This window comes from Cryptomeria japonica, chromosome 8, assembly GCF_030272615.1.
Source record: "Cryptomeria japonica chromosome 8, Sugi_1.0, whole genome shotgun sequence".
In the NCBI taxonomy this organism is placed as follows: domain Eukaryota; kingdom Viridiplantae; phylum Streptophyta; class Pinopsida; order Cupressales; family Cupressaceae; genus Cryptomeria; species Cryptomeria japonica.
Genome location: NC_081412.1, coordinates 640329277 through 640401365, shown reverse-complemented (window position 1 = coordinate 640401365; position 72089 = coordinate 640329277). Strand labels below are relative to the sequence as shown.

Genomic DNA, 72089 nt, shown 5'->3' with positions numbered 1-72089 from the left:
CCTCAATAGGATCCACAAGGATATTGAAAGATGGCATTTGGAGGTACAAAGAAATATGGCATAGGATCCTTATTGTCAAAGAAAATTAAAAAAAGGCCTGGTGCAGGAACACCTAGATCTCTTGATGAATTTTCACAATTTTGGAGTGAATGATCCTCATTGGGTCAATGAGTGAATAAAGGACTATTGATAGGTCCAAAAGTGTGATTTAAGGTAATTTGTAGTTTGATTGTCTCTAGTTTTTACTTATTTTCTCAATTTTGGCCAATGTGCCTTTGTAAGCCTAAAATGGCATCATATAGAAAAATTGTGTAAAACTCCTTGAAAGGCCTCATAATGCTTTTGGAAATGTTTTTTTGATGTTAGGAAACCTCCCATGGGGTTAAGAGTGTGTAGATATGCACAAGTTAGAAAAATGCATTGTGGAACAAAAGTTGTCATGTTTGCTTGACAACATTTTGCAACAATGTGAGCAATTTTTGAAAAAATGCTCAAATCGATAGTTAGAAGTCCGATGGGTGGTTGGATGTGAGTGAGTAGGAATATATAAGGCCTTTCAAAACATTGTAAGGGAGTTGGAAGATCCAAATAATAAAATTCCTCAATAAGCAACTTCAAGCATTTTCTTGTTTTCACAAAATTTGGCAAATTACTTATTGCAGTCCGTACTGGAGGGATTAGATTTCATATTGTAGCTTCATGGGTTCTTATTTTGTGCTGGTGTGGTTCTTAGAAAACACTTGTGATATTTATTTGTGCAAATCTAACTAGTGTTTTGAATTTCTTCCTTGTTTTAATGCCCTTGGCCTGAGTAAGGGGTTAAAGCCCAAAAGAATTGCTCCAACTTGAATTTCATTTGTGGTTTCCATATGCCCTTAGGAATTTGAGTAATGGAGTCTATAAATAGTATAAATATATCATTTTTTGTCTTGGAAGTTTATTGGAATAATTTTACCTTCATGTCCTAGGCAAGCTCTTCCATAGCCTGACAAGGAGCATGACTTCTATTTTCATTATTGCTTGTAGGGGTGATCAAAGCCAATAGCTCTAAGTGATTGGCATTGTAGTAGGATGTTGGATAGTGCTTCAGTGTGAGTATGGAGGTCCGAAAGAGGGTGGAGATCAGTCAAACACATTGTTGAAAGCATATAACCCTTAAACCCTTGGAAAGTGTCATTTTAGGGTCCATACCCGTATGAATGTACCAGACCACCTCATCCCCTAAATCTTGAAGAGTGTCCAAATGGGTATCCAGATCACAAATGTTTATAGGAGGTCCTTTGGAATTTTTTTGAGAGAATGAGAAAAAAATGAGAAAGGAGGGCTAAAAGGGGGTCATAGGGGTATAATGCCTAAAACATAGGAATCTTGAAGGCGATAAGAAAATGAAAGTGAAAAAACTCAAAAAACCACATGGTAGGAGTTGTCAAACCATCTAAGACTCCTCCTGGTCCCTTGCAAGTGAAGGATAATTAATTAGACATATTGATGGTTGGACTTACTCCTATGAGTCCTAACCTTGATTCAGTAACTAGAGAAAACACACTAGTAGAGAGTTATCCAAAGGAGTTTTGGGGTTGGTGTTTGTTAAAACAAGGAAGCCCACAATGAGACATATTCCTTGTGTGTGATTCAAATTGCACTATTTTGTGAGAGACTCCTTGTCAAAGTGGTATTAGAGCAAGTTAAGACTTGGGAAGGAACTAGTTGATGTCAGAGACTGAGTCAGTGGGTGAAAATAGTTTCAGAATGGTGAATAATGCAAAATTAGCCAAAAGAGTAGAAGACCAAGAGGAAGAGAATAGACTCCTTAGAGAAAAGTTGGTATGATTGGAGAGAAAACTAGGGGAAGTAGAAGACAAAACAGAGAAGGTGACTATCAAAATCAATGAAGAAAAGGCTAAAGAAGTGGTAGAAGAGGATGGTACACCTGAGCCAGATCCTATTTTGCCAGAATAACCTTTCTTTAGAGCCATCAAAGCCTTAGGGGGTAAGTCCCTAGAAGGAGTGCCACTTTTTAGTGGAAAAATGGAACCATAAGTGGTTATGGAATGGATTGAAGGGTTAGAAAATCACTTTGAATGTGATGGAGTTAGTGAAGCCCAAAAGGTGAAGGTAGCCAAATCTAGATTGAGAGGAGAATATTTGAATTGGTGGAAGTTCATCCAAGATGAGAGACAAAAGGAGGGTAAGAACCCAATTGCCACCTGGAAAGGAATGATAGCCAAAGTGAGAGAAGCCTATATCCTTGAAGACTATGAGAACCAAATATATAAGAGGAGAAAAAAATTGAGACAAAGAGAAATAGATGTGAGTAGCTACACTAAAGAATTTCAGAAGTTGTGTTTAAGATCCATGGTGGTAGAAAATGAAAGTATCAAAGTTGCCAGGTAATTGAATGGTTTGCGGTGGAATATCCAAGAAGAGTTAAGATTGTTGTGTCCTAGTTCTGTTCACAAGTGTTATCAATTAGCACTCAAGGTGGAAGAGAAGAGTAAAAAGAAACAAGAGCAAAGCAATAGACGCAGAGGTAGGGGAAGATATGGCAGAGGTCAGAGAGGTAGCTATTACCCCTTATTTATCCGCTTATAGCTTATTAGTTAGGGGTCGTTATTTTATTGAGTATCGCAAAGCTTAAGTCTTCATCAATTTCAGTTTTGTACTCATCTATTGAACCCTTTATAAAGTTCAAAATTTTAGTTCAAAGGAAATGTGGTCTATTAAGTTCTAAGTCTTCATTAGCATAGTCGTTGAACTTGAACTTTGAACCTTTCGAGCTCAAGGTTCAAGGTTCAATCGGTCTTTTTGTCTTATGTATTGTGGTTGTCCCTTTAATGCCAGTCCTTGTGGTCATCTTGAACTTGAACCGTTGAACCACTCTTGGAATGGTTCAAGGTTCAAGGTTCAAGGTTCATTTTCGCATCATTGAAATTTTCTTTTATTTCCTTCTTCCTTGCTGCAAGTGTCGATCTTTTGTCTTTGAACTTTGAACCAATGAACTTCTTTTGAAATAGTTCAATGTTCAAAGTGTTGTTTCAAATCAACTTGATGGTGTTTGTGAAGGGAACAGAATATTCCTCATTTTTTGTGTTTTCAAACTGTAATTATGGAAAGCAATCATGAGAAAGCATGTCGACTGTGTGGAATTGATTTTTAATTAATGAGCATGTCATAACTATATCAAATCATGGGAAGTTTTACATGGATAAATGAGCTGGGGTGAAGCATGCTTTGGTGCTTTTCAATATTTTCCGTCCTTAAATATGATGCTATTCAGGTAAGAAAATCATTGTTGTTGCTAGCGAAGAGTAAGGACACGGAAGGTAATTTAGCTCAGTTTTTCTGAGGGTTACACAATTTGATGGTGAAGACTGAGTTTAATCACTAACCTCCCATACTCTATTTTAGCACTGAAATTTGTTAGTGTAAATTCTTTGCCTTGGGGTTGAATGTTGTCTGATTGATGCAATTTTAAGAAAACATGAGACCAATTCTTCCAAACTTGGGTCTAACATCATGCTTAATTAGTACCCTTCCAGAATTAGATGATATAGCTTTAGTTCAGGATGAGTTAGAGAATTTTCTAGAAAGGGCTAAGAATCTAGAGGTGAATTCCATGATGGAAAAGATAGTTCACAGCGGTCTGGTTGAAGCCATTGCTTTCCCAATCGCTGCTCCTTGCCCAGAATTAGTGTATGCATGCATGAGCAAATATGATGCTAGTAACAGGTGTATTAGGGCCAGTGATGGAGACATTTTAGTGTGGATTGACAGAGAAATAGTAATGGCTACAATTGGGATCCCTCACAAAGAGTCATACGAAGAATGGTCCATAGGAACCTCATATGCATTTTTCTCTGAGAAGAAAAGTGTTTATCAGACTGTCATTGCTAGAAATTGGCTACTTAAAATGTAGAAGGGAGGTTCTAGGTTACCTAAACCCTTGACAAGGGAGCATTTTATTACAAAAGTGAGGGATATTGTAATTCTTTTGAACAGGCTCAAGGGGAATTCACATACCTTCTATTGGGAAGACTGGATGTATTTTTACATTCAGGTGTTATTATCTGGCAAGAAATACCTTGATTGGGTGCAAGTAATTGTAGAGAGATTGCATGAGGGTTTGAGTAATTCTGTTGGAATAGCCAGTTTTCATATGTCTTCCTACCTATTTTATAATTTAGCTTGCATTAGAGAATGGCCAGGATTATATCAAGAACCATGGGTTGATGGAATGAAAGTCTATGAGTTCTATCCACACTTGCAGAGACAGAGGTATACAAAAAACTTCTTGAGATGGAGTGATGTCTTTGTAGGAAGATTAACTATTGAACTGCATGGAAATATGAATAAGAGAATGTCATTTGAAGCATTAAAATTGATGCATTGAATTTAGAAGTGGAACTCAACAAAATGAATATGCAACCTTATGTTGCTCGGCAGGGGTTTGACAGTAAAGGATATGCAATAGAACATCTAAATGTTGATGTGAACTTTTCACATATACCCCAGTTAGAAGACTACTGGGAAGATTGCTGTGATGAATTTGAAGTCCAAAAAAGATTATGGTCAAGGTTCACTTAACAGCAAATCATTACTATGAAATTATCAATGAACATAGCAGGAGTACATGAAGAGGAAGGTGAAGATGTATTAGACCAGAGTTCAATAAAAGAATTCATAAGCAACCTATTCCTGAAATTGACTAGGATAGGAGAGAAGAAGAAAATATCCAATCCAGAACCTTTAATGTTATAAGGAGAACATAAAAGTGGTTGAGAAACCGTAAATTTGGAATGAGACTGACCACTATCTCAGTTGAGAAATTAGTTGAGCAACCCCATACTACTGCACAAACACTCATTTCTTCCTCTCACATAGTTGTTGATATTGCAGGTGATACTGATACGAAGAGTGAGAAGGTTCAAACTAAGAGGTTCAAGGAATCACTATTTTACTCTTCATCAGTTTGAGTCACCAGTTCCAGAAATAAGAAGAAAAGTAAAGAACCTACAAGGGAAGAAGCCATCATAATTCTTGATACTGAAGAAGTACAAGTAATTATGGGTGAACCAGTAGCAGATATCCTTGCAGCTCGATCAAGATGCAGATAAAAAAAAAGAGCAACCTAAGGATAATCTCAATCAGGTGGCCACTTTGGCTATCATGGATTCATCAGAGTGTCAGATGCCGCTAGAAAAGGAATCTCCAAATGTTTCCAGATGGTTGGGAGCCTCAATCAGCAAGAAATGAAATGTGGTTCCTATCAGTGTTCCAATAGAAGATATGGTGAGTAGATGCCTTAGAAAAATGTCTAAGTCTAAGAGGCTAAAAGAAGAGGCCATGCTAGAGGTGGATGAGAATATAGGGCATTGGGTAGTTGAAATGGCTAGGCAAATTTCGAACAAAGATCCAGAAAACGCTACTAAGAAGAACTTTTCCATTGAAAAGATTGATTTAGGAACTGCTTCCAGGGCTACTGACACGAAACATTTAGAGTCCTCCACTAAAAGGATGTTATCTAGAACATGGAAGGATGAAAAGGACAAGTGGGAACTAAAACAGGTTGTTAAACAGATGGCAGAATACATCAATGCCATACATCATCCCAGTCCGCAACCACTATCGCAAATTTCTCTATGTTTTGATCGTAAATTGCCAATGAACCAAAATTTGTTAGATAAGGTTCAGAGGAATCATATGATGGCAGAAATCTTTGATGAGTGGCTTGAATCCATAATTCAACAGGGAGCAGGATATATTGCTAATTTGATCAGGGTATATGAGGATGCTGTAACTGTAACTCAGGAGCTTGGAATAGAGGTGATAGCATGGGAAAAAGAAAGGAATAAATGGGTGGCGGTGTTGATTCAGATGAAAGATGTGCAAAAATATGGTGTCATAAAATTTATCGCTAAAAAGGCGGTTAAAGATTTGGATGACAAGATATTGTATGTGGCAAAAGAAAATATTGAATGGATAAATTCAATCATTAAGCAAGGCCACGAAGAATCCATTAAGTTGTTGAAAGAATTAAAAGAACTCATTGCTGTAATGCAGAAAGATTTGAAATGCATTGATGTACAACTTCTCAAGGAAGACAGACAAACCATCAAGCAGACTGTGGATATGGTGGAGAATTTCAAAGGAAAGATGAACCTGGTTAAAGAATCAAAATCTTTAACCAAAGATGACTTCTCTAGAGTTGTTAGAATTGAATCTATGTTGGTTGTCTATTTTGATCACTTGGAAATGCACAAAACTAAAGTTATGGAACTGAGTATGGACAAAGAGGTCTGGAAGGAACACATCTTGCACATTGGGCTCCCACATTATAAGGTTGTTCACAACTTTTTAGTGGCTCATATGGAGTGGCGAAATATACGCGGCACAACACACCAATAAGATAAATTAAGAACCATTTCCTGTTCTACAATGATAGCATTTAATGTTGCATGTGGCGTTTTAGCTATTCAACATGAAGATGTAGCAATACGGTTGTTTGTACAGACATTAACTGATGGAGCAGCTGATTGGTTTTATCATTTTCCAAATGGTGTAATAACAAATTGGCAAGATTTGAAAACTAGGTTCGAGGATAGGTTCAAAGTAGCAGAGGATGAGAATTCCCTCATAGCCCAGTTAGCCCAATTAAAAAAGGAGATTCCTGAAACAATGAGGGATTTTGTGGCAAAATTTGATAAAATTGTTCATAAGATTCTAGTTAATCGAAGGCCTTGTGATGATAATTTGAAGGTTTCTTTATTAATGCAATGCTTGCAGAAATAAGTTTCTTTATTTGTAGGCAAAGAGTGCAAGATTTAGCCACTGCCAAAACTTTTGCAGTAGAATTAGAAGATGATTTAATTAATGCGGGTAAGTGGAAGAGATAAATTCAAATTGCTACTTCATAGTCATCAACTTCCACAACTTCATCTAACCCTGTAATCTAGAGATTGATGAATGATGTAATTTCTCTCAAAAGGCAGCTACCTAAGGCTAGTACTTCCTATCCTCAGCCTTATCAAGATGTTCCAAGAAGAATTAATAATCAACCTACAGGGATTGGGAATAAAACTCTACAACTTCCTCCAGTTCCATAAAGACTAGCCATTGAACCACCACCACATAGAGGAAACATGTATGTTTTCCATTTAACAGATGATCATGATGGTAGTTCATGCCCAGAAATGGTACGACATGCATAGATGCTTAGTACAGGAGAAGTCATAAGTGAACTTGGTTCAGAAGGAGATGTTCATGGGTAGCTTGGCAACTCTGGAATACACTTCCTTGAATATGACTCAGATTCAAATAGAGGAGGTGATATATTGGTGACCCTTGAAGATTCCTCTTGTGCCATTCTTACTAGGAGTCAGCGTCCTTTTAAATATACAAGTACCCCTACTTCTCCTGAAACTTTAACTAAGAGTAAAGAAATCATGAACCAAAATTATGAGAATGGTTCAAAGGTTCAAGAAGTTCAAATGTTCAAGTGTTCTAAGTCTGATACTTCTTTTGATATCATGGAGTTTTGTAAATCATCAAGGATTCAAATCTTGCCTACTAAATACCTTAAGTTGAATCCTAAAGAATTAGAAAAGCTAATTAAGTATGTGTAGGAAGGAAATTCTCAACTGAAGCCCTCAAGTTTACCATTGATAAATCTTGAACCCTCACAATATAACAAGGAAGTTAAGACTGTGGAATTGTCTACTGCTTCTACATCTAAGACATCTATTGATGAACCAGTTGAATCATCGCACATGTCTGATCTAAAACCTGAGCCATTTTATGTGTCTTTATTTATCAATGGATATAAGCTCAATAATTGTATCATTGACTCAGGAGCCTCGGATAATATAATGCCTTCTGCAGTTGCCAAAGCATTAGGTCTCCCACTCACTAAAACCTTTGGGAAGTGTTATTCAATGGATTCAAAATAGGTGCCCTTGCTTGGTCAGATTAAAGATGCTTAGGTTGCTCTGGCAGTTCATTCAAATAAAAGAGTAAAGCTAACTATATTAGTTGCTGATATCCCCACAAGTTATGGAATTCTCTTAAGAAGAACCTTTTGTAAGGATTTAGGTGGTGAAATTAATATGGACTGGTCTGAAGCGGTGATTTTGGTAGGTAAACAGAAGATTACTCTTGTTCCTGAAACAAAATCCAAATATACGGTTTTTCCTTCTGACGATCCAAAGTCACAAATATTGTATCAAGAATGTGAATTTGGTAACTATTTGCTTTTCTCTGATGGTAAAAAGGGTATGTCAGAAGACGTGGTTGATCATGATGTAGAGTTGTGGACAATGGAATTTGATGGAAGCGTTGCATCTGCTGGGTCTGGCGCTAGAGTGGTACTTATTTCTCCACAGGGTGAGAAGATTCCTTTCTCATTTAAACTGGAGTTTAAAAATATGAATAACATCGCAGAATATGAAGCATTATTGCTAGGAATTGAACAAGCCAAGAAAAGAGGAATTAGACTGTTGTGTGCTAAGGGTGATGCAGAATTGATTGTAAATCAAGTTCGTAGCCGTTATTCTATGAAAAATGAGAGGCTTAAACATTATAGAAATAGAGTTTGGGATGAAATTGAGTATTTTGATGCATTTTCAATAGAAGCTATTCCTAGGAGTCAAAATTCCCACACGGATTCTTTGGCAGTATCAACATCTTTATTACTTCCACATCTAGATTTTGGTACTGATGTTTACAGAATTGAAGTAATATATCATCCTAATGCTCCTAATAATTCATATTACTGGCAAGTGTTTGAGGATGATAAACATATTGATAAGTTCTTACAAAATGCTGCAATGTTTGCTTCATCTTATTTTGAAGGTTCTGAAAATCAATGCAATGAGTTTTGTCTAGACGAGAAGGGATGCTTCAGAGAAGGAGTGGTTCAGCTTAAAGGGAATCAAATTCCAAAAGGGTTGGTAACCTTAGAGAGCCTGTTTGACTGCAATGACAAGTATGTAAGAAGAACTAATTCCCAAAATGCTTATACATCAGGTGAATATGAGAAAATTAATATTGGTGATGAAAATGATCCAAAAATGGTCAATTTGGGTAAATGTTGCACTCCTAAAGAAAGGTATTTGTTTGTTGAACTATTGCGAAGTTTTTTTGATGTTTTTGCCTGGTCCTATGAAGACTTGAAAGATTTTAGAAATGACCAATTTCAACATCATATTCCCCTTAAACCAGGAGTGGCACCTTTCAGATAAAAACTAAGGAATTATAACCCCAAAGTTGCGGATGCTATTTTTCAGAGAAATAGATAAAATGCTTTAGGCAAGGATTATCTATCCAATCCATCATTCCACATGGGTGGCTAATATTGTTCCAGTTCGTAAGAAAAATGGAGAAATAAGAATTAGTGTTGATTTTCAGAATCTAAATCAAGCTAGCTTGAAAGACAATTATCCTTTACCAGCAATGGAACACATTCTCCAAGTTGTTGCCGGATCCGAAATGATGTCAATGCTTGATGGTTTCTCTGGATATAATCAGGTAATGTGGCAAAAGAAGATCAACACAAAATGGCCTTTACAACACCATGGGGAACTTTTGCCTATAATCGCATGCCTTTCGATCTGATAAACATTGGAGCCACTTTCCAAAGAGCAATGAATCTTTCATTTGGTCACTTGATTGGTAAGACCATTATCGTGTATCTAGATGATTTGACAGTCTTTTCTAAGGAAAGGAAAGATCATTTCAAGGATTTAGAAACTGTGTTGCAAAGATTTTGAGATCATGGTATTTCTCTTAACCCAAAGAAATCAGTTTTCTATGTTATTGAAGGAAAGATTTTAGGGCATCTAGTTTCACAAGATGGTATCAAGATTGATCCTAATCGTGTTAGAGCTATCCAACAGCTAAGTTTGTCATCGGACAGGAGTGGTGTCAAATCATTCTTTGGTCAGGTAAGCTTTCTCAGGAGATTTGTGCCAGATTTTGCTGAAATCACTAAACATATTGTAGGAATGATGAGTGAAAAATAGATCTTTAAATGGAAGGAGGAAGCAAAGAAAGCTTTTGAAGAGGTTAAAAAGGCCATTGCTCATGCTCCAACATTAATTAATCCTGATTTCAAGAAAAACTTTATCATTTACTATTATGCCTCAGAGCATACAATGTTTGGTATTCTCCTATAGAAGAATGAATTCGGTGAAGAGTTTCCTATAGCATTTATGAGCATCCCGCTTAAAAAGCATGAATTAAACTATTCACTGAATGAGAAGCAGGCTTTCATAGTTGTTAAAGCTGTTAAGCATTTCAGGTATTATATATTGCATTCTCATTCAATTGTTTTTTTGCCAAACTCTACTATTAAAAGCATCTTGACTCAGCAAGAAGTGGGAATGAATAACAGAGCAACTTGGGTTTCAAAGGTTCAAGAATTTGACTTAGATATCAGGCTGACAAAGTTAGTTTGTGGATAGGGATTATGTCGCCTAATGGCAGAAAATAAAGAAGAAGAAGAAAGTTTGCCATTAGCTCTATTTGTTAGCCTGCAGGATGAATGGTTTACCGATGTATCCTTTTATTTAACATATGGGGAATGTCCTACGCATTTGTCTCCTAGAGAGAAAAGAAACTTAAAGTTAAAAGCATCTAAGTATGTTATTTTTGATGATATATTATATAAGAAAGGTTTAGATGGAACTTTCTTGAGGTGTGTGGATAAAGCACATCATGAGGCCTTGTTGAAATCATTTCATGATGATGCCTGCAGTGGACATTTCTCTTCTACAATCACCGCTTACAAGATATTAAGGAACTGCTATTATTGGCCTGGCATGTTTAAAGATGCATATATCTAGGTTGCTAAGTGTGACAAATCTAAATTTTTTATAGGAAAACCGCAACTAGCTGCTTTACCTCTTAGACCAGTAGTCGTGGAAGAACCTTTCAAGAAGTGGGGATTAGATTTCATTGGTCCATTGACACCCTCCTCTAGTGCTGGACATACACATATTCTCATGGCCACAAACTATTTTACTAAGTGGGTAGAAGCAAGACTTGTTAGGAGAACAACCTTAGAAGTAGTATGTCAGTTCATAAAGGAAAATATTGTGGTTCGCTTTGGGGTACCATTGAAGATAGTGACTGATAATGCTGCAAATTTTTCCTCCACCAAAATATCCATGTTTTGTTATGATCATGGCATTTCTTTGGTGCATTCCTCTGACTATTATCCACAGGGTAATGGTCAGGCAGAGTCCAGTAACAAAAATCTGATAAATATCATGAAGAAATTGGTCAGTGAAAATGCTAAAGATTGGCACAAAAGGCTATATGAAGCTTTGTGGGCAGACAGGACTTCACCAAAATGAGCAATTGGTATGTCACCTTTTGAACTTGTGTATGGAGTTGGGGCTCAACTCTCACTTCCTCTTGAATTGGCAGCTTCTAAATTGCAAACAGTCATTGAAGACACGTATTTTCAAAATGCATTGGAAAAGAGAATTACGTATTTAATCAGAATAGAAGAAGAAAGGGAGAAGCTGGTCGATCACATTACAGAGCATCAGCAGCTGGTTAAAAATATTTTTGATCACAAAGCCAGGCCGAGGAAATTTATATAGGGAGACCAAGTCCTACTCTGGGACAAACGGAGGGAGCTGAAGGGAGCACATGGAAAATTCGAGTCATTGTGGAAGGGTCCATTTTTTATTTATGAAGTAAAGGGACCAAATTCCTTCAAGCTAGCCTATGTGGATGGTACTATTCTTCCCCTATCTTATAATGGACAGGATCTCAAGCTTTACAAATTGTAAGCAGGTATTCCCTGCATTTTCTGTACATAACTTAGTTTTGTTGTGTCAGGTTTTTGTTGTTTTTAGCTGTGTTTGTTTTGGGCCCTCATCTTTGTTTTAATGCATAACCAGAGATTCTAGGTTCCTTCCTAGCCCTTCATAGTCCTAGTCCCCAGTCAAAGTCATTGTTACCCCTTATTTATCTGCTGATAGCTTATCAGTTAGGGGTCATTATTTTATTGAGTATCGCAAAGCTTAAGTCTTCATCAATTTCAGTTTTGTACTCATCTGTTGAACCATTTATAAAGTCCAAAATTTTAGTTCAAAGGAAATGTGGTTTATTAAGTTCTAAGTCTTCATTAGCATAGTCATTGAACTTGAACTTTGAACCTTTCTAGTTCAAGGTTCAAGGTTCAATCGGTCTTTTTGTCTTATGTATTACAACTGTCCATTTAATGCCAGTCCTTGTGGTCATCTTGAACTTGAACCATTGAACCACTCTTGGAATGGTTCAAGGTTCAAGGTTCATTTTCGCATCATTGAAATTTTCTTTTGTTTCCTTCTTCCTTGCCACAAGTGTTGATCTTTTGTCTTTGAACTTTGAACCAATAAAGTTCTTTTGAAATAGTTCAAGGTTCAAAGCATTGCTTCAAATCAGCCCGATGGTGTTTGGGAAATAAAGGCAACGCGAAGGGAACAAAATATTCCTCATTTTCTGTGTTTTCAAACCATAATTATGGAAAGCAATCATAAGAAAGCATGTCGACTGTGTGGAATTGATTTTTAATTAATGAGCGTATCAGAACTATATCAAATCATTGGAAGTTTTACACAGATAAATGAGCTGGGGCGAAGCATGCTTTGGTACTTTTTAGTTTTTCCATCCTTAAATATTATGCTATTCAGGTAAGAAATCATTGTTGCTGCTGGCGAAGAGTAAGGACGCGGAAGGTAATTTAGCTCAGTTTTTTCAAGGGTTACATAGTTTGATGGTGAAGACAGGTGAGTTTAATCACTAACCTCCCCTGCTCTGTTTTAATTCTGAAATTGGTTAGTGTAAATTCTTTGCCTCGGGGTTGAATGTTGTTTGATTGATGCAATTTTAGGCAAACATGAGACCAATTCTTCTGAACTTGGGTCAAACATCATGCTTAATTAGTACCCTTCCAGAATTAGATGATACAACTTTAGTTCAGGATGAGTTAGAGAATTTTCTAGAAAGGGCTAAGAATCTAGAGGCCAATTCCATGATGGAAAAGATAGTTCACAATGGTCTAGTTGAAGCCGATGCTTTCCCAATCACTGCTCCTTGCCCAGAATTAGTGTATGCATGCATGAGAAAATATGATGCTAGTAATAGGTGTATTAGGGCCAGTGATGGAGATATTTTAGTGTGGATTGACAAAGAAACAGTAATGGCTGCAATTGGGATCCCTCACAAAGAGTAGTATGAAGACTGGTCCATAGGAACCTCATATTCATTTTTCTTTGAGAAGAAAAGTGTTTATTGGAGTGTGATTGCTAGAAATTGGCTCCTTAAAATGTAGAAGGGGGGTTCTAGGCTACCTAAACCATTGATAAGGGAGCATTTTATTACAGAAGTGAGGGATATTGTAATTCTTTGAACAGGCTCAAGGGGAATTCACATGCCTTCTATTGGGAAGACTAGATGTATTTTTACATTCAGGTGTTAGTATCTGATGAGAAATACCTTGATTGGGTGCAAGTAATTGTAGAGAGATTGCATGAGGGTTTGAGTAATTTTGTTGGAATAACCAGTTTTCATATGTCTTCCTACCTGTTTTATATTTTAGCCTACATCAGGGAATGGCCAGGATTATATCAAGAACCATGGGTTGATGGAATGAAAGTCTATGAGTTCTATCCACACTTGCAGAGACAGAGGTATACATAAAACTTCTTGAGATGGAGTGATGTCTTTGTAGGAAGATTAACTTTTGAACTGCAGGGAAATATGAATAAGAGAATGTCATCCGAAGCATTAAAATTGATTAGTACTTATGGGAGTTGCTTTATTCAATTTCCTAGGTTCACTTATATTAGAATTGGAGGCTTTGAAGATGAACCTTTCAAACTACCCAGATATATTCTTGATAGTTATGTACTCCTGGAAGTTTGTCGACAGTTAGCTCATGTTGATAAGAAACTAGGGATGAAAAGTGAGTCTGGATATTACAGCTGCAAAACTACCTCTGATGCATTGAATTTTGAAGTGGAACTCAAGAAAATGAATATGCAGCCTTATGTTGCTCGGTAGGGGTTTGACAGTAAAGGATATGCAATAGAACATCTGAATGTTGATATGAACTTTTCACATATACCCCAGTTAGAAGACTACTAGAAAGATTGTTGTGATGAATTTGAAGTCTGAAGAAGATTATGGTCAAGGTTCACTTTACGGAAAATCATTACTATGAAATTATCAATGAACATAGCAAGAGTACATGAAGAGGAAGGTGAAGATGTATTAGACCCAGAGTTCAATAAAAGAATTCATAAGCAACCTATTCCTGAAATTGACTGGGATAGGAGAGAAGAAGAAAATATCCAATCCAGAACCTTTAATGTTATAAGGAGAACAAAAAAGTGGTTGAGAAACCGTAAATGTGGAATGAGACTGACCACTACCTTAGTTGAGAAATTAGTTGAGCAACCCCATACTGCTGCACAAACACTCATTTCTTCCTTTGACATAGTTGTTGATATTGTAGGTGCTACTGATACAAAGAGTGAGAAGGTTCAAACTAAGAGGTTCAAGGAATCACTATTTGGCTCTTCATCAGTTCGAGTCACCCATTCCCAAAATAAGAAGAAAAGTAAAGAACCTACAAGGGAAGAAGCCATCATAATTCTTGATAGTGAAGAAGCACAAGTAATTATGGGTGAACTAGTAGTAGATATCCCTACAACTCAAGATGTAGATAAACAAAAAGAACAACCTGAGGATAATCTCAATCAGGTGGCCACTTTGGCTATCATGGATTCATCAGAGTATCAGACGCTGCTAGCAAAGGAATCTCCAAATGTTTTCAGATGGTTGGGAGCCTCAATCAGCAAGAAATGAAATGTGGTTCCTATCAACGTTCCAATAGAAGATATGGTGAGTAGATGCCTTGGAAAAATGTCTAAGTCTAAGAGGCTAAAATGAGAGGCCATGCTAGAGGTGGATGAGAATATAAGGCATTGGGTAGCTGAAATGGCTAAGCCAATTTTGGGCAAAGATCTAGAAAATGCTACTGAGAAGGACTTTTCCATTGAAAAAATTGATTTAGGAACTGCTTCCAGGGCTGCTGATGCAAAACATTTAGAGTCCTCCACTAAAAGGATGTTATCTAGAACATGGAAGGATGAGAAGCACAAGTGGGAACTAAAATGGGTTGTTAAACAAATGGCATAATACATCAATGCCATACATCATCCCAGTCTGCAACCCCTATCGCAAATTTCTCTATGTTTTGATCCTAAATCGCCAATGAACCAAAATTTGTTAGATAAGGTTCAGAGGAATCGTATGATTGCGGAAACCTTTGATGAGTGGCTTGAATCCATAAATCAATAGGGAGCAGGATATATTGCTAATCCAATCAGGGTATACGAGGATGCTGTTGTAGATAGGAAATGTGGAAATCATCAAAGCAATATAAACATTAGCCTAGTTTAATCACGAAAACTCAATTGTAATGATAACAATCCTAAAAACACTCAATAAAGACATGAAAACAAGACATCAATTCAAACGCAAACCATTGCAAACTTGAATGTCTCCTTCATGTGGCTCCATTGTCCTTCTTTCTCCTTCAAATAGCTTTGTTTGTGGATCTCACCTACTAGTGCATAAGCATGATGTGAAAGCAAGTAGACAAGATAGTAGCACAAGAATACTCAAAGCGTGATTGATTCGACCAGGGATCAGGGATCAAGGGGCCTTGATTGAAGAAATTCATCCAATTTATAGACAAATTGGAGAAAAGGCAAGATTAGCATGAAGAGATTCGAATGGAAATTGCAAATCAAGAATGTCAAACATGACAAATTATGACAAATTTGCACTTTCTATGCAAAATTGATTGATTGTCAATTATGACAAAATTATGACAAATTTCTATGTCAAAATTGATTGATTGTCAATTATGACAAATTATGACAAATTGAAATGTCATTCCCATAAAATTAGGAGAAAAATAGGACAGATTTGAAAAATAGATGAATTAAAAATTAGGAAATTAGAAAATGAGGAAATTAGGAATTAAGTGAAATAAATAACAATTTTTCATTTATTAATTAATTCACAAAGAGGGAGGAATTAGTTAGCCAATTAAATAAACATTTAATTGTGACAAGAAGACCTAGGATAAATAAATAAATTATTTAACCTAGAGGGAGAAATGACAAACAAGGTTAAATGAATAAATCATGAAACCCTAGAAGATGAATTAGAAATGCAAGAATGACAATTAGGTCTTGACAAAAGATAATTGATATCGATTCGATTATGATTCTGATTAACAAAGGACCAATACTGATAAGTGATTTGATTGATAAACAAATGAGATTGATTGACAAATTGACCAACATTGATAAAGAGACCAAATTGATAGGCACCAATTGACATGATTAAAGATGACAAGGATCGATGACGAATCGATTGTAAAACGACGAGATTGACAAGTTGATAAGAGATTGACAAGATCGACCAAAATCATGACTGAATATTGCTATCGACAAGACCTAATTCGAAAGCGAGATAAATGAAGAATGCAGAAGAAGGACTCAATGCTTGCAAATGATAAAGACCAAGTGCGTGACATAGAAGAAATGTTAATATGATGCAAAAACCCTAAAATAAGGCAATGCACAAATGTTAAAGTATGATTCCGCAAGCATTAACTAGTTTTAGATGTCTACATTTTGCCCCTCTTTGAGACAATGCGATATTAAGAATTGTTTCAAAGATCAATAATGAAAATGCCACAGACAATGACAATGACGTATGCATGCCTCCTCGAGGAATTGGCCAGAAACATCTAGAAAAGAGGCCAATTGATCGATAATAATGATAGAAAATGATAGGTTCGAACGGACTACCAAGACTGATGGAAGAAATGTTAGTAAGCAGAAATTAGACAGAGGATAGTTAGAGATGAAGAAAAACTTGCTTTCACCAATGCACAGAAGTAGGTGAGAACCTTTATTTAATGTAGCAAACCAGATGCAGAGCATCATGGCATTGAAGGCCAGAGCTGGAACACAATCCCTTTTGCAAAAGACAGACACATCGCACACAAGGAATGAGTGAAGCATCTTAGGGTGCATACATCAAGGGTGGAGGTATGTGCGGCGTTCACAAAGTGAACGTACTTATCACAAACACCCAATGATATAGTTGCCCCAATTTGTGACAAACATTCCACAAACAGCAAATACAACAAAAAAAGAAAAGGGACCATGAACCATCCCGGTCACTCTAAATCACTCAGTGACATCATCGAGTAACATAGAAACATGATTGAAGATAAATCAATAAATGATAAGACTCACTAATTCCAACAAGTCAAACAAACATCTTGATCTGCATTGTCAAAAGTTGAAAGTGTTGATAGGATGGTCATGTTGTCTGGTTTGAGGGAATGCGGTACCCTGTCTAAGACAGGACACAGTCTGGTTTCGAGTATACCACACCCTGTATAAGACTCGTGATAATGGTGACAAGGTCAAATGATATTGATGTTGATGCTCGATTGAGAAGACAATTGTGATCAGTTTGAATGTCTGGTTTGATTGAAAAAGTTCATCTGTTAATGCGTGATTTCATTAAAGCACAGTGTGTGATTGCGTGTCATTGGAGGTATGCTCAGTGATCTGTCTTATGCACCAAGAGGATATATTGGTGTTTTGTTTTTCGAGTTTTAAAAATTTTTTTGTTCATTTTTTTCAGGATCATAGTTGATTTTTTGGATTATTTTAGGACATTATTTGATTTTTTTGGATTTTTTTCAGGACATTATTTGATTTTTAGGGATTTTTTCAGGATATTGTTTCATTTTTATGATTTTTTCGGGACATTATTTGATTTTTAGGGATTTTGACATTTTAGCTAAAAATGAGCACATGATTTTTTTGATGTTTTTGAATATTTTAAGGATTTTTTTCAATTTTTTTGGATTATTTCAGGACATTATTTGATTTTTTAGGGATTTATTTCAAGACATTTTTCCATTTTTATGATTTGTTCAGGACATTTTTCCATTTTTATTTTGTTCAGGACATTTTTCCATTTTTATGATTATTTTTAGGACATTTTTCAATTTTTTATGATTTTGCCCCCAGTGTCTAGCAAGGCAAGGAATATGACAGGTGAATAAATAGGCTTTCTGAAATGTTGGTGGATAGAGGGAAGACAAAGGCCTTTTAATACAAATGCAATTTTCAAGGGCTATTGCATGATGGGACAAGAGACTGGATATGACAATGTAAAGCAGGAACATGGCATGAGGGACATGTCAAGAGGTTTTTGAAACCATGTTTAAATTTTGCGTCCTTATGTCAGATCAAGATCAATGGACAGAAAAAGTGTATGGATAGTGATAAGATATGGATAGGATAAGAAAGACCAAGAATGGATAAGGGACATAGATTTAAGGTCGGGGTAGGCTAAGGGATAGTGGCAGAAAGTTGCAATAAGCTAGGGAATATGGATGAAAGGTTATAATAAGCAAATGGATGAAGACCAAAAGCTATGATGGACTAAAAGCTGCAAACGAGATGCATGATGCTCATGATGATCTTCAGCCTTGTCAAGCTCAAAGGTGGAAAGAGGAAACTGGACATGAGGGACAATAGGATAATGGAGGAGTATGACATGGGTGTGATAGGATAATGAAGGGCAATAGGATATGAAGGAGGAAACCTGCCCCCAAGTGTGGTGTGCAAGAAGTTCATAGATTACACATGATACCTGTTTGCCAGGTTTTTATCACGCTACTTGCCCAAGGCGCCTATTTGCCAAGTTTTCACCAGTGGATGAATTATTTTTGCTTTACTTTTTTTTTTCTTTTTTTTTTTTCTTTTTTTTTTTCTTCACATTTTTTTTTACTTTTTTTGGATTTTGACTTTTTCAATAGAAGATGGACACATGATAGGGGATGGAAGAAGGAATCAAGCATCTGTTTGTTTGGATAGGAGCCTTGAAAAAAATGGACCATGACCTTTAAAAGTATGCTCAAAGACGTTGGTAGGATAAGGACATGGAAAATGAGATGAAACTAAGGACATGATTTATGCAAAGGATGGGATCAAAGGGATCGAAGGATGGAAAATATGCATTGGAAAATGGATAGGGTATTGGAAGAATTGGGCTTGAGCGGATGGAAATGAAGGCAAGATCAACATTGGCACACACCTTGAGGGGTGATGGACTGATGGAGGAAAAATGTATTTTGGATATTGAGGTTTTGATGAAGGAAAGGCTATGGATTTTGGGACATAAGGGCCCAAAATGGATAAAGAAGGTGATGGAGGAATAGACTTGGAATGTTTGGATGGAGGAATAGCAATTGTAGATGCCAATTTTGATGTTTCTTTAGGCTTTTGTGCTTCAAGGAGCCGCTTAGGGATCCACATGGTTTTTTATTTTTCATGCTTTTGTGGTTCCTTGGAGTGCATTGCTTGCACAAGGGAATTAGGAACCCATATATATTTTGACTTTGCTTTATTTTTCTCAGTGGGCCTTTGTGGCCTTTTGGATATTTCTTTTTCTTTTTGGATCATATTTTTCTTTGCTTTGACATGTTGATTAGATTGGACATGTTGATCCTTGAATACATGTGGATTTCTAGACTCATGACTTTTATACTTGGCATCCAAATTGCTTGGAGGGGGAAAGGAATGCATGGATGGATATGAATGAAATGGACTTATTTTGGATTGATGAAATTTACTCAAGGATGTGTGCCTTTGCTAACCTTTCATAGAGGACGAAGGGATATAAGGACCTAAGATGGATGGAAGGTATGATGGGGAAGGTGTATGTTTTGATTTTGATGGAGGGATACCAACATCTTGAGAGTGAGTTGTGTAGACATGACCCTTAAGATCTTCTTTGACATGAAGGAATTCTTGCTTATGAAGGTCTACTCCTTTGCCTTTATGAATATATTGACTTGTAGGATGCTCTTTTCTTTGGGAAGAAGATGTGAGTCCATTATGAGGTGGATATGATATGAGAGAAATGATGAGATCTTGAAGCGGATCGGATTGCACCAAAGTGGAAGAACCCATTATGCATGTCGAGGGTTCATGAACATCTTGCACTGACATGTTAGAATCATGAGGGGGATTAGGATCATGAGGGGGACTAGGATTGTGTGGTGGACATGGTTCAATGATAGGCTCTTCAAGAGATGGAATGGGAGAAATAATGGGATCATCAAATGAAATGCGATCTTGGAGTGTATATGGAGCATTAAGACAAGGATATGGAGGAACAAAAGGATCTTGTGGAGGATTTAAAGGAATAATTTGATCTTGAAAAGGAGGAAGATCATTGGAATCCTCTTTAAAGGTGCTTTTCTCTTGACTTTTAATGGGATGATCGGAAAGGATGGAAGGGATATCTGGAATGTCAATGGGATTTGAAAGGACATTTTTTTCATGAAATGGAATGGGATCGTTTGGGATTGGATGGACTGGGATATCTTGATCTTGCTCGGGAAATGGAGTGTCAATAGGACTTTGGATAGGATGGACAAGAATAGGGGAATCATTGTGAGTGTCTGGGGAAATGGGATCCTGGTCAACAATTGGATGGGATGATAAGGTTTCAAGATCTTGATCTTGATCTGTTTTAAGACATGTTTCTTCATGCTCTAAATTATCCTCTTGACATGGGGTTGGACATTGGATATGCATGGGGGATTCTGGCAAGGGATCAATGATTTGGCATGAAGGAAATGCACTTTGAACATTTGTGATGGATTTTGGCAAGGAATCAATGCTTGAACATGAGGAAGAGGGACTTCGAATGGGGTCCTCTAAAACAGGTAATGGCAATAAAGTGCATGGTGGCATTGGGTCTTGTATTTCTGAAACATGACAAGGATGTGCATCATGAATTGGATTATCATGGCAATCAATTATGGATAGCCCTTGGGTAATTTCATCCTTGGGTATATTGTTTGATGAGGATAATATAGAAGGTTCTTGTGAAACTTCTAGAGGTGTAGGGATAGATGCCACTGGAGAGTCAATTTGCTTGCGAGGGGATGAGGCATTGCTAGACATAAGTTTATTATTTTGATCTTCCTCAAAGAACTCACTTGGTAATTTCCTTAAGATCATTGCAATAAAGCCACCTTTCTTTCGAGGTTTTGACATAGTTGTATTTGGAATTTGAACTTGTTTGGCAAGGAGTTGGTTTTGATCTAATGTCATGTTTTGATATTGGACTTGGTTCAATTGTTCTGACATGTTTGAAACTTGGGTTGGTGTGTGCTGCAACCTTTGTTTTTGAATGTTTGGTTGTGGTTGTTGACATTGATATTCCACCATTGGTTGAACTATTTGTTGACATTGTATAGTTGGTTGGACATATTGTTGAAATTGGACCATTGGTTGTATTGGTTGAAAATCTGATTGATAGTAAACACCTTCTTGTTCTTGTTGTGGAGGCACATAATGTTGAAATTGATGTTGTCTCTTTTCTTGAAATTGTTTCATCATCTCTGTTTGGGAGAGGAGAGCTGGTATGTCTGATCGTTCAAGAAGAGATCTTACATCAATTGGATCAATCTTCGGATTTCGACCTAGAAATTTTTGAAACATTTTGGACATTCGTGATCTATTCTTCTCAATGTTTTTCACTCTTTGTTCCAATATCTCATTTTCTTGAGCTAGTTTCTCCTCTAGTTTTTGTATTTGGACATTTACATCATCATGATAAGCTTGATCCAAGTTTTGAGACATATAGAGATTGGATTGACATGATTGATTTCTCAATTGTGATGACATGGCTTCGTAAGAAGGTTGAGATCTCATTTCAACAAACATGTCACTATGCAATGCAACTAATGGGATTGACAAATGCAACCTAAAAGGATGACAATGCAACTTAATGTTTTTGTTGTTTTTTCAAGATTTTGACAAACTCATGAATGCAATTCTAAAAATGAGACCCTTAGGAAATTGAAATTATGTCTAGACCTCAAAGGACAAAAGGAGCAAGTGACAATAGGAAAAATTGACAATGTCTCACCTATATGCTTGGATACTAAGCTAGGTTTGACCAAATGACATTGATGACAAAAAGACAAAAGTTTGATAAGGTCAAGACTTGCTAACAATAACTTAGGGTTTATCAAAGATTTGCATTACTCAAGTATGACAAAACCTAGTTTTGACACTATATGCAAAGGGACAATTACTATGCAAATGACCCTAATATGATATGATAATGACCTAAGCTTAATGAAGAGACCTAGGGTATGCAAATGTGACCTAATGTTATGAGGACAAGGATGCAAATGCAAATGTATGACAATGTCAACCTAAGATAGAACCTAAGGTTGAATCATGAAATGGTATTACTCTAATGCAAGAGGACACATGCAAATGGATGACCCTTATTGATATGCAAAGGAGTATGACCTAGGTGAAACTTAACCTTGGTAATTGACAATGAATTTGCAAAATGCAAACCTAGGATGAACCTAAATCTAAGTGACATGAATGTTGATAAAAGATTTTGAAAAATGTTTGACAACCATGTTTGAAGGTGTTTTGAACTTTGTTGAATGAAATACTCTTGTGTTTAACCTTGTTTTGAATCAATTTGTCTTGTTTTTGAAATGAGACACAACTCAACTTTTGACAAGCAAAGAAGACAAGATATTTTAACTTAGACTCAAGACAATCATGCTCATTCACACATTTCTTATGGTAGGTAAGGATAGTAGGTACTTGAGAGGTAGACTCGTTATGAGATTCAAGGAGAATACATAGATGCTTGACCCCATGGGCTCCCCTCCATGGCACTCACTTCTCAGGGCAGCCAAGCATTAGTCCCCATGGAAATCTCCCCATGGCGAACTTAGTATCTCTTCCAAGTATTCGAACTCCTCCTTCTCAAGCAACTAGAAGGATTTTGGCCTCTAAATACAAGGTGTTTAATAAGGATTTCTATTAAGAGTTACTCCTTGGTGTCACACAAGTGTGATTGAGACATAAGTCCACCAAGATACCAAACAAATGTAGTCATGCAAGAATGATTTAGACCGTGAGGCCCTACTTAGATGTTGATATGAGAAAGAGTCCAAGAGTCATCACTTCCCAAGTAACTACAATTCCCACGTAACCCTTCCTTCAAAGCTTTTTCCCATCAGGTATTTATTTATAGTGAGTTAGAATGCCAAGGTACTCTAGCTGTACTCACTTTGGGTCGTTCCCTTTTCATGATTGTCACTTGCTTGCAAAAGAAAGCAAATGGTCAGGAAGGCAGGCCCTCTAAAGGTAACAAACAATCCAAAACATGAGAATGGTATCAAAGGTCTGGATTTTTGATCACCCTAAGAAGGATGAGAGCATACTCTCCTACTCAAATGTCAAACTCAACAAGCAAAGTGAACACATATTCATTCCATCCTACTTAGCAAACATACTAGGTGCCTAATTAAAAATCACAAACACAAAGTTTGGTTGGAATATAAGGCAACCTACAAAATCACTAAGTTAGGAGTTTGATTTGTTTGGTCTTTGACTAGCGAACCTGCAAACAATTCATTAGTAGTTTGTGAAATAATTCTTTGTCAAGCGTTTCACCACAAAGCTACCAACAATGCTAGAGAAGCAAGAGAAATGAATCACCATCAAAATTAATCCATAAAAGTTGTGATTCTTTGTCCTATTAGATTAATCTATGTGAAATTTATAAAATTTACCACCCTAGATTAATCTAGATAAAATTTGCATGAATGCATGATTAATTTGCCAAGCTAAATTAATCTAGATGAAGGTTGCATGATTTTGTTTTTGAAAATTTTGACCATTTACAGCACCATAATTAAAAATGTCATAACTTCCTCAATTTGTATCCAAATCACAAATCGTAAGATGATCTGGAAAGGTAAAATTGCGATCTAATATACCCAGAAATAGTTTATTTTAATTCTATACGAATTTTTTTACGTGAGCAATTGGTTATGACTATTGTTTTTTTAAGAAGAAAAATCTGCAATTTCTCCACAAAAAAATCTGCAACTTCACAAAACATTCAAAACAAAAAATTAGATCCAAGAATTTTCACATTGGGTTCACCAATTAATGTAGATAGGAAATGTGGAAATTATCAAAGCAATATAAACATTATCCTAGTTCAATCACGAAAACTCAATTGCAATGATAACAATCCTAAAAACACTCAATAAAGACATGAAAACAAGACATCAATTCAAACGCAAACCATTGCAAACTTGAATGTCTCCTTCATGTGGCTCCATTATCCTTCTTTCTCCTTCAAATATCTTTGTTTGTGGATCTCACCTACTAGTGCATAAGCATGATGTGAAAGCAAGTAGACAAGATAGTAGCGCAAGAATACTCGAAGCGTGATTGATTTGACCAGGGATCAGGGATCAGGGGGCCTTGATTGAAGAAATTCATCCAATTTATAGACAAATTGGAGAAAAGACAAGATTAGCATGAACAGATTCGAATGGAAATTGCAAATCAAGAATGTCAAACATGACAAATTATGACAAATTTGCACTTTCTATGCAAAATTGATTGATTGTCAATTATGACAAAATTATGACAAATTTCTATGTCAAAATTGATTGATTGTCAATTTTGACAAATTATGATAAATTGAAATGTCATTCCCATAAAATTAGGAGAAAAATAGGAGAGAATTGAAAAATAGATGAATTAAAAATTAGGAAATTAGAAAATGAGGAAATTAGGAATTAAGTGAATTAATTAACAATTTTTCATTTATTAATTAATTCACAAAAAGGAAGGAATTAGTTAGCTAATTAAATAAACATTTAATTGTGACAAGAAGACCTAGTATAAATAAATAAATTATTTAACCTAGAGGGAGAAATGACAAACAAGGTTAAATGAATAAATCATGAAACCCTAGAAGATGAATTAGAAATGCAAGAATGACAATTAGGTCTTGATAAAAGATAATTGATATTGATTCGATCATGATTCTGATTAACCAAGGACCAATATTGATAAGTGATTTGATTGATAAACAATTGAGATTGATTGACAAATTGACCAACATTGATAAAGAGACCAAATTGATAGGCACCAATTGACATGATTAAAGAGGACAAGGATCGATGACGAATCGATCGTAAAACGACGAGATTGACAAGTTGATAAGAGATTGACAAGATCGACCAAAATCATGACTGAAGATTGCTATCGACAAGACCTAATTCGAAAGCGAGATAAATGAAGAATGCAGAAGAAGGACTCAATGCTTGCAAATGATAAAGATCAAGTGCGTGACATAGAAGAAATGTTAATGCGATGCAAAAACCTTAAAATAAGGCAATGTGCAAATGTTAAAGTATGATTCCGCAAGCATTGACTAGTTTTAGACGTCTACAGCTGTAACTGTAACTCAGGAGCTTGAAACAGAGGTGATAGGGTGGGAAAAAGAAAGGAACAAATGGGTGGCAGTGTTGATTTAGATGAAAGATGTGCAAAAATATGGTGTCATGAAATTTCTCACTGAAAAGGCGGTTAAAGATTTGGATGACAAGATATTGTATGTGGCAAAATAAAATATTGAATGGAGAAATTCAATCACTAAGCAAGGCCACGAAGAATCCATTAAGTTGTTGAAAGAATTAAAAAAACTCATTGCTGTAGTGCAGAAAGATTTGAAGTGCATTGATGTACAGCTTCTTAAGGAAGATGGACAAACCATCGAGGAGACAGTGGATATGGTGGAGAATTTCAAAGGAAAGATGAACCTGGTTAAAGAATCAAAATCTTTAACCAAAGATGACTTCTCCAGAGTTGCCAGAATTGAATCTATGTTTGTTGTCTGTTCTGATCACTTGGAAACGCACAAAACTAAAGTTATGGAAGTGAGTATGGACAAAGAGGTCTGGAAGGAATGCATCTTGCACATTGGGTTCCCACATTATCAGGTTGTTCACAACTTTTTAGCGGCTCATATGGAGTGGCAAAATATACACGGCACAACACACCAATAAGACAAATCAAGAACCGTTTCCTGTTATGCAATGATAGCTTTGTTTACGGCTCTTGGCCATTTTTAGTTAATTTCAGTTATGAATGGTTGTTTCTTGAAGCTTTGTGTTTAGCTATTAGGTTAGCCTAGTGGCTATAAATATTAGGAATGGATGTTTTCATGCGGATCCATAAAATTTTGTAAAAATTAGGATAGGAGACTATTTTACTTGTTAATTTCAGTGAAATACTCCATCTTTGAATGGAATGGAATGTCTAGTACATCTTTTGATACTTGTGCATTTGAATATATAAAATATTTCTATTGGGATATTTATATGTTCATGTATTGGATTTCCTTCTCTAATTTTTATCAAATATTAAGTCTGTGAATCAATCTGATGAATGAAATTGGCTCAAAGCATTTGAATATTCTGATTCCCTTTGTCCTGTGAGGCATGAGTGAGTATCAATCAGATTTCAAATATTTTGATCACTTCATATAGGTTAATCATTATTTGAAGTTTAATGTTTTGTTATGCATTTTAATAATCTTTGTGAGGCATTCATTTTGTGTTGAGAAGTGAATGTTAAAGCCTTTCTTTTCTTTTTGGTTAAAAGTGAATTATATTATAAAATTTGGTCAAAATTCATTGAACATCATATGGAAAGCTGTACCCTTATGCAGAGGGTAAATTAACATAATTTACCCAACTGTTGGTTTTCATTGGTTTCCTACTGAGCGAAAATGAGTATTTGTTAATAAGTTTTGGGAAATCCAATCTGTTAACTAACAGATTGTTGATGACTTTGCTGGGGAGTCGAACAATAAGACTAGTTACATAGCCACAACCAATATTAATGATCAGTTGCTAGTTTGCTTGAACTTGTGAATCGTAAGCACACTGGAGCCAAGAAGGTACACTAGGTCTCAAAGGTGTGAAGGAATATTTGATCTAGTTTTTCAAGACTTGCAAAATTTGAACTTTTTCCCTTCCTTTACACCTAGAAGAAGAGCAAGAAGTAGACCCCCAATTTCTTCCCCTGTTTCTCCCCAAACTTCTGTTTGTCATGCCTTAACCTTGCTTGGTGTTACCCTTCCTTCTGTAATTAATCCTACTCCTTTGAATATTGTACTTCCCATGGCTGGGAATAATCCGTGGGGTCCAGCTATAGGACCGCTTGCTCTTGGTGCTAATCTACATTCTTTTCCTAAAGGGTCTAGAGAACACTTACCCAGGTTCAATGGTGATGGAGGAGTGACAGTTGATGAACATTTAAATGCATTTAATGTTGCATGTGGGGTTTTAGCTATTCAACACGAAGATGTAGCAATAAAGTTGTTTGTACATACATTAACTGATGGAGCAGCTGATTGGTTTTATCATTTGTCGAATGGTGTAATAACAAATTGGCAAGATTTGAAAACTAGGTTCGAGGATAGGTTCAAAGTAGCAAAAGATGAGCATTCCCTCATAGCCCAGTTAGCCCAATTAAAAAAAGAGATTCCTGAAACAATGAGGGATTTTGTGGTGAAATTTGATAAAATTGTTCATAAGATTCCAATTAATCGAAGGCCTTCTGATGATAATTTGAAGGTTTCTTTATTAATGCAATGCCTGCAGAAATAAGTTTCTTTATTCGTAGGCAAAGAGTGGAAGATTTAGTTGCTGCCAAAGATTTTGTAGTAGAATTAGAAGATGCTTTAATTAATGCGGGTAAGTGGAAGAGAGAAATTCAAACTGCTACTTCACAGTCATCAACTTCCACAACTTCATCTGACCCTAAAATCCAGAGACTGATGAATGATGTAATTGCTCTCAAAAGGCAGCTACCTAAGGCTAGTACTTCCTATCCTCAGCCTTATCAAGATGTTCCAAGAAGAATTAATTAGCAACCTACCCTTATGCAGAGGGTAAATTAACATAATTTAACCAACTGTTGGTTTTCATTGGTTTCATACTGGGGGAACATGAGTATTTGTTAATAAATTTTGGGGAATCCAATCCATTAACTAACAGTAGCTAAGGTGGAAGAGGTGTCAACCAAAGATCCCAAGGAGGATCCAAGTTGGTAAAGAAAAGTGGGGATTCCAATAGCAAGAGCAGCTATAGAGGAAGGAGATTTAGCAACTCTAATAGAGGAAGGTCTAGTGGATTAGGAAGAGGGTCCTATTTCTCAACAATGAAGTGCTACAATTGTCATCAACTTGGACACCCAACCTATAGATGCCCTGAGAAGCCTTCTTCATCCCAAGGAGGTGAAAGAAGAGTGAGTTATATTCAAGAATATGCAGCAAATGTGAAGACACCAAAGGTGAGCTTAGATTCTGAGGTTGGGGAGAAACTCATGATAAGAAGAGTTTTGATCAAAGAAGTGGTAAAGGAGGAACCTAGTCAAAGAAGATCCTTGTTTAGGATAAAGTGAAAGATCATGGGTAAGGTGTGTAGAGTGGTGGTGGATTCAGGATCCACAAATAACATAGTGTCAGAAGAAGCAGTAAGAAAACTCAAACTACAAAGAATCCCACATAGTGATCCTTATAGGGTTACTTGGCTCAACAAGGGGCAACATGTTTTGGTGAATGACAAAACTTGGTTGGAGTTCACCATAGGAGGCTGCAAAGACAAGATTTTGTGTGATATCTTGCCAATGGATGCATGCCACCTACTCCTAGGTAGACCTTGGCAATTTGATAGAATAGCAATACACCATGGAGAAAATAATTCCTACACCTTTCAAAAAGATGGAGTTACTTATAAAATTCAGTCCATAGGAGATGAAGAAGAGAGCATATCTAAGGGTTCAAATGTGCTATTAGTTGGTGAGAAGGAGTTCATGAACACTCTCAAAGAAGATGAAGGAGTGGGTTTTGCACTTGTTGTGAAACCAAAAGAGGAAAAGAAGGAAAAGAAGGTTTGTATCCTCGATGAAGTGCAACAAATACTCAATCAGTTCAAGGAGATCATAAGTGATGGAACACCTACTACTTTCCCCCTCAACGAGCCATAAGTCATCAAATTGACTTCATACCCAGAGCCTCATTGCCTAATAAAGTAGCCTACAAAATGACACCAGACCATAACAAAGAAGTGGCTAAGAAAATCCAAGAACTTTTGGATAATGGTCTGATAAGAAAGAGCATCAGCCCATGTGTAGTTCCCACCATTTTGGCACCAAAGAAGGGAAGTACTTGGAGGATTTGTATTAACTCAAGAGCCATCAACCAGATTACAATCAGGTATAGGTTTCCTATTCCAAGAATTGAAGATTTGATGGATTGTTTAGGGGGTGATAAGTATTTCACCAAGATAGACCTCAAGAGTGGCTACCACCAAATCAGAATCAAGGAGGGGGATTAGTGGAAGACAACAATCAAAACCATAGGAGGTCTTTATGAATGGCTTGTTATGCCATTTAGACTCACAAATGCCCCTAGAAGATTCTTGAAACTCATGAATGAAGTGTTGAAAGATTACATTGGTAAATTTCTTGTTGTTTATCTAGATGACATCCTGATTTTTAGTAAGTTTAAAGAAGAACATCTTAGGCATATAGAGATTGTATTGAAGAAATTATGTGATAAGCAACTAACTATGAATTTGGAGAAATGTGAGTTCATGAAATATGAGCTGGTATATCTTGGGTTTGTAATCTCAAGTGGTGATTTGAGGATGGATACCTCAAAGGTGGGAGCAATAATCAGCTGGCCTACACCTAAAACAACAAGTAAAGTGAGGATTTTTCATGGTTTGGCATAGTTTTACAAGAAGTTCATCAGAGGGTTCAGTGAGATATGTGCACCTATGATTGATACAATCAAAGAAGGTGTAAAGACTAAGTTTTAGTGGAAAAAAGAGGCACAAAAGGGATTTGAACTCTTGAAGACAAGGGTGGCTGCTCAACCTGCCCTTGTTTTCCCAAGATTTTACAAACTCTTCACCATTGAATGTGATGCAAGCAACATAGCGGTTGGAGCAGTCCTAAGTCAAGACAATAGACCGGTTACATTTTTTAGTGAAAAGCTCAATGAAGCCAAGAAAAGGTATTCTTCCTATGATTTGGAATTATATGCACTTGTTCAATCACTTAGAAAATGGAGGCATTACTTATTGCCTAAAGAATTTATGGTTTATACTAATAACCAAGCTCTTAGTTTCCTCAACTCCCAAGAAAAGTGAAATCATAGACATATCAAATGGGTAGAGTATTTGAAATCTTATACTTTTACCATTAAAAATAAGAAAGGTAAATGTAATAAGGTTGCTAACAATTCAAGAAGTGCAACTCAAGAGAATTGGAATTGATAGTTTCAAGGTGCTATACCAAGATGATGAAGATTTTGCTAATATCTACATGGTTTTCCAGGAGTTCAAGAATCATTTTCATAGTGAATATGCAGATTTTAGTTTGCAAGATGGTCTTTTATTTAAAGGAGGACAACTTTGTGTGCAAGAAGGGTCCATGGGAGAGAACTTGATGCAAGAGAAGCACAATGGTTGCTTAAGTGGTCATTTTGGGTTGAATAAAACCTTGGAACTTGTTCAAAGATTCTACTATTGGCCAAAGTTGCAAAGGGATATGAAGAAGTATGTTGAACAATGTGTTGTTTGTCAAAAGAAAAGGGAACCTCTTCTAATTCTGGACTCTATCAGCCATTACCTATCCAAAACCGAGCATGGGAGTGTGTAAGTATGGATTTTGTTGTTGGTTTATCCAAGACAAAAATTGGATTTGATAGTATCTATGTTGTAGTAGATAGATTTAGTAAAATGGCCCATTTCATTCCATGTAAGGTGACTCATTATGCTAGCCATATTGCTCATTTGTTTTTCAAGGAAGTCATTAGAATCTATGGTTTGCCAATCAGCATAGTGTCATATAGAGATACCAAATTCATTGGTCATTTTTGGAAAACTTTATGGTAGAGATTGGGTACTAAATTATCTTTTAGCTCAGCATACCATCCCCAAACGGATGGCCAAATAGAGGTGGTAAATAGGACACTTGGGAAATTTCTCATATGTTTGACAAAGGAGTATGGGCAAGCTTTGAATCAGATTATCCACCAAGCTGAATTTGCTTATAATGATAGTGTGAATAGATCAACCTAAAAGAGTCCTTTCGAGGTAGTTTATGGGATTCATCCAAGAGGTGTGTTGGAGCTTAGAGACCTTGGAATTATGGAGCAAAGGAGTGGACATGTTGTTGACATGGCTCAGTCCATGAAGGAGATCCATGAGCAAGTTAGGCAGGCTTTACAAGAAAACTCTCAAAGGATCAAGGACAAAATGGATGAAAAGAGGAGGAATGTACAATTTATTGTTGGTGACCTGGTAATGGTCCACTTGAACAAAGAAATAATTCAAAAAGGTGTCCCTAGAAATCTTAAAATGAGAAGGATTGGACCTTGTAAGGTCTTGGCTAAGTATGGGCAAAATGCTTACAAAATTGATCTACATGGGGACATAGCTTTGTCTCTTATTTTCAATGTTGCAGACTTGGTGCAGTAAAAAGACACAATTCTAGAGGAAGACACTGGAGTTTAAGATGTCTCTTAGTCACTTTTAGATCTGCCTTTACCACCTCCAAGCATGCTACAAGCCTAGAAGGTGTTGGATTCAAGAATCCACAAGAAGACTAGGCACACCACCTACATGGAGCATTTGATTAAATGGTAGCATTTTCTAGAATATGAGGCTACTTGCATACCTGTAGAAGACTTTCCAAAGTTTCTAATTGATCTCTCTTTGTTGCCAAAAGGAGTCACTTGACTTTTTTCTCATTGGGGGTGTATGGTGCAGGAGCACCTAGATTTCTTGATGAATTTTCACAATTTTGGAGTGAATGATCCTGATTGGGTCAATGAGTAAATAAATGACTATTGACAAGTCCAAAAGTGTGTTTTAAGGTAATTTGTAGTTTTATTGTCTCTAGTTTTAACTTATTTTCTCAGTTTTCGCCAATGTGCCTTTGTAAGCCTAAAATCGCATCACATAGCAAAATTGTGTAAAACTCCTTGTAAGGCCTCATAAGGCTTTTAGAAATGTTTGTTTGATGTTAGGAAACCATCCTAGGGGGTTTAGAGTGTAGATATGCACAAGTTACAAAAATGCATTGCGGAGGAAAAGTTGTCATGTTTGCTTGACAACATTTTGCAACAATGTGAGCAATTTTTGAAAAAATGCTCAAATCGGTGGTTAGAAGTCTAATGGGTGGTTGCTTGTGAGTGAATAGGCATATATAAAGCCTTTCAAAACATTTTAAGGGACTTGGAAGATCCAAATAATCAAATTCCTCAATAAGCAACTTCAAGCATTTTCTTGTTTTTACAAAATTTGGCAAATTACTTATTCTAGCATGTACTAGATAGATTAGATTCGATAATGTACCTTCATGGGTGCTTATTCTATGCTCATGTGGTTCTTAGAAAACACTTGTGACATTTATTTGTGCATATCTAACTAGTGTTTTGAAATTCTTCCTTGTTTTACTGCTCTTGGCCTCAATAAGGGGTTAAAGCCCAAAAGAATGACTCCAACTTGAATTTACTTTATGGTTTCCCTATGCCCTTAGGGATTTGAGTAATGGAGTCTGTAAATAGTTTAAATATCTTATTTTGTGTCTTGGAAGTTGCTTGGAATCATTTTGCATTCATGCCCTAGGCGAGCTTTGCCATAGCCCGGCTAGGAGAATGACTGCTATTTTCATTATTGCTTGCAGGGGTGATCAAAGCCAATAGTTCCAAGTGATTGGAATTGTAGTAGGATGTTGGACAATGATTCAGTGTGAGTATGGAGGTCTGATAGAGGGTGGAGATCAGTCAACCCCATTGTTGAAAGCATATAAATCTTAAACCCTTAGAAAGTGTCATTTTAGGGTTCGTACCTATACGGATGTACCAGGCCACCTCATCCCCTAAATCCTCAAGAGTGTCCAAATGGGTATCCAGATCACAAAATTTTTTAGGGGGTCTTTTGGATTTTTTTGAGAAAATGAGCAAAAATTGAGAAAAGAGGGCTAAAACGGGCTCATAGGGCTACAACGCCCAAATAAAAGGAATCTTGAAGGAAATAAGAAAATGAAAGGGAACAAACTCAAAAAACCACATGGTAGGAGTTGTCAAACCATCTAAGACTCCTCCTAGTCCCCTGTAAGTGAAGGATAAGGAATTAGACATATTGATGGTTGGACTTACTCCCGTGAGTCCTAACCTTGATTGAGTAACTAGAGAAAACACACTTGTAGAGAGTTCTCCAAAGGAGTTTGGGGGTTGGTGTTGGTTCAAATAAGGAAGCCCACAATGAGACCTATTCCTTATGTGTGAGTCAAATTGCACTTCTTTGTGAGAGTCTCCCTATTAAGGCCCTATCAGAAGGGTAAATATCTGACTTCCTTGGTACCAAGTGGTTCTAATTTGCAAAGATCGAGGATTGCAAAGCTGTAATAGAAGGCCACAATTGATTGAGTCTGATAACAAGAGAGATATTTAAAAAAAAAGAAATGCATTCTGAAACCTCCTTGCCTAAAACCACTTCCAAAATAGAGGAAGCATAGGGGAGGCATTTCATAGGATGATTTGAGCATCCCATTGTGGGTTTCTGGAGAAAATTTATAAAAGAAATCTTGAGAAAAGATTTTATGGAAGCATTATCCTTTGACACATGAGGTCACATTTTTTGTGGGGAGGGAAAATTTAAGTTAGAAATGCCTATAACGAGCTTGCAGATAGGGGAGCCATCACTTGTAGATCTGTTAATAAGGGAGCCAATGCTACCAATCACAGGCGAGAGATGAAATTTTGAATTTTGGGGAAGGGAGGCCATAAATGATAATGGAAAGATACAATAACAATATTATTATAAACTCTATTTTCCTGAGCGATCAGGGCTCTTTCCTTGCTTAACTAATAAAAAATGATATTATTATAAATAATAAAATATAATTTATATTCAAATTAAATTGTATATTAAATTTGATATTTAAAAATGATTAGAATATTGTAATAATCTATTAAAAATAATAATTTAAAGCAATGATTAAAATAAAAACAATTATCATGTTAAAAATAAATATAGTTATTTAATAGAATTCTAATATATTTTGTTGGAATCATAATATTATCTACATGTGTAAATCATTTACATGTATGCTTATGCTATTGTAATATCTTGTAATGTAAACTATTAAATTAGGAAAATCATTAGTTAAAGAAAGAATTACATATCATACAGAATTCATATTTTAGTTTTGATGAGGAAAACATGGCATAAACATTTTAACAAGGTTGATTTTGCTAGATCCATGAAGGAATTAACTATTTCTACATGGAATTATGATCTATTCTTGATTTTTTTAGCTTTGCAATATAACAACTCATCAATTTTCTATGCCTACTTTTATTAATTTTATATTTAAATTATAATTTTCTTCAATTAAGCAAATTATATGAATAATAAATATTTAAAATTTAAATAAAGTGATTTTATGATTAAAATATTAATAATTATTAAATATTATTGAGTTCTATATCTCCTCAAATTTTTCAAATGACTTTCTTGCTCTTTGTTGAAACCCTTCTACATCCTAACATTAGCTATGCTACTAGTTCGTTGTTTGTTCTTGTTTCATTGTCTACTAGTTTGCAATTTGCTACTAGTTTTTCATATGATTTTAGTTTGCAACTTGTTGTTGGTTTGTGTTGTCAATCGCTATTGGTTTGATGCCTATCAATAGTTTACTATTTTTGTCTATTGTTGGTTCACTGCCAGTGAATAGTGAAGTCCTTGTTGTTATATATATTCTACCTTTATGTTCTGGTTCTTTGCATGTGGATGCCCCTGCTTCTCACCCGACATCCCTTTCCTATGCTAAGGTGGCAAGGTCTTCTAGTAGTAGACCCTCTTCTACTCATACTCATCCTTCTCATAGTGGCAAACCCTTGTGTTTTTTATCTTCCTCCCCTTCTATTATTTGTCAACAAGAGGTGCTAGAAAAAGAAGAGCACTTCTCTCATTTTTCCCTTATCTGCAAGTTCAATGATTTATGGCCTTCCCTTCCAAATTTGAGAAAATGAGTTTTAGATTCTTGGAGGCCCATTATTTGCAATAGGATTGAACTTCATCCTACTATTAAGGGTTTTTTGTGGCAGCCTTTTAATCTAAGGGTGATAAGGCTGAAGTGTTGGAACGTGATGTTTGGTTGTGGGGTAAGCATTGACTTTTTCTTAGGTGGTTCCCTTCCTTCAAACCTCTTTCTAAATCTATTAGTATTTTTGTACTTTGGTTAGAGTTCCTAACTCATCTCTTCAATACTAGAATAAATCTTCCTTTAAACATTTTGGAAATTCTATTGGTAGTTTTATTATGGTAGATGCTTCTTCTTTTGCCTATGATCATCCTACATTTTCCTGCATTCTTGTGGATATTGATACATCAAAAGAGTTTCCTAAAGAGGTCATCTTGATTGTTGGGGGTAGACAGTGGTCTCATATTCTTGATTATGGTGGTCTCTTTTTTTACTATAGGAAATGGTTTTCTATCGGTGATCTAGTTGTCTATTGTCAGAGATTTTATCGTAATGACATGACATGGTGAAAAAATACTCTTCGTGAGCATCTTATTATGGGAGAATTTTTTAATCTTGAGGATTAGAAAGTGGCTTTGAAAGTTATAGCTATTTCAATTATTCCTGATGGTCCTATTGAGAGACATGTGAATTTGACTTTGCCACTCGAGCTTATTATGGCTTGCTTGCATGATGATTTGCCTATGTTTTCTTCTCTAGTCTCTCTACCTTTAGAGCCTTTGACAACTTGTCCTCCTACTTCCCTTTTCTTTATACATTCGAAGGATGATATTTTGTGGGTGGTTTTGTAGTGTAGGAAGAGAAGTCTTCCTAAGAATAACCATACTTCTCTACCCTTGGTTAAGGGTGCTCGTGATGATGAGAAGGTTCCTAAGGTGGTTTAGTTTCTATCTTTTTGGTCCTTTAGCTTTTTTTAAAGGGTTTGAGGAGCCCTTCAAAACATGTTTGTGGTTGGTTCGTTGGCTATTGGTTTGTAGAATTTGGCTTTCTGCTATGTGCCTAATGATTGTTGTTTAATATAGCTTATCTTGTACATCAGCTATTCATTTTTTAAAAGAGTTTCAAGATCCCTTCAAAACCTATTTTACCCCTAACAAAATAATTATTAAATATACCTTAAAATAAAGAATATGATAATAGTACTATTAAAAAAGAAAGTAATTTAAAAAAAAAAGTCAAATCTATTTTCTAGGTAAAGAAAATATTTATATAGTAATTAATATATTAGACATACATCAAAACTACACAAATATTTTTCACTGTTTAGCAATAGCTGGAAAGTACAACCTGACACATTGACTTTTACATATGGAATCTCTCCTCACCGACCCATAATGTGTCACCGTTTAGACTCATACCAAGATATTATACCGAATTTTGGGGATTGTACCTCTATATATGTGCAATCTTGTGATACATCTCCATCCCTCTAATCCGAAGAAGGCATTGATTTTGATCGCTTCGAAGAGACGGAGAGGAAAGTCTTTCTATAGGAGTTTTCTTTTCTTTCTTATTTGAAAAATTGCAGTATATCAGTACTATTTTGAAGGTACTAAATCTTCTCTCTTTAAAATACTTTTTTAAAGAGTTGCAGTGTAACCTAGTCATTTGGAAGATATTAAGTCTTCAGTCTTTAGATTGTGTATTTTTTATATATTTGTATTCATGTTATTGATTTTTCTTTCATAATATTTCTGCCAGATTTAGCTATACTTTCTTTTTACAACTATCTATATTTTGAAAGGCTGAAATTTTCTTGTTTTGGGTGCCACATGATATACAAGAATTCAGGAGGTGGGCTTGTTGTAGTCTGAGGACTCTTTTATGAGATTTCTCTTACTATTACATGGAAGGTATGAGATCTCAGTAGTTATTGACTTGTATAATTTTTTATCATTTTTCTTCCCTAAACCCCATGGTTTTATTATAGATTTGATTGAAGCTTCGTTTATTATTGTCTTTCGTGTTCTTTTGTTTGATCTTTCTTTTGCAATTGCCGTTGCTTTGTCTATATCTGATTTGTGTGTTCCATCTTTTGTGGAACTCCTTGGACTTTTCTAGTTTCACTGTGTTATCCATGTCGTTCCTCTGTAACATGTTTGAGATCCCTGTCAAAAACTGATTTTTATTCTTATAAAAACATAGATCATCTCATCTCAAGCAGTGTCTTGAGATATATCTTCTATCTAGAACCACCATGGTTTAGGATCCTGTAATATTGCCGTAAAATGGAGTTGGTTGTAAAAATTTCATATCAAGATGGCTAAGAAATAGTCTTCATTGAGATTATTGTTACTGCATCGAGTTTCTTCATGATCTTGTTTTCTGAGAGAGATATTGTTCTTTTAATGAACTTTAAATTTTAATTTTAGGTTGGATCTCAGTATTCTTTTTATTATTTAGATGTATCGTTGACAGTCACTAAGCTATGGATTCTAATACTAAATTCCTTTCCGTGGCCTACATTTGCAGAATCCAATAGTGAGAACTTGATGGCTCCCAAAAACAAGTCCAACATTTCGTTTGATAAAAAAAGTTCAATCTACCGCGGAGTTACTAGGTGTGTTTATATTTACTTTTATAGATACAGAAAGAGATTTTCTGATAGATTCAAATGTTAGTTTGAAGTAATATTATGTTAGATTCAATGCAGGCAGAAATGGACAGGGAGATATGAAGCTCATCTGTGGGACAACAGCTGCCCAATAGAGGGTCATACTCGTAAGGGTAAACAAGGTTAGTTTTGTGAATCTCTATTCTAATAAGTTATGCATTAAACCCTTTCCATTCTACAGGCCTAGATGGGTTCCAGTAGAAATTAAAACAGGTATGTTTAGAAAGTTATTTGTATGGATCAATTCTTTGAAGCGAAATCTCTGAGATATCTTTGATGGGCTTCTTTTAAGGATGTGAGAGAATCTTATAAACAAGTGGGTTATGTTTTGAAACAAGATCTCCAATATGTTTTTTTTTCCTCTTTATGAACATTATACACAAGTTCCTTCTTAAAAGTACATATATAACAACTAGGTTATTCATACTTTGGTTACTAATTTGAGTATTTAACCGTCTTACTGTGATTCTTCAATTCTGGATAATGATTGGATTCTCCAGTCTATCTCGGTAAGCAGATGCTTTTAATTGGTTTTAACATTCATTAAGTGATTCGAATTCACTCTGTGGAATTCCAGATCTGTAATTTAACTGTCCATCTGTGTAATGCAGGCGGATTTGATCAGGAGGAAAAAGCAGCCAGAGCTTACGATCTGGCAGCTCTGAAGTATTGGGGGCCATCAATTTTGACAAACTTTCCGGTATAATTTTTCTATATGTTTCAGATCTATTCTATCTGCCGATATTCTACTTTCTGTGAGAAAATGCGTTTGGTACTCATTCTACTTTCCCCATGAAATGCCGAGCATGCTAAAATTGTATAACATGTCTTTCCGGTATAAAAGACTCGAGATTTTGCTGTAATTCAGCCTTTGTGTGTAGTTAGTCTTATCTTTTTATACTTTTTACTTAATATTTTTGACCTTCTGTATCAAATGCAGATAGAAAATTATGAGACAGAGTTGAAAGAGATGAAGAACATGTCAAAGCAAGGATATATTCAATCTATTAGGAGGTAATTAGGTTTCCTCCCACCTATGCATCCATAGGGGTTAGGCAGATAATGTATAGAGCACTAAGTATGGAGAAAGATCTCAGTGAGTATCATTATTGTTTTCTTGTGTATTAAAGATTACATCAATTTGGATCAAAATCTGTAATAGGCCACAAACAGTTTCATAGGGACCCATTATAATGTTTAATTGGATTTATGTTTATACATTCTAGAGCGTAGATATATAATTTTTTCAGTTTATGATTTTGGTATGAATTATTTTTTAATTTATTTTTATACCTTTTTAAGAAACATAATCTTTGTAGTTCATGATCTTAGTATGAATTATTTCTGAATTCCTTGAATTTGTGTTTATACATTCTAAAACTTAAACATATGATTAACTGTTTTTAAATTTGACTGAGTAACTTTTTTTCTCAAACCCTTACCAAATGTCAATTTTGCAGGAGTAGCAATGGCTTTTCTAGGGGGAGATCAGCCTACCGCGGAGTGACACGGTTTGGATTTAATAATTTAGTTGAATGAACTTATAGTCTTATCTTAAACATTACTACGAAAGGATGAAACTAATTTAAATTTCACTGAGATAAGCTGACTAACATAAAAAGCCACCATTGACCTAATGTAGCTGTACAAATCCATGATATGGCTTGGCAGACATCATAACAAGGGAAGGTGGCAGGCTAGGATTGGGAAGCATGATGGGAACAAAGATTTGTATCTTGGAACATTCAGTGAGCACATCTTTCTAAGTTTGTAGTATAATGTTTCAAATGAATGCTTGTACAGTATATTGAACTATAATTAAATGTCAATGCATCCAATAATCAAACCAGATGAAAAGGCTAATGATTCCTGTTTTAACTTACAGCCAGTCAGGAAGAGGCAGCCGAGGCTTATGACATTGCTGCCATCAAATTCAAAGGAGAAAACGCTGTTACAAACTTTGACACAAGCAGATATGATGTAAAAGCCATAATGAACAGCACGCTACCTGTAGAAAGGAAAGAAAAGGGAGCTAGAATCGAAGTAGAAGATAAGGAAAGTAATGGGGACAAATATGATTTTCCATCCAATATGTTTGGCTTAAGGCCTACAACCATTACTGTGGAAAGCAATGGGAAAATATCTTCTCGCACAGACTGTATTGCACCCACAGCTATTAATTGGAGAACTATGGCAACTACCCATGGACTGGTGATGGGAGGTTCCTCTCTTCCATCACACAGTTCACTAGAAGCTTTTGGAAACATGCTGTCTTTGGGTACCTTCACATTCTGCTCTCCTGGGCAGTCCTCAGGACTTGTGAGAGGTGTTCACGAGAACACAATGCCTGATAGCAACTGGATAACATCCTCCCTTCAGGATTCAGAAAGTGCGCCTAGTGCAGGAGCAGCATGTCAACCTCCTATTATGTTCAATATCTGGGGTGATACAAGAATGTCAAAATCATAGTATTTTGAAATTTTACAGTATATCTAACCTTTCAAGATTTCTCGACATTTTGTATTTTTCAGAGTGTGCTGTCTTAAACTTGTCTTCTGAACACTTTAAAACTTATTTTACATTTTGAAGACCTCGATCTGATCCGTTCAAATATATCTAATGTCGGAGGAGCTTTCTCTCCTCATTATGTTGCAGGTTGAACTTTCAAGAAAAGCAAAGTTTTTGGACCCATTTTGTTGTGACTTCCCTCCCCCGTCTAGTGAGGCCTGTTCCTTAGGAATATTTAGTGTGAGAGAAGCTTTCTCTTCATTTTATGCAATATGTTGAACACTCTTGTAATGCAAAGTTTAGAACTATATTGTTGTCACCTCTTTTCACTGTGTGCTTTGTATAAAGGGTGAATATGGTTGGGAACAGATTTAATAGTATACAAACCGTTCTTTAACAATAATATTTAATTATGATTGCAATATGTGGTTTAGAATTACAATTTAGAACCATTACTGTGGAAAGCAATGGGAAAATATCTTCTTGCACAGACTGCATTGCACCCACAGCTATTAATTGGAGAACTGTGGCAACTACCCATGGACTGGTGATGGGAGGTTCCTCTCTTCCATCACACAGTTCACTAGAAGCTTTTGGAAACATGCTGTCTTTGGGTACCTTCACATTCTGCTCTCCTGGGCCTTCCTCAGGACTTGTGAGAGCTGTTCACGAGAACACAATGCCTGATAGCAACTGGATAACATCCTCCCTTCAGGACTCAGAAAGTGCGCCTAGTGCAGGAGCAGCATGTCAACCTCCTATTATGTTCAATATCTGGGGTGATACAAGAATGTCAAAATCATAGTATTTTTCAATATGATTCTAGCTCTCATATTTTATAGTGTACTGTTTTATGATATTTTTGAAACTTATTTTTATCATGTTTTAAACATTTTGAAGATCTGGATCTGAAATTTTACAGTATACCTAACCTTTCAAGATTTCTCAACATTTTGTATTTTTCAGAGTGTGCTGTCTTAAACTTGTCTTCTGAACACTTCAAAACTTATTTTACATTTTGAAGACCTCGATCTGATCCGTTCAAATATATCTAATGTCGGAGGAGCTTTCTCTCCTCATTATGTTGCAGGTTGAACTTTCAAGGAAAGCAAAGTTTTTGGACCCATTTTGTTGCGACTTCCCTCCCCCGTCTAGTGAGGCGTGTCCCTTAGGAATATTTAGTCTGAGAGAAGCTTTCTCTTCATTTTATGCAATATGTTGAACACTCTTGTAATGCAAAGTTTAGAACTATATTGTTGTCACCTCTTTTCACTGTGTACTTTGTTTCAAGGGTGAATATGGTTGGGAACAGATTTAATAGTATACAAACCGTTCTTTAACAATAATATTTAATTATGATTGCAATATGTGGTTTAGAATTACAATTTAGAACCATTACTGTGGAAAGCAATGGGAAAATATCTTCTTGCACAGACTGTATTGCACCCACAGCTATTAATTGGAGAACTATGGCAACTACCCATGGACTGGTGATGGGAGGTTCCTCTCTTCCATCACACAGTTCACTAGAAGCTTTTGGAAACATGCTGTCTTTGGGTACCTTCACATTCTGCTCTCCTGGGCAATCCTCAGTACTTGTGAGAGCTGTTCACGAGAACACAATGCCTGATAGCAACTGGATAACATCCTCCCTTCAGGATTCAGAAAGTGCGCCTAGTGCAGGAGCAGAATGTCAACCTCCTATTATGTTCAATATCTGGGGTGATACAAGAATGTCAAAATCATAATATTTTTCAATATGATTCTAGCTCTCATATTTTATAGTGCACTGTTTTATGATATTTTTGAAACTTATTTTTATCATGTTTTAAACATTTTGAAGACCTGGATCTGAAATTTTACAGTATATCCAACCTTTCAAGATTTCTCAACATTTTGTATTTTTCAGAGTGTGCTGTCTTAAACTTGTCTTCTGAACACTTTAAAACTTATTTTACATTTTGAAGACCTCGATCTGATCCGTTCAAATATATCTAATGTCGGAGGAGCTTTCTCTCCTCATTATGTTGCAGGTTGAACTTTCAAGAAAAGCAAAGTTTTTGGACCCATTTTGTTGTGACTTCCCTCCCCCGTCTAGTGAGGCCTGTTCCTTAGGAATATTTAGTGTGAGAGAAGCTTTCTCTTCATTTTATGCAATATGTTGAACACTCTTGTAATGCAAAGTTTAGAACTATATTGTTGTCACCTCTTTTCACTGTGTGCTTTGTATAAAGGGTGAATATGGTTGGGAACAGATTTAATAGTATACAAACCGTTCTTTAACAATAATATTTAATTATGATTGCAATATGTGGTTTAGAATTACAATTTAGAACAAATTGATTGTATTGAAGTGTTTTTTTTGGGTTAAAGAATGCATTTTTTTATTTGTTTGACTTTATTAGTTTAATAAATATAATTATATGGTTATAATTTTATAAAAGCATTTTGTATTATGTATTGGAAATTTTTTAGCTAGAGTTTATATTTTTTCTTTAAATATGGAAACTTAGTTATGAATAATTAAAAAATATATGCAATATGTTAGTGTGAATAAGAGTGATTGTATTTTTTAGATTCAATTTTGTTCAATATTTTTGCATCAACATTTCAAATCACACCCTATTATCAATGAAGAGAGACAAAAGAATTAAATAAGATGTAGAGTTGTACACCTAGACCAGAAAAAAGAGAGGAAGAGACAGAAGAAGGAAGTAGAGCCAAAAGAATCAAATAATATTTAAATTAGGAAGGAAGCACAAGAATCGAGAGAGACCAAGAATGCAACATACTGGCAGATTGTCTAGTAAAATGATTATATGTTTGACCAATTAGTTGGGGAGGATATAAGTGGTTAGTTATTTATTTATTTTTTGTGTTGTAGGTCTTTCTTCCTTTGTAATCTTTGCTTGTGATTAATAAAATTTGAACCATTTTGTATGAAAAAATAAAAATTAAAAGAAAATTGAAAAAACAACTTAAAAAACAAAGCACCTAAGAGAGAACAAGAATAAGTAAATATGAGATAAAGAAATGAACAACCATAAAACTAAAAGAAATGGAAAACTTATACAATAAACATATTGTAAGAAATAAGAGATAAAATCTTTTGAAAACAAGAAAAAAAAATAGATGAAACAAATAAAAAATATGAAAGATATAATTAATGAATTAAAAAGAAGAAAACCTATATGATAAAAGGAATGAATAAGCAAAACAAATAAGACAAGATAAAAATATATTATTTTTTATACAATATCATATGTCCTTTACAATAATACATAAAAATATCAGAAATATGTAACAAGAATTCAAAAAATAAGAGGAAAAATATAAAGAAAGATGTAAAAATAGGAGAAAATATTTTTTTTAAAAGAAACAAAAATGGATGGCACAAAATAAATTTTCTGTCATTTTTATTTTATGCAATTGATTAAGGATATAAATTTTATATTTGTTTAAAAGATTATATCTTTAATTAAATCACATAAAATAAAAATAAAAACTAATAAATAAAACTATTATTGAATTTAGATACAAAAAAATTTCAATACTAAGGTCTAATTAGAATACTTGTAGCAACATCGAATAGAATATTTTCTAATTTCAATTAAGAAATTTTCTTTTAAATGTAATTAAATTTTAAGATTTTCTTCTGTATGCATAAACATTAAAAGCATTCATTGCTATCACAATTTATCATATTATATAATTGTATATGGTGAAAATGGATAACAATAATAACAATATTGAAAGGCTAAATGAATTCAACCACCAAACCCTAGCCTAACAATCAACAAAGATCCACCATAACATATGAAGATTACCTAAGACAATGCAAATCAAATGAAATCACAAAGATTATACCATCACATGTCCAATAGGGTTTTGATCTCCATTCTTCCTATCTCCATTGATCTTGCTTGATATATTTGCTCTCAGATTTTATGTGTACAAGAGCTCAACAAAGAACGGAATGTGGTTCCAAGTAGGATCGTAATATAGTCAATTGCATAAAAGATGATTAGCATGAATGATTAGGATGAATGATTAGAATGCATAGAATGATTAGGGTTTGATAATGAAGAAAGCATCTCCTTAAATAGAAGACACAATATGAAATGGAGGGATAAGATTGAGAGGTGTAAAAGGAGGTCGGCTATGATTAGAGGGTAGGTAAAAGAAATAATAAAATAATGAAATGGGTAGGTAGTGTATGAATTAAGAGATGAATGACATGTGTCATAGGTAGAAAAGGCTAATGAATTAATTAAATAAATAAAGATTTATTTAATTAATAGAAGAAGTGGGATCAATTAAATAAATAAAATATTTATTTAATTTAGGAAGAGGATAATTTAAATAAATAAATGTATTTATTTAAATGAGAAATAAGGCTAGAAGAGGATAAATGAATTAATTAAATAAATAAAGATTTATTTAATTAATAGAAGAATTAAGCTTAGATAATTAAATAAATAAAATATTTATTTAATTAGACATGACAATTTTAGGTGTCTACATTTTGCCCCTCTTTCAGACAATGCGGCTTGTCGCGTTGTTTCAAAGAAGATAAGATGAACTGCTACAAAGTTGCCCCAGAATGGGAATGATATGCCCCCTCGAGAGATTGGATGAAAATGTCTGGAAAGATCCCAGACAATCTCTCGATAAGAAAGAAAGGCTAGAATGGACTGACCGGATAAAGTGACAAAGTCACAGGATAATGAAGACTGACTCAGGAAATGAATGCGAGGCTAGGGTAGGCTATAAGATAGACCACGAGGGAAAATACATCCTCATTGTCATCTACACATTCACAAGAGCATATTGTAGAGCGAAAATAGAGTAGGAGCAGTCAGCAGCGATGGCTTTGGTTCACAGATTCGACCGTGTTCGTCGATTTCAGAGGCTAGCAGAGGCAGGAGAGCCAGTAAGTACCACAAAACCTCCTTGTACTTTGATGCATTTATTGTTGTCATTAATGCATGTTGAATAGGGTAATAAATGTGCTTAGACTAGGGTCCAAAAAGTGTCAAAAAACGTCCAGGCACGTCTGTGCAGAGCATAGGCACGTCTGTGTCAAGAAGGCGCGTCTGTGTTTTTCAGGCGCGTCTATGCGGTCTTTGAGCGCGTTTATGTTATGTAAGCGTGTTTGCGTTTGAAAAGTATGAATTTGCATCTTCTAGGTCAAATCGGCAGTTCTGTGATGAACATATGCTGTCGATTGGATAAGTTGCTAAGGGGATACACTCAAGCAGGTCCTCTAGGAAGACTAGGATAGATCAAGGCACTTTGTGATGAACATCAAGTACCAAGATAGAGTACTTTGTGATGAACACGAAGTACTGAAATATGAGCAGCACTTTGTGATGAACAGGGAGTGCAAATGTGAGTAACACTTTGTGATGAACAGGGAGTGTCACACACGTAGTACTTTGTGATGAATAGTGAGTACCACTAGGATAAATAGCAACACTTTGTGATGAACAGTGAGTGTCACTAGGGTAGATAGCCATATGCATTTAGATAGCGAGTAGCATTTTGTGATAAACAGTGAATGCCACTATAACTGACATGATTGAGTTGTTTGACTGCAGGAGTATTTGCCGATGCTAGAGTCACGGGAGAGATTCTCGTTGACATAGAGGTTGCAACTGGAGTTGTCGTTCGAGGACTGAGCTTCCATCGAGGAGATGGGCTTGAGACATGTACTATATGTGCCTGAGTTTCGGGCAAACATGGGTTTGCTAACTGCGCTGGCTGAGAGATGGCACTCTGAGACGTGCACGTTTCATCTGCCGATGGGTGAGATGACAGTCACCCTGGAGGATGTATATAGGATTATGTAGGTGCCGATTGATGGGGAGCTGATTCCGTACGATTGAGACGGAGACAGGGATGCCCTTAGATGAGTGTTCTAGGATCCAAGATTGGAGATGAGGGCAGGACACGTGGCATGGGATACCATGACATGGATAGGATTAGCACTACCAATAGTGTTGGCAGGAGTGATCAGTGAGTTCCTCTGTATCAGTTTTGTACCATTTTGTATAATGATGTAGACACGTGCGGGTGATTGTAGCCATATGATTTTGACATCATTGTATCATGACACTTTATATATATATATGAGATGATTCATCTTTGCGGCAGCTATATGCATGTGTACCTATGTGATGAGATGTTCTTATGTCATGCTTATGATATGGATGCAAATATGTATATGATGCAATGCAATTTTTTTTTATTTTATGTTTTATATGTGTATGCAGGATGAAAATGTGAATGTATGTAATGCAGATGAATATGATAATGCAAATGTAAATTGTGCTAACAGGTGTTGTGTGCAGGATGTGATGTAGTTGTGATATCTATATGTATGTATGAAATGCTTATATGTGGTAATGTAGGTGCAGCTACATGAAATGCAAATGTTTTTGGTGTGTCATTATACTCAGTCATGTGATAGCAGGCTGCGCGGACTCGAGAAGGACGATGGAAGTCAATCAAGAAAGGGGGGATGAAAGACAGAAGATATGAAAGTGAAAGAGCTTCTTGTGCATTATCATCATTGAGCTTTATTATGGTAAGTAGGTTATGACAATCGAGGCATATGTTCGACCCAGAAAGTCATTGTACCTGTTTGCATGGAGATAAGACAGTCACAAACAAGGAATGCCCTAGTTCACACTAGACTCACAGTGTCCTCATATCCTTGGACAAGTCATAGCATTACTAAGAGACAATCCATAGATAGAAAATACAAATAGGTGACGACACCCCATCCTCACCTTTCTAGTCAAAGACATCCTAGAGATAGAATCTCTAGTCAAAGACATCCTGAAAAAGCTAAAAGACATGTCACCAAAAAAAAAAAAAGATGAAATCAAAAGAAAACCAAGACTCGACACCAACATCCACTATAGTCCTCAAGTTTAGTGTCTCTTGTCACTTGTATAAGTCTTATTTTATTGTGGTCACAATGTTCACTTTCACAGAAAGGATAGATAGCACTGAACCATAATGTTGTCTGAGTCTGTTGAAATATTTGATTTGTTGAAGCCCATTGTTGTTGCTGTGTCTCATCTGAAACTGACTGAATCCATGAAACTGATACTTTATTGTGGAGAAGATGAAACTTTATTGCGGATCTGTGATGCAGATGTTGCTTTATTGCGGATTGTGCGCAGATAGACTGAAGAAAGCTGGAAGAAACTTTACTCCTTGAAACATGTGATGTTCTTAGTTCCACACCCATCACTAGACGTAGGATTTGCCTTAGCCACATATAGGGTCTGATTTGTTATGGATGGAAAGGGAGGCGAAAAGGGAGGTTTATTATGAATGGTTAACCAATCTTGGGTAGATCAATAACAAGCCATGATGGGAATGGGTAAGTTTATTATGAACAAATAGGTTGTGAGTGTGTGCAAAGTGAAATGATGAAAGAGAATCTTGAAGGAGGGAGGAGCAATGTCTCTACGCATGGCACTGGTGACCCAGTTTTCACCATGGTACTTGCCCAGGGCGCGACCGAAGTGGTTTTCACCGTTGGACAAAATTATTTCTCTTTACTTTTTTGATTTTTCAATGTTTTTTGTGTCACAAGGCGCCTGTTTGCCAGGTTTTCACCAAGTAACGATTTTTTTTTGTTTTATGATTTTTTTTTTTTGTATTTTTAAAATTTTTGATTTTTTTGTATTTTTTTTAATTAGGATATTCCAAAGAGCTATGTGTAGAACCTGCGAAGGTGCATGCTGTTGATAGGATCCTCCAAAGGTTCACCTTTTGTAGTTGAGAGCTGATATGCCCCAGATCCATATGCTGCTGTAATAATGTAAGGACCAAGCCAGTTTGGTTCGAACTTGCCATTCTTCTCTCTGTCTTGTTGATTTTTAGGATTTTCTCTGAGAACTAAGTCACCTACCTCAAATGTGCGAGGCTTGACCTTGTGATTGTAGCTGCATTGTTCCTTGACTGAATGATGTGTATCTTGAGTGACTGTCTTCCTTGATAAAGGAACTGAGATAGAATTACTAGTGTGTGGACTACACAGGCCCATATGCGTGTCACCTGAAGAAGTTTGGGCATCCCTGATAACAAATTCATTCGAGGAAGCTCCATTAAAGGTCCCTGATGTATCGCCAGAAGGGAAAGGATGTGTGGAACAAGTGGATGAGTTATGAAGGTTTATGATTGCGAAAAGAAGTGAAAGTAGGATAGCATGATGGAGACTTAGGATCAACAAGTATGCTTTTTGACTTGAAATTTTAGAACTTTTGCCCCCAGTTATTTTGATATTAGGGGAGATCAACTCTTTCTCTTTTTGCTTCATAGGATTTTTATCCTTGACTTTGATTTTTGCAGAGTCCAATAGATTTTGGTTTTGATTTGGATTGAAGGAATTTTCTTTAGTTTTGACTTTTAGATTTTTCTTTTCAAAGCTTGATTTGTGATCCTCAATGAGTAAGGGCTTTTCTGATTCTTGTTGATCCAAGTCTGGAAGTGGAGTGGAAATGGAATGAGTGGATGAAATGGTAAGGCTATGTGAGTTCGCAAGAGGGCTGGTGATACGCTCAATAGATTCTTTGTTGGAACCACTCTTAGGACTATTGATATCAAGAGTTGCTTGCACTGCTAGAGGAGATTTGCATTCAGACTTAGTAGCCACAACACTAGGTGGTTCACACCCAATTGCTTGGCATTGAAAATTGTTTGTAGGTTGTTCTTGTTGACAGAATACCTTAGGAGATAATGGGAGTTGGTCAACATGAAATATATACTCACCACATCCTAGGTCTTTAATCTTGAACTTTTCTTTTAGCTCTACTTGTTTGGATGTAGAAGCTTTTAAGGATTCAGGATCCACATATGCCGATGAAGGAACAGCTTCGCGATTGACTGGGATTGCTATTTCTGATCTAGGTCGCAGATTGTTGAAATATATGAATGGATTTGGATCCGCTTTGACGGTCACTTCAACTCCATTGTGTGGAAACTTGATACATCGATGATATGTAGATGGGACTGCACTCATCTCATGAATCCATGGGCATCCCAAGAGTATGTTGTAGGTGAGATCGATGTCTAGGACTTGACAAACCACATCCTTTGTAACTGGCCCAACTTTGAGAGGCAAGGTGACTGTGCCTTTGGATGAACGCTCTTCATCGTCATATGCCTTGATGGTGATTTTGTTTGTAGAATTCATAGCTTTGTCAGAATATCCCAATTGTTTAATAGTGCTCAATGTACAAATGTTCAGACCTGCTCCTCCATCTATCAGGACTCGTTTTATTCGATGTTTGTGTATGAAGGCTTCAATGTGTAATGGTGCATTATGTGGCTGACTTACAGATGCGTCATCGGCTTCTGTGAATGTAAGGGAGTGTGGAATGGAAAGGTATCCCACCATGGCTTGAAATTGGTCCACGTTTAGATCAGTAGGAATAGCAATATCTCTCAAGATTTTATCAAGAATGGCTTTATGTGCGGGAGATATGCGTAATAGTTCAAGGATTGAAATGAACGCGGGTGTCTTCCCTAACTATTCTACAAGGTCATACTCAGGTTGGGTTGATGAAGAGGCGGTGTTTTTAGCTAGAGCACCTTGCAAAGTAATTTTACCTCGACGAGTTGTAACATTACATTCAGAGGTAGGTTCGGAAGAAGATCCAACGCCTTCTAAGACAATCCTGGGTCTCCGGGTAGAATTCTCAGACGTTTTGTCCTTGATGATAATGGTAGAGACATAATTGTCCATCGAGATGTGATTGATAGTTGAATCATAGTTGTAGGATGCTCTAGTATAGTTGGTTTGATCCTCTGTGGCTTTAGTTTTTCCCTTGTCATGTTTTGGGAATGGTTCCTTAAACATCTCATGTTCTTGATTGGATGAGTGTCCTTCAATCTCAATGTCACCTCTATCAATGAGATCCTGTATGATGTTCTTCAGTCGATGACAATTTCCTGTCTTATGACCCTTGCTCTTATGAAATTCACAATACTCATCATCATTCCACCAATTCGGCTTAACCTTTGGTTCATATGGAGGAAAATCTGGAACTGTGATTACCTTTAAATAAATAAAATATTTATTTAATTAGACATGACAATTTTAGGTGTCTACAATAATAATATTATATTTTGATATTTAATAATTTAATGTAACATCAAATATCATATTCTCATAGCCAATTGAAAAAATATTATATCTATATACTAGTTAATCATTTTAAGTCTAAGAAAGACATGTTACCTTTACACCATTATCAATCATTCTCAACTTGAAATGATTAAGTGGTACATTGTTATAATTTTGTTTCAATTGATTGTGAGAATATGAAGTTTGATGTTATACTAAATTATTAAATATCAAAATATAATATGTGCATAAAGAAAAAATATAAAATTTGAATTACAATTGAAAGAAAATTTTTAAATTGATGTTAAAAAAGATTTTATAAATTATTGCTGAAAATACTATAATTAGTTCTTAGCACTGATATTTTTGATATCTAAATTCAATAATAATTTTTATTAATTGGCTTTATAAATTTAAAAATATTTTATACATTATGTTATGATTTTTTTTAAATTGATATAATAATATATAACTATCAGTGAAATAATTTCTATTTGAATATATTTTTTTTAGCTATAAGTACTATGAATATTTTTGAAATAACAACTAACAATAATCTCAATTAAATAGTACAACCTGAGTTGGCCTAGTGGTGGAGAACTTGTTGTCTTGAAAGAGAGGTCACAAGTTTAAATCCCACAAGGGGGTAGGGTATGTACATTTTATCGGCTTCCGCCTATTACCAATAAAAAAATAATAATAATAATCTCAATTAAATATATTTTAATATTAATTTATAAATACTTAACTTATTAATTATCAACAAACATTATTAATTTTAATTTTAAAAAATTAGCTTATTAATTAAAATAAATATTATTAATATTAATTAAAATAAATTTTCTTTCACAAAATTCGAATGATTACAATATAGAAATATTTAGAAGCTATATAAACAAAAATAGTGGAGGGAAAAAATTATTTCATTTATTTATTTACTCTAATTTGCATTCTATAATGTAAGTTTGATGGCAAGGAATTATTTGTTCTATTTTTTAACTCTAGTTGTTGATGAGATGTAGACTAGAGATAAGCCCAATCTCTAAGCCACAAAAAGAGAAACAGAAATGATCTCATTCAATTGAAAAATTACATGACTTCAAATCTACGCACTAAAGAAAAAAAGATCGATGATGGTGTCATGCGTCCGGGGGCTCATGGGCGGTCGAGCTAGGGTTTCGATGCCCTAGCTCATGGGTGGAGGTGTTGTAGGTGCGTTGGGGGAGAGCAGTGGTAGACAATGCAGGCTAGGGAATAGTTGAGGGTGTGGAGGGTGGAGCGGTAGTCAATGGGAGGGGTTTTGGTTGCGCGTGGCTAGAGTTTGGTTTGGAGCAGGCCAAAGGTTTCCAGTGGGTCAGGGGGATATGACTAGCTCCTCCTCTCGATGGTGCTTGGGAGGGGTGGGGTCTTGGGTGTTGTGCCTTATCCAATGGCCCTTTAGGGTGCGGGTCCTTAATTTTCTTTTATAATTTTTTGAGCTCTGATGTCGAGTAATGGTGGTGAGGCCTTGAAGGTACCTCCCGCCATGTATTTTCATGTTGCGGTGGGCTCAAAACCCCCACCCCAGAGTATGAAGACTTTTAACAATAACCTTTTCTCCTCAGAATCGGGGTTTGGGAGTGCTGGTAGCTCTTGCATTATGAAGATTAATGGTTGCCTAGAGAGATGCAGTGAGAGGCCGAAGTTGGTTATTCCTCATGAGATGATAGCTGAAGACGTTGAATACTTTTCAAAACACTCGTTATATTGAAAGTTTTTGGGAATGAGGGTTTCTTTGCAGTTCTTGGAAAACTGGGCGCAAGGGACTTGGGCACCGGAAGAGGAAATGGAGATTATGCTACTGGCAAATAACTACTTCATGGTTACTTTCAACTGCATGGAGGATCGCAATAGGGTCTTTAAAGGAGGCCCATATTTTTACAACTAGGTGGGATTGTTCATCAAACCTTGGCATGCAGGGTTCAGGGTTCAACCCTTCAAACAAACTCCCAAATAGGGTTCCAGTGTGGGTTCGTTTACCACATTTTCTAGTGGAATGCTGTTGGGAGGATGTGCTACGAATGCCTGATGCACTGCTTGGGAAACCAGTGGGATCTTCAATGCAAACCCTAGGGAGAAAGGTAATGACCTTTGCGCATATCTATGTTGAAATTGATCTTAGTAAACCTCTACCAGATGCTATAGATATGTGTGTGGGCTCTTACTCGTGGGTTCAGCAGTTAGATTATGAGACATTACCATTTTGTTGTCATCTGTGTCATGAGTATGGTCATTTATAATGTAAGTTCTCTAGATATAAACTGGTGGTGCACCAACCTCAATAGCCAGCCCAAAGCCAAGATAGGGCTGATAAAGGAAAAGCTACTATGTCGATAGAGGCAGTGGGTGCTCATGGTTTTGTCTCAATTAGGATAAATAATAGGAATCGAGGACAAAAGAGGTCCTTACAGGAGACACAGGAGGAGGATCCCTATAATAGATTTGAAACCTTGGATGACCTTAGCCAACAGGAAGTGAATCCGGGGCTAACCCCTTTAGATCAAGGTGCTTCAGGAGGGGGTCTAGAAAGAGTTATTGAGGACTTTACCCAGGCCCTGCAAGTGGTTGGAAGCCAACAAATAGAGATGGAACAGATAGTAGGGGTCCAGTTGGGACTCAATCCTAGTTTGGAGGTGAATTTGGTTGCGGGGGAGGATTCTCTGATAGCTCTGAAAATGGAACCGGCTAGGGTTAAAAGTAATAAGTCCTTCGTTCACCTGGGTCTACATCAGAAAGATATTAAGAAAAGTGCTTCGGAGAAGAACTCAAAGGTTGGGAAAAAGAAGGATTTGGATAAAATCAAATTGATGGGAGAGAATTTGGTTGAGTCAGGGCTAGTAAAGATTCTAGATTCTAATTTTTTCATTCCTCCAAAATGATTGTGCTTTCATGGAATGTGAGGGGCTTGAACATCGGCCCTAAACAAAAAGTTATTTGGGAATTGATTAGGAATCATTCACCTGATGTCATGTTCTTGCAAGAAACTAAACTCTTGGTGGTGAGTATGATGAGTCTGGTGCCGAAGCTCTAGGGGTGAGGCGAGTGTTAGTGTATTGGGGTAGCTGGTTCCTCTAGAGGGGTGGTTGTCTTTGGAACCCTTTAAGGATTCACCATGTCTGGTGGGTGGCTTCTAGATCCTCATTATCCGGGGCTGCCTCTAGTCTTGAGACTAGGGATTTTATCTTGTTTACTAATATCTATGCCCCCACCGATCTTCAAGGTAAGAAAAACTTATGGTCTCATATTTCTTGTATGTGAAGGCTGGTCCCTTTTCATCCTTGGATTATGGTGGGAGATTTCAATGCCATCCTTGAGTTGAGGGAGAAGAAGGGGGTTGTCATGCAGTTGGAACCTTCTTCTTTCCTTTTTTGGGATAGTATATCTTCCCTACATCTTGTTGACATTAAGCCTGGTAATGGTTTTTTTACTTGGAACAATAGGAGAGTGGGGGAGTGTTGGATTGCAGAGAGGTTGGACCGATTTCTGGTTTCCAGTTTTTGGGTTGGTGGGGGGTGGTCCACAAGTTCTGAGATTCTTGACTCGAGAGGGTCAGACTACTAGTCCATCAAGCTGGTTTCTTCTTCTGCCTGGGTTGCCCGCTCTCCTTCCTTCAAATTCCAACTTATGTGGCTTTAGGACCCTGATTTACAGGCTCTTGTTGAGTAGTGGTCGAGGAAGGGGAGGCTGGCCTTTGGCACTACTATGTACACTTTTGCCAAGCAACTGCATTTTGTTAAGTTTCAGCTTAAATAGTGGAATCGATAGGGTTTCGAGAACATTTTTCATGCTAAGAAAGCTGCCCAAACAATGTTGAATGGAATCACTAGCAAAATCAAAGAGCATGGCTTGTCTGAAGCCTTGCTTAGGGATAAGGACAGGGCTATCAAGGCATTAGAGGAATGGGAGCTCAGGGAAGAAATATACTGGAAACAGAGAGCCTGTATTGATTGTCTTCAAGCTGGTGATAAGAACACTGCTTTCTTCTTCAACTCTGTGAAAGCAAGAAGACATGGAAATTTCATTCCTGCTCTGGTCAATGATAGAGGTGAGATGATATTATCCTTGCAGGAGATCTCTAGGGAGTCTTTACAGTATTTCCAATCCCTCTCCAGTGAGGATTCTCAGGGGGAATTGGTTGAGGAGAATCAAGTTCTCGCTTGCATTCCTTCTCTTGTTACTGGGGAGATGAATGAGTAACTTATGGGTCCTATAATGCTAGAAGAACTTGAGAGGATTTTTTTTCACATGAGGAAAGGAAAAGCTCTTGGACCAGATGGGTTCCTGGTTCAATTCTTTCAAGAGTTCTAGGATATCATCAAACTGGACTTACTGGAAGTATTCCAGGAGTCCCAGAGGAACAAGCAGATGCTTCAGGCTTTGAATGCGACTTTCATTGCACTAATCCCCAAGTGTGATGGGGTTGACCGATTAGGCCAGTTCTACCCTATCTCTCTCTACAATGTCATTTATAAGATCATCTCTAAGTTGATAGCGGATAGGTTGAAGAAGTGTCTGGGAGATGTTATCTCTGACTAGTAGAACAGGTTTGTGGAAGGGCGCCAAATTCTAGATGGTGTGGTCATTGCTATGGGGACCATTCATTCTATGTCAACCTCCAAGGAAAAAGCTATGTTTATCAAGCTAGACATGGCTAAGGCTTATGATAGAATTCATTGGTCCTTCCTCCAGAAGATCCTTAGGGATTTTGGCTTTGCTGAGGAATGGATCCAAAGGGTTATGAGTTGTGTTATGCCCACCTCTTTCTCAGTGCTAATCAATGGTGATCATACTGAGTTGTTTGGTGCTTCTAGGGGTCTTCGCCACAGGGCCCCCCTTTCCCCTTACTTATTCATTTTCCTGGGTGAGGGCTTGGGGAGGCTAATTAAGCATAATGTAGGTTTGGGTAGTATTTAGGGTTGGAGTTTGGGTAATGACTTGCAACCACAGTCTCATTTGCAGTTTGTTGATGACATGGCCCTGATGGGACTTGCTAGGATCGGAGAAGCTACTAATCTGCATAAGGTTTTGGATGTTTATCTGGCGGCCTCAGGCCAGTTGATCAATGAGGATAAATCTTCTATCCTTTTCTTCAACACTCCTAGATCTATTCAAAGGAGGATTGCTCTCGTCTTGAGATTCCAAGTTGGCTCTTTGCCCTTGACTTATCTGGGTATTCCTATTTCTCCTAGTAACCCTCCTTGGGAGTCATGGCAGGGTATCTTGGATAAATTTCGCTTGAATATTGAACAATGGACTCACAGATGGTTATCATTTGCTGGGAGTGTTCAACTGATTCATTCGATGGTTCAGGCTCTTTCGATTTATCGATGTATGCTTCAAGTGGCTCCTAAGTGGTTCTTGAAGGGTTTGCACTCTCTAGCAAGGCAATTCTTATGGGCAGGCAATCTATCCTCTTCTAAATGGAGTCTTGTCAATTGGGACTTAGTGTGTAGCTCGAAGCAATCGAGGGGGCTTGGTTAAAGGCAGGCTATTTTATTCGGGGAGGCTCTGGTGGCTAAACTATACTGGAGGTGGTGTGTCGAGTAGGTTCGAGGTTGGGCTAAGATTTTGGCCTACAAATATATGCAGAGGATCCCATTGGAGGAGGTTCTAAGATATCCTCTTGAGGGAAAAGGCTCAATGATTTTCTATACTCTCAAGAAGGGTGCTTCTCTCATTAAGTAAGGACTCTTTTGGATCTGGAGGTGGGGGGAAGAGGTCCTTTTCTAGAATGACTCTTGGGATGGTTACCCCCCATCCTTGATCAGTTTCCTAACCTTGGGAACCTTAGCCAGAGGTTTTTGGATGTAGGGTGGTCAAGGGTGAGTGACTTCAAGGCTATTTATAGGTGTGGGCGGCTGGAGTTGGAGCAGTGGAAGGCTCCTAATGAGTGGCCGGTTGCTGGGATGGAGGAAGAGTGTGTTGAGTTGCATGGTATTCTAGCAAGTAGACACTATAGTGCCCTCAAGGGTAGGGATGGAATTTCTTGGTCTTCGAATCCTAAGGGCATCTTTACTATAGCTAGTGGATACTGGGAACTATTGAACCGAAGATTGGAGGCAAGAAAGGTGCACTGGTGGAAACAGGTGTAGAAAATATTTTCTTGGCCGAAGTGCAACTGCTTTTCTTGGACTCTGGCCTTGAATAGATGCCTAACTTGGGACAATATTCGCAAGCGAGGATTCTTGGAGCCTTTTATTTGTGCTTTGTGTGGTAATGTGGATGAAGATTCCTCACATCTGTGCTTTAGATGACCCTTCTCTATGCTTATTTGGAATTACTAGTGGGGGGTGTGGAAGCACCCTTGTGTTCATGCAGATTCTCTAGTGGATTTTTGGAGCAGTTTGGTCAGACCTCCTATCTTGTCCTCCTTCCTCTAGACTGTCTAGTATGTTGGGCCCATTTTCATACTCTGGCAGATCTGGCTTGAGAGGAACATGAGGATCTTTCATGAGGTCAAACTGTTAGTTCAACAAGTGTGGAACAAAATCATGGTTATGATTTGGGAGACAGTGGAAACTAAATGTGAGGTGAATTTTCCTTTGGATAGAGATAAGGTAGATATTGTGAGTAGGTTTGGCTAGCAGTAGTTGTCTCCCACCTCCACTTGTGTTAGGAGAGGTAGACGTTCTATGAAGAAGGTCCAAAGGGTGGGAAAGTGGAGACCCCCTCAGGATGAGTTTATCAAGATTAACATCGATGGCTCCTCTAGGGGTAACCCAGGCCCTACTGGGGTTGGTGGTGTTGGTAGGAATTGTATGGGGGAGGTGATTTTCTTCTTTTCAATGCATAAAGGGAGGCAATCTAATAAATTTATGGAGGGACTTGCTATTCTCTATGCCTTGGAGCATGCTTGGGAGTTGGGTCGAAGGAAGGTTATCTGCGAATAGGATTCTCAAATTATTGTTAACTTGTTGACAGAGCAGAAGGTGACTGGGATTCATTGGCAGCTGGCAGGGATTGTTCATCAGATTCTTCAAAATAGTTCTTTAATGGAGTAGGTGTCTTTCATCCACATTCCTTGTGAATAGAATAGAGTAGCTGATTGTTTGGCTAAGTGGGCCTCGGAACATGACAGTGATTGAAAAATTCAAGGTTGGGAGCATCTCTCCTCCGATTGCTATCATGTCTTGCATAATTTTTTTGTAGAGGACATGGAAAGTTATGATGTTGGCTAATCTTGGGCTGGGCTGGCTTGTGGCTCTTTTTTAGGGCCTTGGGGCTCTGGTCCTCCTTGTAATTTTTGTGTCTAATTTTCAATAAATTGTTTACCCCTTTATTCAAAAAAAAAAAAAGAAAAAAAAATCTACATGCACTAAAATTTTGTTTGCAATTACATCTCTTCTACTCTCATTGTTCACAAGTTACCATAAGCCATAGAACCATCAACAAAGTTTTTTGTTCATATTTTCTCTATTATGCACATTCTTATTTTAATAAATCCACCTTAAAGTGACATCTACTCTCTCCTTCCACACACTTCTCAAATATCAAACTTTTAAAAATGCTTCATTCCTCATGCAGCCCATTTCTAACATTCTTAATTTGGTATTTGTTCACTTGCTCATAACCCACACAATTTTTCATGTATTCAACCTGCTCCTCCCTTATTCTTGGTCTTTGTGCCCACTCTCCTCTCAATTAACATTCCAAATTTCTTATCAATGCATTACTCATCGCTCTCTCTTTGTTATGCAACCCCTTTTCTCCCTCATTTTTTAGTCTTTTTTATTTTTTAATTAAATTTTTTTGTTTGTTTCTTCTAGTGTCCTCTCTTCTTAGCTCTTGCACAACCTCTTCTACTTTTCTTTCCTACACTACCATGCTTCTTATCATGTTTAACTTCCTTTATGTGGTCATGTCCTCATTGCTTCTTTTATACTTACTCTCTTACCATATTATTCTTTTTCTCTCTCTTTTTTAATTGAATTCCAAAGCCTTTTGAACTTCCTAAGCGAATGAAAATTTAGAAGAATTTTTTTTTTCTACGGTCTTTTTCCTTATCACATTGTCTACATTTTTCCTATGTATTTCTCTTTTAATTGGAAATTATTACACCATTCTTCCCCACACAGGCATATTCCCACTTTAATGCACTTGCAAAGCAATCCTCTTGTCTTCGTGATGTAATTTGTAATATTCTCATTCTTTGTGCCCCTTCCTCTTCTCCTTCTAGTGCTTCCTTTTATTTTTCTCCTTTCTTGAAAATTCAAGAGTACTGCTCCTATATGATACTACATTGAACATAAACATTAGACAATTTAGTGACTATATGATGAAGAGATTCTTGGAGTTACTCTCAGTCACCTAGTTGTATTTCTTGTCCTCTCCAACCTTCTAACTCCTCAAGTCCATCCAATAGTACTTGGTAAGGGTTTTGCTAGTTAGACCTCCAAGGCCCAATCCACTTTGGCTTGCCTCCAAGGTATAGACACAAATGTTTTACCACAACACTTCCTATTGAGGATTCCACCCCAATCCCTATCACACCTTCCCAATGCTCCAAAAACCTTTGCAAAGGATCTTTAATCACAAACTTGTTCCATGAGTGTAGAATGAAGTTACACGGTGTCTTTGGTGTATTCTAAGGGTTTGATCACCTTTAAACTCATTTCCAAGCCTTCTCAAGGTCACTTTGGCTATACCGGGCTCCAAGCAGGCCTAATTCAATTAGCCCTCCTTTGGCGGTTTTCAGGGCTTAAGTTCACATCTACCCACACAAGGCCCCAAAAAAAATATATTTATGAGTACCCTTATCCTAGTTACATACAATATTGTAGAATGGCATCTGGGTTCTCTGTACACATGGGGTTTCTAGAACTATCCTATTTTTAAGGGTTTTTGGGCTACCTCGGTGACTTGCAAACTTGGCCTTAGAAAGCTTCACCACTCAAAAATTCTACAAAAAATAATCATGGATTATTAAATATCATTCAATGGATTCTCCAAACATGTTTCAACTTATGTTCTACCAATCCATGTGTGCTCAAAAAATGTGCATCTTTTGTTGTCCTAGTCTCGCTAACTCCTAGTTGCGAGCCTAGGGTATCATTGTAAGACCATCAAAAAGGTCTGGAAAGGAAAAAACCCTACAATAAACATGTTTAAAGATCCTAACCTAACATTCCACTGGATCTCAACTAGTGCCATCAGTGAATGCTTAGGTTAGAGCCATTTATTGCTTAAACCCTAGTCTATAAGGGTTTTGTACCTAGTTCATAGAGAATGGTTTTAATCTCTGCAACCATACACAATCAAACCTTGAAATCTGCCTTGTTGGAAAGTAGATTCACCAATCCTTCATTTCCTACAAGTAGGTTCCTCTGATAAGTCCGTACTGGACCATACAACATAGCAAAAACAAGGAAAAATAGTGAAAATGGTGTACAAACAAAGTTTTTTCTCACAAACAAAACTTGCTTTGTATTCCAAAACTCCTCCAACATGTACAATTATTTTTTCTTTGGATTTTATCATCATGATTTAGTTGGTTAGAACCAACTTCTTCACTGCCAACAACATAAAGTGCAACTTTTGCAATGTTGCAAATATTGCTTAGCATTTTACATCTTTTTGATCCTCAGGAGGCAACCTTGCACTCAAGTATACTCCAAGGCTCCAATGACCCTCTATGTATTCTAGGAGACCTAAAATAATGCATTCTACCCTTATTTAATTATGACTCTATTTTTAGAGTAGTGCACCTATGAACAACATCACCATTACATCTTTCTAGGATATCAACATCCTGAACATAATAAAAGATTGGACAACTCAGCCATGACTTCATTAAGTCCCAAATGATTGGTCCACTTATTATAACATTAAGGTTGACATAAAAGACTTAATACCAAACCAAAATTTGCATGGAGTGATAGGTTCCCTGCACCATACTCCCCTAGGACAAAGAACTCAAGTCCTTTGAGTTAAGAGGTCGGCAATTTCCACACCATGTTGTAGTATATCTGATTTTGACATCCACATAGCATCTAATTTAGGTAACCTTGCCCACTTTACAAGATAATTCTTGTATACTCCTTTCCTCATCTTCTTTATTAACTTGGTGTCCAAGATACTTTCCAACTTGACTGGTTGGCTTGGTGGCAAATCTCTCACCTAATCTTTAGCACCCTGTGATGAAGTGTCCAACTGATGTGTTTGTGATTCTCCCTTGTATGGATAGAGATCACATACAGTAAAGATAGGATAAATACCCAAGGTGGGATGGATTTCAACTTCATATGCATTCTGACCATATTTATGCACCACCTTGAGAGGCCCAATCTTCTTCATCAATAGCTTAGTAGGTTGCCCTTTTGGAAGTCTCTCTTTCCTTAGGTATGTTGGGACCCAATCTCCAATCTTAAATTGCAAATTCCTTCTTGTTTTATCAGCATTCATCTTATACTGCTCAAACTTTTGTTGTAAGGTCTGTCTTACCTTAGCATGCACTTATTTGATTCCTTCTACAACATTCTCTCCTTGTGCACTCTTAGGTGTCATAGAACTAAGATCCCTAAGCTCTAGTATGCCCCTAGGATGAAAACCATACACAATTTCAAAGGGACTTTTACCTGTACTTCTGTTAACTGAGTCATTCTATGCATATTTTGCTTGGCCAATTTCTAAATCCCAAGTCTTCCCATGCTGATTGGTGAGGCATCTTAGTAGATTACCCAAGGATCTGTTTACTACCTATGTCCAACCATCTTATTGAGGATGGTAGGCAGATGAAAAAGATAATTTTGTGCCCAACTTTCTCCAAAGTGTTCTCCAAAAGTGGCTTAAGAACTTTACATCTCTATCACTGACTATGCTGATTAGAAGGCCATGAATTATAACTATATCTTTGAACAAGAGTCCTGCAATGTAGGTGGCATCATTGGTGGTTTTCCAAGGTATAAAATGTGCCATCTTACTGAACCTATCAACCACTACATACACACTGTCAAATCTCCTTGGAGTTCTTGGTAGTCCTAACACAAAATCCATACTTAAACATTCCCAAGGCCTTTGAGGTATGACCAAAGGTTGGTACAGGCCTACATTACTTGATGAACCTTTTTCTCTTTGGAAAATTTCACATTGTTCTACAAACCTTTTCACTTCTGATTGCAACTTGGGCCAATGGTAAAACCTACTAACTTGCTCTGTAGTTTTATCTATGCCAAAATGACCTCCTAGACCTCCTTGATTCTTTTCTTGAATAATGTTTTGTCTCATAGAACATTAGGGAATGCAAAGAAGGTTTCCTTTGAAAAACAAACCCTCTTGTATCATATACTCTGAATAAGAAAAATGTGAGGTGTTAGAAAAATTAGAGCAAACAACATATATATCAGCAAAGTCTTTATCATCCTTGTAGAGGTCTTTTAACTCATTCAATCCCACACATTGCAATTGTATCTCCTGCATGGTCATGACTCTCCTACTTAATGCATCAATTACCTTGTTTGTAGTGCCCTTTCTGTGCTTGGTAGTGAAGGTGTAGGATTGTAAGTATTCAACCCACTTTAGGTGTCTTTGATTCAATTTCTCTTGCCCATTAAGGAAACTAAGGGCATGGTTGTCGATATAAACTACAAACTCTTTGGGTAGCAAGTAAAGATACAACTTCTTCAATGCTTGCACCCATGGCATACAAATACAAATCATATGTGGAGTATCTTTTCTTGGCTTCATTCAATTTCTCTGAAAAGAATGCTATAGGATGACCTTCTTGACTCAAAATGACCCCTATTGCTCTTTGGCTAGCATCACACTCTACTATAAACAACAGATTGAAATTAGACAATCTAAGGGTTGGAAAATCTTCTAGCTTAGCTTTCAACAATTCAAATCTCTTATTGGCTTCCTCTGTCCACTTAAATTGACATTTAATCCCTCCTTTAATGGTGTTAAGGATAGGAGCACAAACATGGCTAAAGTTTCTCACAAACTTCCTATAAAAATATGTCATTCCATGAAATCTTCTAACATCACTTATGCTCCTAGGTATAGGCCAATTAATTATTTCCTCTACTTTACTTGGATCCATCTTTAAACAACCTTGTGAAATGACAAAACTAAGGTAAACTAACTCTATTTTCAAGAACTCACATTTTTCAAGGTTGATTTTGAGTTGAGCCTCCTTCAACTTCTTCAAGACCATCTCCACATGCTTAAGGTGTTCCTCCTTGGACCTGCTAAAGATCAAAATGTCATCAAGATACACAATAAAAAACTTGGCAATACACTCAACTAAGACTTCATTCATGAGCCTTTGAAAGGTACTAGGTGCATTGGTGAGGCCAAAAGGCATCACCAACCACTCATATAGGCCTGCATTGGTTCTAAATGTTGTCTTCCATTCATCATTAGGTCTGATTCTTATCTGATGATAACCAGATTTCAATTCCACCTTTGCGAAGTAGCATGCTCCACCTAGATTGTCCAATAGGTCCTCTATCCTTGGCATGGGAAACCGGTATCTTATGGTGATCTTATTAATTGCTCTTGAGTTAGTGCACATCATCTATTTTCCTCCTTTTTTAGGCACTAGAATAGTGGGAACAACACAAGGAATCAAACTCTTTTTAATAAACCCTTTGTCTAAGAGTTCTTGCACTTGTTTGGCAATCTCATTTTAGCTAGGTGTCATTTTATAAGCAGCTTTATTAGGCAGATTTGCCCCTAGTATCAAGTCTATTTGGTGATTAGCATCCCACATTGGAGGAAAAGAATTAGGCATGTCAACTCCTATAACTTTTTCATATTTCTTTAATAAACCTTTCACTTCTTGAGGCACCTCACTCATTGGATTTGCCTTAGCTTCATCTATAGGCTTTAGCACTATAGCATATCCCTGATTACCTTCTTGTTTTAACTCTATAAGGAACTCTTTGCCACTCATCAACATAACACTTGACCCTACTTGTTTTTCCTCCTTTGGATCAGATAATGGATCCATTTGATACTTCTTACCATTCTTGGTGATGAGATAACTATTCTTTTCTCTATCATGACAAGCTTTCACACCATATTGTCATGGATGGCCTAAAAGAAGATGACATGCATCCATAGGCAATATGTCACATAGAATTTTGTCTTTGAATTCATAAATTTCAAATTCCACCCATGCTTGTTCAACAACTAAGACATGTCAACCCCGGTTGATCCATGATACCTTATAGGGAGTGAGATGAGGCAATCTTTTTCATTTGAGCATATCCACCATTTCAACTGAGACAATATTCTCTGTGGAACCTAAATCCACAATCACCTTACAAATTTTTCCCTGTGACTTACAAGTGGTCCTAAATATACGTTTCCTCTGTGGTGGCTCTTGAGATTGGGGTATCTTTAACATTTTTCTTCTCATCATCAAATTTTCCCCATATGTCATTGGCCTTGCCTTGCTGAGTGGACAGGTCACACTTTGAGTGTCCTCCTCTTCCACTAACTGAGTCCTTCTCTCACTCATGTATGAACTTGATACTTTTCCAGGGCACCTGCTTATTGTATGTCCAACTTGGTTGCAGTGGTAACACCTACCGGTGAAGACTGTATTTCCTCTCCTTGAGCTTCCAAACCTGCCTCTAAAATTGCTTCTCCCTCTAAAGGATCCTCTATATGTCCCTCTTTGAGAGTCCCCACTTCCTTCTTGGTTTTGATGCTCTTCATTTCTTGGAGCACTTTGCCCTCTACCAAAGGTTCCTCTACCTCAGAAGTTCTTACCACCTCTATGCTTCTAATTTTGCTCACTTCTCCTTTTGATCTTTTCCTCTGCCTTTAATGCCAACTGAAAAACACTTGTGAATAGTGTCTGGTGTGAGGATTCTTATTTCATCTTGTATGTTTTGCCTAAGACAAGTCATGTATCTGTCCAATTTCTCCACTTCATTCTCATGTTTCCTAGCCATCAAACTTAGTTTGTGGATTTCCTCAGTGTATGCATTGGCATCTAGTTTCCTTTATTTCAAATTTTGCAGTCTCTTATGGATTTGAACTTCATAATCCCCTGGTAGGAATTGAGATTTAATCCTTATCTTCGTATGCTCCCATGAAGTTATCTTTTTCTTACCTACTTGTACACTTTCTTCTTGTATCATGTTCCACCAAACTAGGGTTGATCCCCTCAATCTTGACTTGGCTACATTTACTCTTTTCTCCTTTTCTACCTCCTTATAATCAAAATTTTTATTCAATGCTTATATATAATCTAATAACTCATCTCCATTGAGATTTCCTCCATAGGTGGGTAATTGATCCAAATTATCCTTGGAGATTGATTTGATTGCATCCAAGAATAGTTTTTGGTCTTGAGGCATTGTTACTATTGTCTGGTCCTCCTCATCTTCCACTTCTTCATTTGTCTCATCTCCCCATTTTGTCTTAACCTTCTCCTTCTCCTTCTTGGCATCTTGGGTCCCTTTATTTTCTTCCTAGGCCTTCAATCCTTCTAACATCTTTGTCACCATTTGTCGGATGGTTTCTAGAGTCATTACCTTTGGAGGCATTGAACTTGCTTCTGATTACTCATAGTTTGACATGCACCAATGTTTCAAAGGGTGGCTCTGATATGACTCTGATGCAGAGATTCTTGGAGTTGCTCTCAGTCACCTAGTTGTCTTTCTTGTCCTCTCCAACCTTCTAACTCCTCAAGCCCATCCAATGGTACTTGTTAATGGTTCTACTAGCTAGACCCCCAACGCCCAATCCACTTTTACTTGCCTCCAAGGTATAGCCACAAATGTTTGACCACAACACTTCTTATTGAGGATTCCACCTCAATCCCTATCACACCTTCCCAATGCAACAACAACCTCTGCAAATGATCTTTAATCACAAACTTGTTCCATGAGTGTAGAATGAAGTTAAATAGTTTCTTTGGTGTCTTCTAAGGGTTTTATCACCTTTTAACCCATTTCCAAGCCTTCTCAAGGTCACTTTGGCTATACCGGCCTCCAAACACACCTAATTCAATTATCCCTCCTTTGGCGGTTTTCATGGATTAAGTTCACATCTACCCACACAACACCCCCAAAAAATTACATTTATTAGTACCCTTTTCCTAGTTACATACAATATTGTAGAATGGCATTTGGGTTCTCCGTACACATCAGTTTTCTAGAACTGTCCTAGTTTTAAGGGTTTTTGGGCTACCCGGGTGACATGCAAACTTGGCCTTAGAAAGCTTCACCAGTCAAAACTTATGAAAACAATAATAATGGATTCTTAAAGGTAATTCAATGGGGTCTCCAAACATGTTTCAACTTCTTCTCTACCAATCCATGTGTTCTCAGAAAACATGCATCTTCTATTGTCCTAGTCTCACCAACTCCTACCTGTGAGCCTAGGGTATCATTGTAAAACCATCAAAAAGGTCTGCAAAGACAAAAACCCTACACTAAACAAATTTACAGACCCTAACCTAGCATTCCATTGGATTTCAATCGGAGCCATCAGTGAATGCTCAGGTTAGAGCAATTTATTGCTTAAACCCTAGTCTACAAGGGTTTTGTACCTAGTTAACAGAGAATGGTTTGAATCTCTGCAACTAGACACAATAAAACCTTGAAATCTACCTTTTTGGAAAGTAGATTCAAAATTCCTCCATGCCTTGCAAGTAGGTTCCTCTGACAAGTCCGTACTAGACCATAAAACATAGCAAAAGAAAGGAAAAATAGTGAAAACGATGTACAAAGAAAGTATTTTTTCACAAACAAAACTTGCTTTGCATTCCAAAACTCTTCCAACCCATACAATGATGTTGTCTTTGGATTTTAACATCATGATTTAGTTGGTTCGAACCAACTTCTTCACCACCAACAACATAAAGTGTAACATTTGTAATGTTGCAAATGTTGCTTAGCATTTTACATCTTTTTTATCGTTAGGAGGCAAACTTGCACTTAAGTGTACTCCAAGGCTCCAAAGACCCTCTATGCATTCTAGGAGACCTAAAACAATGCATTACACCCTTATTACATGATGACTTTTTTTTTAGAGTATTGCACTTGTGAACAACATCAACATTACATCTTTCTAGGATATCAACATCCTAAACACAACAAAAGCCTGGACAACTCAACCATGACTTCATTAAGTCCCAAATGGTTGGTCCACTTATTACAACATGAAAGACAACATAATGGACTTAAGAACATAACAAAATTTGCATGGAGTGATAGGTGCCTTGTACCAGTTTAACTCACAAATGGAGTTGAGTGGTTGAATCTTGCTTCCATATTGAAGGCAGTTTGAAATGGACTCCATAATTGAAACAAATGCCCAAAATTAAAAAAAAAAAATCCCCTCTTCCATCACCTAGTTGGAACAAGCATTTTTCTTTTCCAACAGTCCAATTCTTCAATCCTATTTGTCAATGTGGAATCAGCTCCACCATGTACCAACCACCTTTGTCATGTTCCACTTTCATCTTCTTTGTTGTGAGAACTATCTTCCATAACTTAATCCCCTCCACCAATATGCATCTGCACAAAGTTCATACAAAGTGTCCTTTAAAAAAATCCATTTGTCCTAACTCTTCTTTGACACTTTCTACTTCATTTCTCTCATCATCATTCTTAAATTGAGGGAAGCATAGATTTACCTCTTCTACATGTTCCTCTATACTACATCTTGTAACATCATACAAATTTATAACTATTACATTTGCACCCAAATAACCATCTCAAAAATCATGGAAATCAATAGTTTCCATCTCCTCTTTTGCACTCTACTACATAATTTTATTGAATGTCTTTATGTCCTCCAGAGTAAAAGCAAATACTACAATTTCTTCATCTTTAGTGCCATCTACTTAATACAATATTGGCTCCTCGATTTCTCCTATCATTTCTTTTTCAATGAATGTTTCTATTCTTATCATCTCCTCTTTTAGTAGGAAATGATCCTCAATTTTGTTGAATCCTACATCAAATTTATGATGGTCTAAGTCTAATTTATAAACCTTTTTCCCTTGTACCTTAAAACTTGAGGTAATTTGACCTCCTTAATACTCTCTACTTTTATTAGTTAACTTTTAGTCCACACCAATCATTTTATGTGCTCTTTTCTCTCCATTATTTTTCTTCTCATTAGTTGTTCTATCTACACTTCTATGGGCTTCTCTCACATCTTTCTTCTTCCATTTTTCTTCTATCCAAAGTTTATGACTAAAATATTTTAAAGGAATTTTCTTCTTCCCATACGTATCTTCAAATATTATCTCTTCCCAATACACCTAAGAAGGCCTACATATTTCCCAAGTTTTCATGGATCTTCCTATTTTCCACTTCTTCACAATAATATTCCCAAAATGAAATTATCCTGGGTCTCATTTGGCCTAAACCATTTTCCTTTTTAAAAACACTCCATTTATTTCTTCGATTTCATCAAAGACTCACTCGTCCCTCTATAGTAATAGGTCCTCCCACCAACATACTTACTCTTGTCTATTGTTTACCCATCAGACAAAGTTATAGAAGATACACTTCTCTCTCATGAACCTTCTACCCAACCTTGACCTTTTCTAGAGGATAACTAACTGACACACAATTTGCAACTTTGTTGCTAATTTTCTCTTCTTTGACCACCTAATAAATTAACTATAACTATCTCCATGCTAGTGATCTTTTAGCTCTAATTCCATATCATCAAGAGAAAAATGCAACTTATCTATTCAAGTCAACATTACATGAATTCAAATATACATCCAAGATAAAATTTCATTTCTATGTTGTCTTTAGATAATACATTCCATTATAAAAGTATACCTTCATTTGCAATCAATCTTTGTACTATCACTGTTCACATTGCCATAAGCCATTGTATTCATTTTTCTATACTATACACAGTCCCTTTTTAATTAATCCACCTTAAGTGGTCTTCATTATCTCCTTCAATGCACTTCTCAAAATATGCATATGTTTTAAAATGTTCTATTTTTATAGTCTATTTCTAGCATTTCTCTTATTTAATTTGGTCTTTGTTCACTTGCTAATTTCTTGCATGCTTTATCATTTATTCAACCTACTCTTTCACCATTCCTCTTGGACTTTGTGCCTGCTCTACTCTCATTTAAGGGTAAGCCCAAATAATGCCTCCAACTTTTTGGCAAAACCAACATTATAAAATCAAGATTTTGCACTAGATCATCACTTTTTAACACTTATAGTAGCTAATCCATTAATAATTTCAAGATGAAGATAACTACTTGTTTGTGAAATGTTGTGTACATTCTAAAAATAAATTTTTAATAAAATTAAAAATAATTTCTGAACCTCTTTATGTAAATTTTACTAACTATTTTTATAGTAATCATTTTTTCAAAAAGTGGCGTTTATGTCATCACTACAAAACATTCTTATAGAAATAATCAATTTATAATATTTAAAATGTATATTTGTCAAACCAACATCTAGTGCATGGATTATATATATATATATTTCTAACTTATATATATTTCTAACTTAATTTTTAAAAGAGTAATAATAATTTGAACAAAGGAGTATGTTATCATGTATAAGTTTTTTTAAATGCATTTGAATTAACCTTTTTTTGGGTCAAAATGAAGATATCAATACCTAAATACATGGTATTTTTTGCAATTTTCTCTCTTTATTCTCTTATTTTTCCACGTGTGAAACAAATACATTATAGTTCAATCAAAAGCCTACATTCACAAATTTTAATAAAACATAAATATTATAGTAGAATTAAAAATATTTAAAATCATAGATTTTGGAAATCTTATAAAAAAGGCCACATTCTTACAAAACATAACGTCTAAATGAATTCATTTGAACTCACAAAAGGTAAACTAAAAGTAATTATTTGTCACAATTTTCATAGATGCAAAGGAGAATCTATTCCAATTATGATTTAAGACTAGTGGAGTTTTACCAAGGAGGTTTGATCTAAATCTCTTCAATCAAAATCCTTCAAATAGAAAATTTCAAACCTTACATTTTTATTTTCTATTAAATACGTGATTTTAAGAAAAAATCAGGACGTCCAAATTTTGTAATCCAATATCATAAAATTACCCTTAAAATTTCAACTTTCCTCTCAATACATAACTCTTCTTTCTCTACCTCACTATTATGTGCTCTCTTTTCTCTCTCATTTTGTAATCTTCCCTTAATGTTTATTTCCTTGACACCTCTCTTCTTGAATCCTACACAACCTCTTCTACTTTTCTTCCTACACTACGACACCTCTCCTCAAGTTTTCTTTCCTTTGTAGGATCTTCTTCCCATTCTTTATACTACACCTCCTCTCTTGACATATTTTGCTTATCCTCTTTTTTTTATTTTATTATAAATCCCTTCTAAACTTCTTTGTAGGGTCTTCTTCCCATTCTTTTTAATTTTTCTTTTCATTTTTTCCCGCCATGCTGGCTACATTAATGGTTAAAATACAGCTTTTAACAATGTACAGTTTTTAACAATGCCTTGGATAGCTCTCGGTGTTCATTCCATTATAAACTATTTATTTGGTAGAAAATTTAATAGTCTGATTTAAATATCCTAAACAATTTTTCAATGGTGATATATATATATATATATATATAATTTTTCAATGGTGATATATATATAATCTTAAAAATTGTTCAAATAATTGTTTGATGGGAGTGGATCTTGTCAAATCCATCTAGAGGATCTAATTTTTTGACCAATCAAATAGCTTCAAATTATATTTCACAAATTAAAAATTTAAGAAATATTAATTTCAATTATATAACAAATCAATTTATAATAAAATAAAAAAATAATACATTCTAATTGGAGCAAATACTTTTTTCCAATCACTAATTAAAACTAAAGATTGTAAAATAATCACAATAGTACTATGCCCTATAACAAGTACTAATAAATTAACAATTAGATAAATATATTAAATATATCTATTTAAAAATTTTCATAAAATTTAGACTAATTAAATATTTTTAAATACAATGCATAATATCATAAATTATGTAATCAATTTTTAATAGAAATAAAATATATAATAGATTAAAATTTATGATTGTAAAAATGAAATATAAAGACTATGCCAATCATATTTCTTTTATGTTTTGTAAATTTTTGAAGAAAAAAATATTTTAAGTTACTTAGTATTTACTTATGACCCATTTAGTTCTTTTGTTTATATTATTACAATTTATATGGATTAGAAGAGTCTATACAAAGGAGATTTCTTATTTTGTTTACATTATTGTCATCTATATAAGTCTAAGAAGAGTCTAACAAACAACTGTATAATGGGTGAGGTTTAGTTCTTTTATTTATATTATTAAAACCTACATGTCTAAGAAAATTCCGATAACCATGTACTTATTGGAGGAGACTTGGTTATTTTTAAACATGTTTTTTTTTAAGTTTCTTTGTCTAACAAAAATATACGAGTGTTAATTTTAACAATCATTCTTATTTTATAATTGGAATGATGGTTGAGTGTGACGAATATGCATAAAGATGGGGTGTCAAGAAGCGGTAGAAAATTCATAATTCTTCAAAATGTGTTTGCATTATGGTTCGTACATATTTTCATAATGTAATTATTTTATAACACATGTATATAATTTGTGAGGATTTTGGAGTTGATATTTGAACATAATATATTACATCAAAACAAATCTCACAGTTAGATTCAAAACGTCTTAAAATTTGTAAATCAATATAAATTTTGATAGGGTTTTGAAAAAAATAAATATTTAGATAGTATTTAAGGATTTGGAAAAATTATGTGTAGTCATGATCATATTATTTTATGGTCAATACAAGTCAAACACAATGATAAATTCATATAAATTTTACAAAATAATGTATTAGTGGATAGGTGGCAACCATATAATAATGGTAAAACAAAATGAAGTAAAATAGAGCGTGTGCAAGAAGTTGAGTCCACTTTCTAGCCAAAAAGTGGTGTAAATGTAAAATAGACTGTTATTGTTTCTGTACAATCAGATTTGTTGTGGCTTCAATATCTGGTATGTTAGAGTTAGATCGAAGAAATGAAAATCAATTATGTCTCTTATCGATTTGCCTCTATAGGTACGAAGGCAAATGTATATATATGTCACCGATATCTTTCTGGTTTTTGTTATCCACATCGAACGCTCAATTTAATAGGGAGGATGGCATATATATGCTATTGTCTTCATGGAATCGTGCCCCCACAGGGGGTCATGATCCTATGTGGAACCACGTGGTTCCACATAGGGTCGTGACCCCTGTGTGGAACCACGTGGTTCCACATAGGGTCATGACCCCTGTGTGGAGCCATGATCCTCTACACCGGCATTCATTACTTTAACCAAACTTAAATGTTTGCAAAGAGAATTTTTTAGTTAACACTAACTAAATTCCAATGTTAATTAAATCGTAAATAATAGAATTAGTATTCTGTGCGCTAATACAAACAGATTTAGTTTTCTATGTTACGACTAAGACTATAATTTAACACTCCCTCTTAGTCTTAGGAGTATAGGCCTAAAATTTTAATTGAGCTCATCACTAATCTCATGAGATTCACATCACCTAGGTGTGAAGTATCAACGTGTGATACTAAGGATATACTCACTTTGATATCCAATATCAGCCTGTGATACTAAGGAGATACTCACTTTAATATTCAAGTTTAAGTATCAGTCTGTGATACTAAGGATATACTCACTTTGATATCCAAGTTTAAGTATCAGCTTGTG

General features: G+C 36.1%; 1 protein-coding gene across 1 annotated transcript; it reads left to right on the top strand.

Annotated features, from left to right (window-relative positions):
* Positions 1–36528: 36528 nt before the first annotated feature.
* LOC131067711 (AP2-like ethylene-responsive transcription factor AIL5) lies at positions 36529–40563 on the top strand. Its single transcript, XM_058002832.2, has 10 exons — positions 36529–36636; positions 36872–36940; positions 37560–37647; positions 37741–37823; positions 38202–38210; positions 38313–38401; positions 38642–38715; positions 39162–39212; positions 39373–39449; positions 39587–40563. Exons 2-10 carry the CDS (start codon positions 36934–36936, stop codon positions 40168–40170), a joined length of 1062 nt encoding a protein of 353 aa, XP_057858815.2. The 5' UTR covers positions 36529–36636; positions 36872–36933; the 3' UTR covers positions 40171–40563.
* Positions 40564–72089: the final 31526 nt, after the last annotated feature.

Bases quoted from the DNA above. Each gene is read 5' to 3' on its own strand.
- LOC131067711 (XM_058002832.2), top strand. The intron at 37,648-37,740 runs GTGTGTTTATAT...GATTCAATGCAG, and splicing joins ATCTACCGCGGAGTTACTAG to GCAGAAATGGACAGGGAGAT. The intron at 38,402-38,641 runs GTATAATTTTTC...TATCAAATGCAG, and splicing joins CAATTTTGACAAACTTTCCG to ATAGAAAATTATGAGACAGA.